Source organism: Oreochromis aureus, linkage group 3, assembly GCF_013358895.1.
Source record: "Oreochromis aureus strain Israel breed Guangdong linkage group 3, ZZ_aureus, whole genome shotgun sequence".
Lineage (NCBI taxonomy): Eukaryota > Metazoa > Chordata > Actinopteri > Cichliformes > Cichlidae > Oreochromis > Oreochromis aureus.
In genome coordinates this window covers 92,045,284-92,117,372 of record NC_052944.1, presented here as the reverse complement: position 1 = coordinate 92,117,372, position 72,089 = coordinate 92,045,284, and the positions used below count along the sequence as shown (strand labels likewise).

General features: G+C 42.7%; 1 protein-coding gene across 1 annotated transcript; it reads left to right on the top strand.

Moving 5' to 3' along the window:
• The first annotated feature begins 35,681 nt into the window (after window positions 1-35,681).
• On the top strand, window positions 35,682-48,014 carry LOC120434659 (V-set domain-containing T-cell activation inhibitor 1-like). The gene is made up of 4 exons (XM_039602886.1): window positions 35,682-35,739; window positions 44,573-44,923; window positions 47,490-47,622; window positions 48,011-48,014. The coding sequence occupies exons 1-4, from the start codon at window positions 35,682-35,684 to the stop codon at window positions 48,012-48,014; spliced, it is 546 nt and encodes a 181-aa protein (XP_039458820.1).
• Window positions 48,015-72,089: the final 24,075 nt, after the last annotated feature.

The window sequence follows — 72,089 nt, the reverse complement described above, 5'->3', positions numbered from 1 at the left end:
CTGTAACAGGTCATAAGGAGACCATTAGCAACCTTCACTACAGCTCATGTTGTGCTTTGTTGTTCTCTCAGTCCCCTGGGTGGGGGTGGATTCAGGGGTGGAGTCTGTCCAGCTGATCTGCAAAACCACAGTTTGCCTGCCTAAAGATGCTAAAGTGGAGTGGAAGGACACAAACAACAGGAAGGTCCACGTGTATGAGAACGGCTCTGACCAGCCTGAAAAACAACATGAGGATTACAAAGACCGAACGAAGATGAAGAGGAAGGTCCTGGAACCTGGAGACCTCAGTCTGACCCTGAAACACCCCACAGATGGAGACAACTCCACTTACACCTGCACCGTCTACAGCAGGGAGGGAAACATCCTGATGGAGAAACAAGTGGAGCTAAAAGTCAGAGGTCAGTGCTGTAGATACAGGTCAAAGGTCAGAGGTCAGACTCATGATGGTGGTTCAGTCTCAGTGGGCTCCATCCAATAATGTTACAGTGTTAGCATGTCTGATGTTTGTGGCTGTTTTGGTTTTTATTTGATTTCCACCCAAATGTAAATGATGAACTGTAGGAGCAAAGTTCATGTGTGAGACTTCATCTGAAAGGTAACATCTTCTAGTTTCTGAACATGTGTTTGTTTAGCATGTGGCTAAAACACAGGCTAAGCTAAGTCAGTTCAAATCTCAGTAAAAACCTTCTTTGGTCCTCATCTATAATCAGTCATATCTGAGTCACAATAACTAGAAGATGATTTCTAGCAGAGCTGTGAAAATCTCCACATCCTTTCTCCATGTTATCATCCAAAGCTGTGTGAAGTTTCAGAGCTCTGCAGCTAACAGAGACTTTCAGTTTGCTGCTCTCTTCCTCTGACAGCTCCATTCTTAGGGAGCGTTAGTTCTCTGTTTCACTTTATTCCACTTATTCAGTCTGATGTTCTCTGATCTGTTTCTCTTGTTTAGTGTCTTAAATGCTGCCAGTGCCTCTCTTTGCTTTAACCAACCTTTCTCTTTATTTCTGAGCTTTTTAAGGACTTTAACTGATGCATCAACCTTTGAAAATGGAAAGAAATCAGTCAGATTCATGGCTGCATCAAAGTGTCACATGTAGTTCTCCCACATCAGCTGGATTATATCTATAGCAGCAAACAGCAGCTGATCCACAAATCTTTGTCTGTGTTAATAAAGTTGGATCAGTTCAAATAGTTTGTTGCTCTGCACTTGAAAGCAGCATGTAGTTTACTAGCTAAGCCCACAGAGCATCAGTGTTTCAGTGAATTAAAATGGAGATGCTAATCAGGGTTAGGCTATTAGCCTGTTAGCAGTGTTAGCACATGAGCAATGTTGTAGCTCTATAAGTTACTAAGTTTGTTCATGTGGAGAATCTAACAGATTTAAGCAGGTGTAGCTCCCAGTGAAGCAGCAACATTCAGCCTGTTAGAGTCAACACAATGACCAGGAACTGAATAAGCAGTTATAGATGTAAATAAATCGGTTTCATTATCATCTGCAGACCCAAAAAGTCGAATGTACAGAGCTAAAATCATGTGTTTGATTTTTGGCTTTTGCAAACAAGCCATTACTACCACACTTACTGGCCACTTCATTAGGTCCACCTTGTTAGTAATGGGCTGGAGCCCTTTTTCCTTCAGAGCTGCTTCATTCTTTGTAGTATAGTTTTAACAAGGAGACATTTTCACCATGTTAACATGATAGTGTTACACAGTTACTGCACACGTGTCATCTCCACATCCATGATGCAAATATCCACTTCCACCACAGCCAAAGCTGCTCTATTGGATCCAGACTTGGTGGATTTGAATCCAGTGAAGTGATTTTCATGTTTGAAGAACTGCTTTGAGATGATGTCAGATTTGCTTCTCCTGCTAGAAACATCCACACCAACCAGGTGTTTCCACACAGAGAGCTGCTGCTCACTGGACAGCTTCTCTTCTTTGGACCATTGTCAGTAAACCCTGGAGGAGGCTGTGGTCAAATCCCAGCACATCAGAACAACCGAGCCCTGTTCACAGTCATTTAAATGAGCTTTCTTACAAGGATCCATGTGCAAGTGACAGGAAACTGCAACAGTTTTACAAGCTGTGTTACAAAATGAATGTCACAGAGCAAACTTAGATATAACACTATAAGTCTTTGCTCTTTGTTTCCTTAGTGCAGCTTTAATGATCTCTGGTTACTGTGGGCCCATTAAAAAGTGTGGACGTGTCATTTCCACAGAATATTTTACAGACAGTAAGATAGAAGCATAACTTCATAAATATAGTGTTTTAAATGCACATGCTGCAGCTCACAGTGATGCTGCTGTGTGACAGGGTTGTGTTGCTCACACTGTCATACTTGGTTGTCTTGGCGACAGACTTTCTGGTATCTTTTCATAATAACTTGTACCTGTGGGTCACATGATCAGGGCTCGTCACTAAAAGAAGAAAGAAACATTCAATTCAATCTGTTTACTCAGTTTGATTCTTTTAGTACTTTAGTTTCTGTCACTAATCTGATGCTGCGACTACACACAGAATCATTTTGTCCTCTTTAATGGTTTTGTAGATTCCCAGTAGCTCGACAGAAAGGCTGCTTTTAGTGCTCCACATAATATGAAGCCAGTAAGCAGCTGTGTGGATAGTATATGGTTCAGACTGGGACTGTGATTAGACAGGACGGCAGAGTGCTTTCATTAAAATGACATCATCTGAGTGGGAAATACTAAAGTGACTCAGATTTGTAACAGGAAGTGTGGACTGTGATGTCATCAGACAGACAGAAACAGTCATTCAGTAATAAAGTGATTTAATATCCAACAACAGAAAAATAACATCAAACATGTTTGTTTCATTCAATGTTACAGCTTCAGCTCATTAAGGCTAAAGTTCACTTTTTAAACTGTCCATGTAAACTTAATAATACCAAACTGAAAGTATTGTAATATTTAGAATAAACACATGTTTGTATATAAAGTGAAGCCAGCAGGAGAAGCTGAACACATCCACAGCTGTGAGGGACACTGGTGCTGTGACTGATTAAATACATCAAACACATCTGTGGACTCAATCTGTCAATATTATTTGTCATATTTGAAACAGCTTAAAAACAGTGCTGTGTTAAAGCTGTGCTGTGATGTCTGATTATATTTAAGCTCCAATCATGTACTTGTGTATTTGTAACTAAGCAACGACGTGGGCGGAGCTTCAGCTCTGAACTATCAGGAAACATTTTAGAGCATCAGCTGATAAAAACACTGTGAGACAGGAAGGATTTGAAGTCTTCTGCGCTCTTTATTCTTGCTTGTGCAGAGTTTGTGGGCTGCAAAGCCACCGTCAACAACAACTGCTTCCTCTGCTGACAGGAAATGACATCATCCCACCTGAGGCTTTGATTCAAACAATAAAAGAACTAAACTGCTGAGTAGAGAAAAGATGGGTTTACTAAAACAGAGTATCAGATGTCAGGTCAGTTAATGTCTTCATTGAATCCAGTAACAAAGCAAAGGTTCCAGATTTGAGCTTTTTGAAGTCCTGTTATTAAGTCTGTTCATCATTTTCATTTCATTTGATAACTTCTACCAATAACAACCAATTATTTTCAAGCTGAGAGATTTAGTGTGAAAAACAGAAGCAGGAAATGATGCTGTGCAGTATATTTGTGGAAAACAATGATGAGGCTAAAATCAAAATCACACACAGGTAAAAATAAACACAACATTTGTGTGTAAATATACGAGGTGGAACATTTATTTGATGCTTTAGCTGCTACTTGTGATACTAAATGTTTGCAGTTGTGCTTCATGGTTACTGAACGTAAAACAACACAAACACTGCTGATTGTTGGTTTGTGTGTTATTTGTGTTGTATTCAGGTGACTATAGAAAGACTAATAACACAAATATTATGGATGAACACATTTCCTGGGCTGTTTCAGGTTTTCCATACAAACACTTGATGTTTGGTAGTTGCAGGTTCAACATGGTGCATCGATATATCCAGCGTCCCTCTTCTGCACGTTTCCATCAGTCTCAGCCTTCCTCTCTATCTTTGTCCTGTAGACTCCTCAGCCTGAGCTGTCCCTGTCACCCACTCATTTCCATCCTTTCTATTCTGCTCACTTGTTCAAATCTTCTACTCGGCCACCTCCAGGTCGCCTCCTGTCTTTGTGTCATGTCTCCATCATCACAGCCTCACTAGGCTGTAAAGCTTCATATTGACTTTAGCTGCTGTCCTCCTGTCACAGATCACACCTGATACATGTGTGCACCCACTCCATCCTGCCTGTACTGTCACTCCACCTCTGTTGGACTTTGCTGCTTTGTATGGAGGACTTCATGTATTTAAACTGATCTACCATCACCACCTCGACTCCTTCATCTTCACTGTCGTATCTGCAGCTTCTTCACACACATGTATTCTGTCTTTCCTTCCTCTTCTCTTCAGAGCATACCTCCACCTCTCCAGGCTCTCCTCCACCCACCTGCTTCCTGCTCTCACTACAGATCACAATGTCCTCAGCAAACAGAGCTGCTGAGACTCCTGCCTGAGCTCATCTGCCAGCCTGTCCATCAGCACTGCTAACAAGAAGGGCTTAGAGTGGATTTCTGATGTAATCCCAGCCCCAGCAGGAACCCATCTTTCCCTGCTACTGCAAACCTTCCCACTGTCTCTCTGTCCTCATACATGTACTGCACCAACCATTGTTTGCATGCACACAGAAACAGTGCAGCTCCTCCTGACCTTCTCTGTACATCTGAAGTGCTTGTTCTTGTCATGAAGCCATCCTGCTGCTCACACGTCACTCTTCCACCTTCTCAACACACTCTTTACATGTCAGTACATTTACACCTCTATCTGTCATCACACTAACCTGCTGTAAATCCTTTCAGCTGGAGCTTCTTTGTAGACACTTCCCTACATTGACGCCTGATTACAATGCAGACAGTCGGCTACAGTGTGGCTGGATTTCCTTTCTTAGCGTCCTTTGCTATAAAATACCAGGATGTTAGGCTGAGTCGCTCCATAATATGAGCCGCGCCCGGAAAGTACAAAGATGGAATATTGTTTGTTGTTCTGGAAATTTCCCATGAAATAACCCAGCACTTAAAATGACTGACGCTGTACTTAAATGTACTTACAGTGTAATTATTTTATTCTTTCTGTACAAACCTACTTGTTACACAAACTTACAGGTAACTACAGGCTACTTGTGCCTTATTTGCAGGTCGTGTTATAAAGTGTTACTGAAACAGCTGCTGACCAAAGTGATGCACATTTAAATGAGTCAAAGTCCTGAAATAATTCAACAGATTAAAACCAAAACATAAAATGAGAAACCATGAGTGAAACAAACAGGATGGTGGTGCTGATCATTGTTGCCTCACAGCAACAAGTTCCTGAGGTCATTTCCACCACCTGAGTGGGGCCTTTCCCCGACACTCCTCTCTGTGTGCTGTGAGTGTCTCTCTGTGTTAGCTGGGATAAGGAGAAGAGGAAGAGGATGGAGGCTGTTGAAGGTCTCTAATGTTGCGTTTTGTTCCACAGTTTAGGAGCAGCTGCAAAGCCCTGATCTCCTCTGTGTTTGAACCTGATCTGGAGACAGTGAGAACCAATAACTGAGGGCAAAATAAGGACACTGAAACTAAAAGCATCTACAGGGACGACTTTATGTTAAAAACACCAAACCATGAAGCACTGGTGCAGCTGACTCACACAGACTCTCCTCCACACTGTCCTCAGTTATAAAGTGCTTTACAAACCCAAACATTATGACTAACAGCTGGATTTTCCTGTTTCAGTGCAGCGAACTAACAATGAGCCAACAAGGCCTCACGTAACATCAGTCAGTGAGAGTTTCACTGTTTCAGCAGCTCTGTTCACTCACACTTATTAATATTAATGCTCATTACAAATGTTACAGCAGCTGATCCACAAATCTTTGTCTGTGTTAATAAAGTTGGATCAGTTCAAATAGTTTGTTGCTCTGCACTTGAAAGCAGCAGTTTTTCTAATGCACCACCTTCATGTTTCCTTCATATTTGAATCCCCTGTAGATACTGACAGGTAACCATGTCACACAGAGCTCAAGCCTTTGAATCCAGCTGTGATTGTTGATTTTCTATTGAATGGACTTTTTCAAATCCAGCTGTAGGCCTGTGTTTGTGAGCTCATTAACAGCTGTTTATTTAGAGATACGTGGTCCTCACAGGACAGCCACTACAAACATATGATTTTATAGAATATGATGCATTACTGCAGATTCAACACAATAGAAAGGATTTGAAATGAGCTCAGCCTTAAACATGTGCAGCAGTAATATTGATCCATAGACACTGATGGGAACATTTTTCTGCACAATAAGTACTTTGACTTTTCAGACTTTATGTACAATTTGCCAGTACTGCAGTTTTTGTGTGTAGTGAGGTGTTTTCATGGTGTTTTATTGGTGCTTTTACTAAAGGAAGGCTTCTATCAAATTCTTCCAAATGTTGTCAAACTGAGCTGTGTGATGAAGTGAGTGTGACAGAAACACTCAGACTGTGTTTCTCTGCTTCATCAAGTCAAATCTGGTCCTCAGAGACTGAATAAAGTCCTGTCCCACTAACAGCAGCTCCAACAGTCTGTTCACTGCTTTCTTCCTGTCAGTCTTCATCTTTCTGCTGCGTCTCCTCTTCACACTGACCACTTTCTATCTAACAGTGAGCTCCCAGTGAAGCAGCAGCATTCAGCCTGTTAGAGTCAACACAAATGTCTCCATCCAAGCTCATGTTGTGCTTTGTCGTCCTCTTAGTCCCCCAGGTGGAGGTGGATTCAGGGGTGGACTCTGTCCAGCTGCCCTTCAGCACCACACTTCACCTGCCTGAAGACGCTAAAGTGGAGTGGATGGACTACAGGAAGGTCCACGTGTATGAGAACAGCTCTCACAAACAGCACCAGGTTTACAGAGACCGAACGAAGATGAATGAAGACCTGCTGAAAACTGGAGACCTCAGTCTGACCCTGAAATACCCCACAGATGAAGACAACTACACCTACACCTGCACCGTCTACAGCAGGGAGGGAAACATCCTGCTGAAGAGAAAGGTGGAGCTGAAAGTCAAAGGTCAGTGCTGTAGATACAGGTCAAAGGTCAGAGGTCATGTAGGAGTTTATTCTCCAAAAGCTTTTAGTTTGAATCTATTTTCATTTCATTCAAATAAAATAAATTCTTTGATGTTTTGATCTAAAAGCCAAAAATGTCAGGCGGAGCAACTGTGTGTTTAAATGAACAGACTAAGAAGACCATTAAAAATGATCCTAACTTCAAAATAAAAGCCTCTGGCATGATTTGAGTTTGGTTCAAATCAATAGTTTTGTTAGTTTAGTCCAAATCAATGTAAATGTATAAATATCAATAGTTTTAAAGCTGCTGAGATCATTCAAACACTTTGATCCAGTCATTTGGATGTTGTCACATGTCAGGGTGGAGCAGCCATAAATATGAGGCTTTTATTGTGAAAATGATGAGTGTGATGATCCAGAGGAGCCCATGGGGTGTTTGTGGCTGGATGCAAAGGTTTGTAGCTCTCCTTGTAAAGAGAAACAGCTTGAAGCTACAGAGGAGCGTCTGCAGAAGAAGACAGGGGAAAGAGGAAGAAGCTGAGGCCGCTGGAGAAAAGACAGGAAAAGAAAATCAGCTTTATTTGTTGGAGGCCGTTTGTTCATCACACTGAAATATTCCCACTTTGGAGACATGAAACAAAGTGAAGTGTGGATTGATGTTTGTCTCAATGATTTGGGCCCTGGAATCATTTCTTCATCTCCCACTTTAAGACATATTAATGTCAGCCTCACATGTCCCACAGTGGACAGATTTCTATTTCTAGATGATATTTGGAGGATTTTCATGTGTTTCTCTGCTGTCACAGCTCTTTGTGATATTTGAGCGCAGCTGTAATGTTTGTGTGGTTAAAGCCACCAGACTCCACTGACAAAAACTCTCATTTTAGCCGGAGAACACGGGGCTGCTGTGGGACTTTGTGTTTGCAAAGATTTCTATTGGAGGCATTTTGCCTTTATTATATAGGTGCAGAGAGTAGACAGGAAAGTGGGAGAGAGTGAGGGACACACAGGCACCTGTAGTAAGCCCCGCCTTCAGTCCACCTGCTCAGCCAGGTGAGCTATAGCGCTGCTTTAACATGTTAGTGTGATTGAGAGTGAATGAAAGTGAGTGATGGAGGCAGCAGGAAACTAACAGGCTGTTTGTTCTGAGAGGTCACATGACTGTTTTTCTCAGCAGAGTCTGATGGATTTGATGAGACCATGAGAGCGGCTTCAGTTCCTCATCAGAAAGAGTCTGACAGAAGCTCCTCCCTCTATACCCCAGTAGACTTCTATTAGACTGCTCCAGATTCCTGAGAGTTCACACAGAAAACTTTACAAACAGCCAAAGAAAAACTATTGAAAAGGCTTCAAGATGACAAAGAGCTCTTTCACAGCACATATGAGCCATTAAGAAGTGCACATTTGTGTTTTCCATAGTCCATCATCCAATAATATCACAGGACAAACTGTGAGGTAAAAGCCTTCAGCTCTTTGTGAATGAAGCAAAAGACTTTGGTCCTGAGAGATGGTTCAAAACACAATTCAGACCTACCAAAGTATTATTGGTGCCAAACACATGAAGCCTTCAACTTTGTATTTGTCCAGTCAGTGTGGCAATAGAAGTCACTGTGAGGATTTTCAATGTGCTATCAAAGAGCATCCAAACAATCAGGTGAGAATGAAGAGAATTAGTGTGGATGGACAGAAAATCCATATCCAGTGTGATTTAGGAGCCGTTCATATATAATGAGTGAAATGAAAGAAGAGCACAGACAGTAAGAACATGAGTGAGCAGACATTTTGGAGCTGCTGATCCACACAGGGCTGGATGGAAGGAGTGGGAGTCCATGATGGCTCAAAGTCTCTGATCCTAACTGTTCCTGAGCCTCTCCCCTGCCTCCTCTTTGGATCTTCTCCTCCTCTTCTTCCTTATCTGCCTCCTCCACCACTGCTCTCTCCTCCTCATCTCCTCCTCAGCTGAACTGAAGTCAGGGCTGTAACATGAGCAAACGTGCAGAAATGACTGAGTCAGCATGTTGTTGAAGTGAGTTGAGTGATTGTGAGCAGATTAGATGTGCGAGCCTCCCTGTAGAGAGAAAAGCGAATCTTCTCCAGAGTTTCCCACCTCATGTTTTCCTGTGTCACAGCTGATTGTCAAATCCTGGCTGTCACTAAATGAGTGGTCCAAAGGTGGAAGGAGGAGCACAGTTAGATTGTTCACCTCCTAACCTGTGAAATCAATCAGCTGAATGAAAAACACTGTGATCCTATGAGCTGCTATCAGGGCTGCTCCATTCTCAGGATTCTCATCTGGATGATTGAAGCAGATTATTGATGAAGTCAGCAAACAGCTTTCAAAATGGCTCTTTTCCAGGGGAACTCCTGAAATGTAAATCTCATGGAAATGAAGAAGAAGTCCAAAGGCGTGGTTAGGCCCAGACTTGTGGCTGTTTTCAATGTAAAGCCCATGTTGCAGGCAGCTGCTGCTCCTTACTGGCCCACAGTCTCCACTGATGGATGTGTCAGCTCACTTGTACTGTAGCCACGGGAGAGCGATGGAGAGATGAAGCTGACAACCAGAGGTGTAGTGCTATTTGTTGAAGTAGCCCAGCGCACCGTGTGCCATGTAAGCACAAGTTTCCAGAGATGATTGGACTCTGAAATGATCCATGTTGGACTGAATGTAAGAACAGATCATAAAGTCCTCTGTGTGCCCGTCTGTCTGAGCATCTTCATCAGTGTGCAGCTGATCTACAGCTAATGTGCTGATTGATGAGCAGCCTGTTCATGGTGATGATGAGAAACAGATTTGATTCAAAGCACAAATGAGTGAAAAAGGAGCAGCAGCCATGATAGAGCGAGTCATCTGCTGACAGAAATAGTGGAGTGAAGGATTTGTGCAGCGTTTCTCTGTGAAAACAGCTGATTCAGATCAATGAGAGGAGGATGAAGGAGAAGCAGCATGTTTCTGATAGAAGGATCACTGCTGTGCTACAAACTGCTGGGACTGTGTGTGAATGTGTGACGGCTCAGCTGGAGGCAGGATTGGTCCAGAGGAGAGCTGCTTTATTCCAGACTAACTCTTCTAGAAAGCTGAAATCTGTGTGGAACAGCTGACCTGTACCATGTGGAAAAGAACAGCAACATGATTCAGCGTCAGATCCCGACACATCCACGGATTCATCCCGTTACAGGAACTGTGCCACACGTGGCCTCTGTTTGTTCTGCATGTGATGCTGCAGGGATTTCTTCAAGTCACTATAATATAGTGTCAGATGGACACATGAAGCTAACACGGCACATCTTTGTGAGTCTGCAGCATGTTGACACACATGTCAGTGTTGTACAGATCTGAGAGCAGCACAAACAAACTCCATCAAAGTCATTTGTGCTGTTGCAGAGCTGTGTGACTGCATTTGTCTTCATTATGGACACATTTCTACAAATGGGACTAAACATGTGACCCTCTGCACATCCATGGGCTCAGGCTCAACAGTGCACCCATTGGCTGGATGCAGCTTGTATTGTGGCTCCTCCCCTTGACCTCCGTGTTAGCTTCAGGTCAGTTTAGCTGTGTTTCCTCCAAATCCCAGAATTCCTGAGGAGCAGGAATATGTGGGGCTGGGCTCTAAACACTCAGGGTGAGGACTGAGTGAAGAGCTACAGGACAGAGCCAAAGTTTCAGCACTGCGCTCACAGCTTTGAGACGTCCAATCAGCAACTGGTCCTGATAACATCTCCCTCTCATTCCACATACATGAAGACTGCTAGAAGCAGCTATCAGCCACATCAGGCTCACATCATGCTTGGTATGAAACATGCTGCAGTCTGCAGTAAACTCCCTGCCACAAAGCTTTGAGTGCTCTGAAAGGGAATCTCCTCCAAATCCACCTGTAACAAGGTCACCTGCAGAAATAACTGTGTCCACGGGCAGAGTCACTAACACTCTGCACCAGAGCTAAACCTGCTTTGGAGCTAAAAAGCTGCTGTCAGGGTTTCCTGCAGAGGTTCACAGTAAATGTGGAGACTGAAAGCTGTGGACAGTTTCTGTGGCTGGATTATTTCATATGTGTTTGTAGGAGTTTCACTTTCAAAGTTTGGAGTAAAGTGTTGAAATAAATCAGGTCTGTGACGCACACTTTACTGCAGATTGTTCTCAATGGAACACAAAAGCAATCAAAATGTGATTGATCCTGATGTGGTTGTGATTGTTGCTTCTAGCAGTGTTCATGTATTTGCACAGAGAGGGGAGATGTTATCAGAGTGTGTAACTGATCAGATCTGATGCTAAATCATGTTCATGTACAGTCAGCTGATCCTCACAGTTCACTTTGTAATCATGCAGCTCTCCTCTGATCAATCCTGAGCTCCACCTGAGTCTCAGTCCTCAGGACCTCACACAGTCCCAGCAGCTTCTATCAGCAGAGTTCTCCTGATATCACAAACATATTGATCCTCCTTCAGCCTCCTCTCATTGATCTGAACTGTTTCCACAGAGAAACTCATCAGTGAAACCTGAGCTTACTGTGGATTATTCTGGTTGCTCCATCACTCTCTGCCTCACACTCCCTCATCTGCTGCTTTCCTCTGATTGGCTGCTCTGACAGAGTCATGATTGGCTGCATGTTTGTATATAAAGCAGCACGTTGCTGGTAGATCAGCCATCAGCTCATGTTTGTGACTGCAGCATGGCACCAGTTTGCTCCTCGTGTTTCAGTCCCAGACTGACCTGCAGCTCTTTAGTAAATTCAGACAGCAGCTTTTGAACTGTTAGTAAATCTGACCATGAATCTCATTATGACACCTCTGACCACTCATTCTGTCTTTATTGGCTTTCATACATGAAACACGCTTAAAGTCACCATTGAATTTAAACTGGATGAAAGCAGCTGTGAGTCACTGCAGCAGCTCTACACCTGTGCCAACAACCAACCAACACCTGGGTGGAGTCCCAGCTGAAGCTGAGAGATACTCAGAGATCAGAGACAGAAGCAGCTGTATGTAAGCGTTCTACAGGACGGCTTACACAAACCTGATGTTACTGATGTCTCCTAGATAGATCTCATGGACCAAAGGCTCTCTGTGTCATCTTGGCTCCAGCTGAACTAAACTGAGAGTGAATTTGGGCTTTTAGGGAGGGGTGAAAGCAGAGCGCTGTAAAGGAAAGGGCTGTGATTGGTTCATAACACGTCAATGAGAAGAAAGGAAAGCTTCAGAGCAACATGAATGAAACAAAGTGTTTTGATGACGACTGAAAGCCAAAACTGTGACTGAAATCAGAATCCAGTTCATCTCCAGCCCTGTCAGCAGTTCCAGCTGTAGTGCTGTTACAATAATAGTCATCACTTCTAGTTTCACAGCAGGAAACTGGGAACATTCAGCGTCTCAAAGATTGACCTGTTAGCACCTGCAGACATTGTTGAGCTGGGTCTGCTGATCTTGTGGAGGTCTTCATTTCTCCACTATTTGGAGAAGCTTCAGCAGGATCCACAGTCAGAGTCAAAGTGGAGTTCTAGCATGGACGTAACGCTTCAAGAAGCTTCAGACAGACAGTGTTCTCCAAAAGTTCTGCTCTAAAAGGAAACTTTGAGCTGGCTCTGTAATTGTTGTAGTCAGAAGGATGGAGGCTGGATCTTTGATGAGTGCTTGCACACAGGCTGTCTTTAAGTATTCTGGGACACAGCCAGAGGACAGACAAGTGTTCATTATTGGAAGCAGCTGAGGGGCAGGGACATCCCAAACTTCACTCAGGAACTTTGGAGGAATCATATCTACACAGCTTGATGAGCGTTTCAGTTGTGCCACAGTCCTTCAAAGCTCCTCCACAGAGACTGGCAGAAAAGAAGATCAGATATTGTGGCTGGGGTCGGGGACATCAAGAAAAGAATCAGGAGCTGCTGCTTTGGATTTCCTCTCATTCATTTGATCCTTCAGAAAGTTTAGAAAGTGAAGACGTTCCTCACTCGATGCCGTAATCTGATGAAAACTTGCAGGATGTCAAAGACGCTCCACTGAGCTCCAAAGAGCTCTGGGCTGTGCTTATTAGAATGAATTAAAGGAGAGAAATAAATTTATTTTAGCAAGGATTGTAAAACCCTTCAGAATAAAAGCCTGACTATTCAGAGCTGCAACATTAAGAAGAGCAAAGTGAACCAAGGTGGATGGAGGCAGCAGAGAAACTGTAGGGTGGAGCTGAATGCTTCATCAATGGGATGATGCAGCAGATTTTCTCCACCTTGCACAAACTGTCCTGTTAGTTATTATGACTGGAATATCCAAAATGTCTCCAGAGGCTCCGAGTCCAGCTGAACATGTATTAGTGTTTAGAGTGGAACTGAGATGATAGGGACTAGGACCTGGGGGACGTCAGTCAGTGACGGAGCGGTCAGCAGGTGTGGGCAGGTGTGGACAGGTACTTGATGGAGTGTTTCCTGCACGCTGGACTCCATATGATATGTTAGCAGAGAGGATCTGGCTCCTGATTGGTTGAAGTGGAGCCCATCTGCTGCAGAAAGATGCCTCCTGTCCCAGAAAACATTGAAGTTGTCTCTAAAGCCCAGGCTGTGGGAGTCACACACAGAGGAGAGCCAGGTGTGGAGGCCGAGCAGCCGCCCAAACGCCCCACGGCCACAGGTGGGAGTGGGGCCGGAGATACAAACACTACGGTGGGCTTGTTTCACAGCCTCACAAAGACACACAAAGTCCAGTTTGAGGAAGTGGGAGCGCTGTTTGGAATCCGGTTTGTGCCCATGTGGATAAGGATGGTGTCGGCCTCCGGACGGGATCGTATTCTGCCAGGAAACTTGTCTAAAATGTCCCAGAGCGTCGGGCCGGAAAAGACACAGAGCGACGCCTCCTTTATTGTGAAATTCCTCACCATGGTAACTGAACACATCAGCTGGTCTGCAGCAGGTTATGTTCAGAGTTTGAGGCTCAAATTGGCTCAAAGTGTCCCATTTTCACTGATTGTTTCCCGACGACATGCTTCAAGTGTGATATGGATCCTCTGCTGAAGGAATCTGCTTTCTATCCACAACCTGTTGATCCGTATCTGACTAACAGCAGCGCAGGAAGCCCTGCAGTTATAGAGAAACTGTCTGAGTCGCATTGTTGCTGCAATTTACCTGCAACTGCTGATGAAGAAAAAGTCTCAGTGTGTTTGTGTTTGGTCCTAATCTGCTGCCAAGTCTGTTTGACACTGCTGGATTTGCAGCTGATAGATGACAGATTAGAAACTGATCAGTCTATTGATCACACAATATTCCATCAATAGAATTGATTTGACTTTGATTTGTGTAACAAAGTGATTTCCACGTCTCCTTCATGATGTGACAGTGTCAGAGCTGAATGCACTTGTAGAGTATCATGTTTTTATGGCTCACATTTAAAGTGTTCCAGCTCTAATGTACAGCTGTCATATTAGAAATAGAAGCAGCTCTGATTTTAGTGCTCAAATAAATCTATGAAGTGATGAATTCACACATGAACAGTTTTCTGCAGCGTTCCTCTCGGCCTTATTTGCAGCTCCACTCTTGTTTTTGCTCTAATAATTATTTCTCTCCATGAGCTGTTTCTCTGCCTGAAGGAGGCGCCACTCCATCGCTTCATTTAGTGCAGAACAAGAGTCACATGATGCTGCTCTGTCAACACCAATCACACTTTGTACAGCTCATGTTGTGTTTGTTGTCCTCTCAGACTGTCAGGTGGAGGTGGAGGAGGGGGCGGAGTCTGTCCAGCTGCCCTTCAAAACCACACAAAACCTGCCTGGAGATGCTGAAGTGGTTTGGTGGGACATCAGTTCATACAACAATGTCCACGTGTATAAGAACGGCTCTGACCAGCCCGGACTGCAGAACAAGGTTTACAGAGACCGAACGAAGATGAATGAAGACCTGCTGAAAACTGGAGACCTCAGTCTGACCCTGAAACACCCCACAGAGAGAGACAGTGGGAGATACAGATGTAGAGTTGTCAGCAAGAACATCTGGATAAGATACAAATCAGTGCAGCTAAAAGTTAAAGGTTTGTTTAGCTGTCTGTCTATTTGATTATCACCTCTGTTCTTCTAATATTATACTATCTGTAAATAGCTCAAAATGTTTTTAATGAATTTTGGTAACATTAGAGTGAGGTCATGTTAACAATCTATAAAAATTCAGCTCACATAAGTTCAAACTTACATAAAATGTATTCTTCTGAAACTGCTTGAAATTCTCCTAACTTAATGTATGGGGATTCTAAATATCACATCCAAATATGTCACATTTCACCTCTGACATCTGTCTTGTGTCTCCTCTGCAGGGAGAGTTCAGGTCCAGGATCAAACAGGGGACATCAGGAACAGAAGCAGCTCCATTGATCCGACTCCTCTGATGGCTGATCAATCAGTTTGATCTGTGTGTTCTTTGATTATTGATCAGTGATGTCAGAGTGGAGTCAGTGTGATGTTGTTGTTGTGTGTTTGAGACTTTTAGTGTCCATGAAGGTCTCTGCTGCCGTAGATCCTCTGAACTGTGACAGAGGTCTCACTCTGGAGGAAACTCTCAGCACTTTCCAGCAGCTCCTCCATCATGGAGGACGTTCCCTCACTGTAACAGGTGGAGGAGAGAGGAGAGGAAGCACAGGTGGATCCTCTGAGGAAGAGGAGCGTTCCTACAAACCACATGATCACATGACCAGAGGGGCGTGGCCTTCAGTGGTAGTAATAAAGGAACAGTCCACATGTTCCACTTTGAAGGCTCATCTCCAACAAAGCAGACCTGTGATCACTTTAACTCAGTATGATGGATTGTTTGGATTTGTCTTTGTTTCTCTGGCTTTTCTTGTGTGTCTGTGTGTCTTTGTATGTTGGATAGAGTCATGTGACCTGCCCAGGGACTACACATGGAAATGAGCAGTTTAGCTCAAATCTGGCAGGTTTCCATCTTCTGTTTTTATCCTGATGTCCATGAACATGAACACTGTCCCTGTCAAATAAATCCAGATACAAAGATCAGATCTACTGAGCATCATCAGCGTGTCAGCCGCTAACTGCTGTTATGGAAATTTAATTAACAAAATATACAGACACGATGAGTAGTAGGCTAACGCCTTTTAATAAACATAAGCACTTAGGAGAGAGTGGCCATCGCGGGGTACTTTCTCTACCAATGAACAGCATTGGTTTAAATACAGTCAGAACAAACTTCCATTCCACAGCTGTTGTTTACACTCTTCCTCTTCAGAAGAGGAGAGATTTTTACAACCTAATCTCCTCTTACAGTGATTGCCCCTTGTTTCTTCCCCCATCTTCAAAGACAAAAGGCTTCAACACCTGTGGAATTTCCCCCACTGTGTCTGCAGTTTGCAAGATGAAGCTGATTGGTCCCCAACTTCCTGACATAAGACCACCAGACACCAGCTAACTGTGTGCAATAAAATGTGAAGCAGACATACTAAAACTAAGTGATATTAAAGCGCTGTTACAAAAACATTGTGACCAATACATCAAATAAAAGAAATCTATCTTCAAATAAATAAATGTGTCTGATCAGCAGAGCGGTGATAAGAGGAGAGACGCTGAGCGAGTGAAACTTTAAAAACGGACTGAAAAAAATTCTTCTTGGCTTCATTTTTCCTTCTAGTCTTAAAAAACTTCCATTTAATGGTTTTGTGGAAATGTGAGTCATTTGAGTTAATAATGAGCCACAGCAGCCCTGAATAAACACTTGAATTACTGTCTGAGTTGCTGCAGTTTCCTGCTGCGTCCACTGGGTGTCAGTAAAGCTGCAGGTGTCTCACCTGTGAGTCCACCTGTGGGGAAACAGTCTAGGTGGTGGTTGGGTTGACAGGCGAAGGAACAGTTCATTCCCTTTATTGCTGATCTGCTCTTTATAAATGCACCTGAACTCGTTTGACCCTGTAAACCTTTCTCTGAGATTTGGTGTCATGATATCATTAACATGATGTTAGGGTGAAAATCACGACGGATACCCATGACACAGATTAAAAACGGCCTTAAAATCGATATAGACTGATGTTGATGATGATTAGTAATCAATAACACCAATCACCAATATTTGGAGCTGATTGCCAATTAGAAACATGAAATCCAGAATCAGAGGAGACTTTATTTTTCTGTCTAAAAACATGTTTAGGCAGACACGTTTCAAACTCTGCGTCGTTCTGAATAACTGATCATCTTTAAGTGTTCATGCTGCTGTAACACATCTGTACTTACACCAAACTTTAATGGGTGGAGGTCCCGACGGCTGACAAGTTTACTATTTATCTAAATCTCAACGTTCAGGCCCAGAATCACAGAGTTCATTGACGAGAGGCTACAAATCCACACACCTGTGTCTCATCAGGACTCAGATTCTTGAAAGAAATTTGCAGTAGCTGCTCCACATGAGTGTTAGACCCCATATCACAGAAATAACACAAGAAATAAACGATTACAGCACAACAACAGACTTTTACACAACATAGGAGACATTAGATCATAATCTCAACCCTGAGTTTTCTGCTTAATCAGCTTAAGTCACTTTTGTTTCTGTCTGATTTGTAAACTGTCCTTTATGCTGTTTGGAGAACCAGTGTTCATGAGCAGAACTGTTTCTCTGGTGTCCTTTCAGTTGAATGTTTCTCATAAAAATACAAAGTCTGTTCGAAGAAAAGATGCTCAGGAAATATAGACGTGCAACACTGAAACTGGGTCCTACCCCACAGCAGTGCAGCATCCACTGAGTAGGCGCATCCACCTGGAGCGATGACCATTCCCAGCTAAAGTCACCAGACAAGGACCATCTCACACAATTTCATCCGATAGGGCGAGATACTCCCAAAATACCAGCTGGGTTTAAAAATGCATAGAGAACAAACATTTCTTTCATAGACAATTACATTAACTCTGAACTTGGCTTCACACCTGTCATCTTAGGGGGGTAATCAGGCCTCTAGATTTCTATAAACTCATCATAACTCATTTCAAACATACCAAAGTTCACAGCACAGGAGGACACACCAACAGTGGGCTCCTTATCGTGACAGAAAAAATAAAAACACATGGGGAAAAATCCAGAACTGCACTATGTGGCTGCCACATCACGCCGACATCAACGTTGTATGTTCAATGACAATTAAAGAATTGTAACTATTCTGCGCCAACAAAACCACACCCAATCCTGTGAGAGCAGTGTGGCTTCCAGCTTTGAAACACACAAAGTTCACAGTGAAAATCAAATGCACAAACTTGTTCCATATTTAAACAGAATATGAGCAGACAAGGTAACTAACATTTAACATTCCAGAAATCTTGGTAATCTCTCTCCCTCCCTTTAAAATATGTAACATGCATCGTTCCTGTTGCTCTTCTTTAAAGATCAATATTTTTTGCTATTGATACCAACTTCTTTTATTGGAGACATACTGTTTGAGTCAGTATGTTTTAAAATAAAATGATATTGCAATTTAAAGTCAAAGTCAAAGTAATCTTTATAGTCATCTCTCCTATATACAGTACACAGTACAGCATATAGAGAGATGAGACCACTCCGGTTGCATCAGTACAAAAAACTTATAGATATAAGAAAAGTAATGAATGAAATAAAAATACATCTCACACAAGTTGTAGCTTATCGGCAGATTTTACGTTTGTAAGTACGTCCCTAAAAACAAAAACGGCATGTGCTAATGTGTACAGAAACAACTAGTCAAAAGAGTGTGTGTCACTGGCATTCTGGGTATTCTTCTATATAGTTTTGTAAGTGTTGCTATGAGAGGGTCTTGTGGCTGTAATGGATTATCAAGGGTGTGATGCTGCTGCTTGTAGTGTGAACAATATCATGCGTTTGTTAGCCCACCCACTATCACTGCTAGCCACCATTGTGAACAGGTGTACCTAATAAAGTGGCAGGTAAGTGCCCCTAACAGTTAGTGAATCAGAAAAGCAGAGACCAAACCGCAGCAGCTGAAGCTTCAGGTTTTTCAAACCTATTTAAATGTCAGCACTTGGTAAAATCAGGTTCCTGCAGGCATAAAGCTGATCCACAAACTCTTCAGCCTCACACTTTGTTCAGCAGCCAACACAAACCATCAGCATCACTGAGCATCTGCCTCACACAACACTTCCTGTTACACCAAAACTAAAATGAAACTGTCAGAGTCACAGCTGGAGGAGGAGCAGGAAAAGCAGGAGTGTTTGGGAGCTGCTTTAGTCAGGTTAACAGGACACAGGATGAAGATGTTGCTGCTGTTGCTACTCATCATGAACGGTAAGAAACTCAATGTTTGAACCAATGACTGTTGAACCTGCAGTTAGAGCATCATCAAGAGTTCTGCAACAAATGCTGAATTTAACTCATTTTGCATGTCATTTAGTTTCAGAAGTACAGTGAAAATGTTGCATTCAATGGAATCTGGTCAAATGAAATGTACTTGATTGTTCTACATTCATGTTATACCAGCCCACTTTCCTTGAAGATGGCATATTTGAGTAAATAACATTTGATTTTATACATTTCAGTTCTATTTTACACAAGTTTTTGCTTTGTGTTTGTTGAGGGTGAAAAATCAGTTACACACAGGTAAGTCCATGCAGAGAACACAGCGATTTAATGATGTGAGGGCTGGTCTGAGAAAGGCTCGTACTACCACACTGTGGACTCTGAAAGAGGAGGTTTGTATTCAGGCTGAAGCAGCTCATTGTGAAACAGACGTTTGGTGGGTGTGGCTTTTAGGACGAATGAGGAAACATATTTGCATATTTCATGGTAGGTAGCAGCTTGATAGGCTCCAACTTTAGTCAAGTGTAACAGGTGATCACAGTGAGAGAAACTGCTGCTACGATACAGGTGACGACACACCTGCTTGTTCATAACACTGTTAACAAATGGCTGGATTATCTCCCACATGTTGTTATTAATCTCATATGATTTGGGATTATCAGCTCTAAAACTGAAGCATGCTGTTTGTATTATGGAGTGGAGACCGGTCCGTTAGTGCTACCTGTAGCACAGCGCCCTAACCTACACCCAGATCAACACACAGATCCACACTTCTGCACCTGGACCCGTTCAGACCAGAGTTTAGAGCTTTAGCACTCGCACCTTTAACATTACGATCTGTTCCCAATCCGACGCAGCTTCATCCAGAAGGGCTCCCGCGCTGTCATCGCTGTGGACCGGCTGTACGTGGACGGACAGCTCCACCGCGACCCCGACATCACTCCGTGGCTGTATTAACTTCACACCAGATAAGAATCCGCTACACCCTTTCCCCATCCACTCACACTAACTTGCATTAACTTAACATCTGTTTAACTTACCAGTATCAAATCGGCTCATCTTAAGTGTGATTTCATAGCAGAATTAACACCGTCACTCTCCGTCAACGGTATGATTGGAATGTTTCCGGGTTTGTTTGTTTGTTTGTTTGTTTTTTTTTTCTTGCTATTGTTTTTCTATCCTTCTCGTTTTGTTTTTTTTCTCTCTTTTTCCCCCTCCTGTTTTTATGCTGCTCACCCTTGTCCTTGGTTTCTTTCTTTATTTCTTTCACTGCTTCGATCACCTGCTTCCAGACTCATCCACAAACAACATCCTTTATTTCGACACATACGCACAGCACGATCACGCACAATCATGCGCTCAACGGCAGCACATTTACATCAGACAGACAGCGCACACAGTATAGGATACACACACTTAAGTCAAGCGTACTACTCATATTAGTAAATATGCACACACATAATCAGACTCAGGGAGCATCTCGCCACGCATTTTTTCTCTCTCTCCTTCTCTTTATTTATGAACTGGTGATGTATTCTCTCCACCTGTCTAAGCCACACACACAGCGCACACCCCTAGTTATACAAACATATCTATGGGTGAACTAAGATTCGTTACATGGAATGTAAATGGAGCTGGCTCCAGAGAAAAGAGGTTAAAAATATTTAACCAACTCAAAAACTACAGGCAGATGTTGTCCTTTACAAGAGACCCACAGACCTCTTAAAGGTTCGAATGAACTTAAAACACCTGAGTTTCCTAATGTGTTCTCAGCTTGTTATAATTCTAGACAAAGGGGAGTAGCAATTTTAATACATAAAATATTAATTTCACAGTACTCGATACAGTTATAGATCCAGAGGGCAGATTCTTAATCATTAAACTATCTATATGTGATAAAAAGCTATGTATTGTAAGTGTATATGGTCCAAATGTTGATGATCCTCATTCTTTCACAGTTTTTTCAGTGCACTCTCTGAACACTCAGATGGCACACTTGTTCTTGGAGGCGACCTCAACCTTGGACTAAATGAAGAAATGGATAGGCTCAATACAGCAGGAACTCAGCGTAATTGGCAGTCCACAAATATAATCAAACAGTATATGAGCGACTTTGGTCTTTGCGATGCATGGCGCTCCCTTCACCCCACCAGTAAGGAATATTCTTTCTTCTCACATGTTCATCACTCCTACTCGTCTGGATTATTTTTTGGTCAGCAGCTCACTGCTGAGTGACATTTCAGACACTGAGATTCACCCTATAGCTGTCAGCGATCATGCTCCTGTATCTTTAACACTAATGCACAAGAATAATACTACGCCAAGTAAAAACTGGAGATTTAATACATCACTGCTTAAAGATGAAGACTTTATTAAATATTTTAAAAGAGTGGACTTCATATTTAGACTTTAATGACACTCCCGGAACATCAGCTTCTGTTTTATGGGAAGCAGGAAAGCTGTGATGAGAGGTAAAATAATTTCTTTCTCATCACATAAAAAAAGAAAGAAGAAAACAAAAATATTCAGGAATTAAAAAACCATCAAATCCCTAGAAGAAGCCTACGCGTCCGACCAAGATCAGGAAACATTGAACAAAATACGCAAAAACAAAACTAGAATTAAATGAGATAATTGATAAAAAACAAAATTCTTAGTACAAAGACTACGCTTACAAAATTATGAACATAGTAATAAATCCGGTCAATTTCTAGCAAACCAGCTAAAAATAAATAAAGAAAAAACAACTATAGGTGCTGTTCAAGATTCATCTGGGAACACAATATATGACCCGAAACAAATAAACAACATTTTCAGGGATTTCTATAAAACGTTGTATTCACCACAAATAAACCCATCTAAAAAGGAAATTGATCAGTTTTTAGACAACATAACTCTCCCAAAATTATTAGACACTCAAGCAATGGCACTGGATTCGCCACTGACACCAGGTGAACTCCAGGAAGCCCTGATAAGTATGCCCAATAATAAGGCTCCAGGCCCAGATGGCTTTCCTGCAGAATTCTACAAAGTATTCTGGACGATTCTAGCCCCAGTTTTTTACAGAACGTTGTTGGAAATCAAAGAAAATGGCAGACTTCCATCAAATATGAATTCTGCAAACATTAATCTCCTGCTAAAACCAGGCAAAGACCCTGTATATCCCTCAAGCTATCGTCCAATATCCCTTATAAATGTAGACCTCAAAATTATCTGCAAAGCTCTCTCGAAGAGACTAGAGAAAATAACCCCCTCTTAATTCATCCTGACCAAACTGGTTTCATAAAAGGTAGGCACTCATCAACAAATACACGAGATTACTTAATTTGATAGACTACTCATACAGTAAAAACCTTGAAACTACAATATTTTCTTTAGATGCAGAAAAGCGTTTGACAGAGTTAACTGGAAATTTCTATTTGCAACTTTACACAAATTTGGTTTTGGATCTTCTTTCATCAACTGGTTAAAAATATTATATAATTCCCCAACAGCTTGTGTCAGAACAAATAACCAGACATCCTCCAGCTTCTGTCTCCTGAGGGGCACCAGGCAGGGATGCCCACTCTCCCCTTCACTGTTTGCAATTTTTATCGAACCACTAGCAGCAGCAATTAGACAGAATTCAGTAATTAAGGGCATAAAATGCAAGAACGTGGAACATAAAATCAGCCTTTATGCGGATGATGTGTTACTCTTTCTCCAAAATTCACAAACCAATATCTCTGGGGTGATTGAACTGATAAACTCTTTTGCAAGAATATCAGATTACTCAATTAACTGGTCAAAATCTACAGTCCTTCCGATTAATTGCTCCTTCCATAATTCCTCTTCTACTCCACTGCAATCGGAAATATAAAATATTTAGGTATTAATGTTTCTCCCAAGCTTGCAGATCTAACTAAATTAAACCATATCCCACTTTTAAAGAAGGTAGAAGGTGATCTGGCTAGGTGGAAATATCTACCCATATCACTCATGGGAAGGGTTGCCGCTATAAAATGATGGTATTACCAAAAATAAATTATTTATTCTCAATGATCCCAACTAAACCACCACAAGATTGGTTCAGATCTCTAGATTCATATATGTCCAAATTCCTTTGGAAAAATAAGCCCCACGTATAAGCTTAAAAACACTACAAAAGACCAAGGATAAAGGAGGATTAGAACTACCTAACTTTCAGCACTACTTCTTAGCCAACAGGCTTCAGTTTATCTCAGGATGGCAAAACATACCCTCTTAGATGAACCTTGGCTAGATGTAGAACAAGCACTTTGCAATAATCTAGAGATTTCAGATCTACCATTTATCAGCTCAAACATCCAACGACATGAATGCTTCAAAAGCATCAACATCAGCTCTTCTCTGACAGCGTGGTGGGAGTTTCTGAAGTTGACAGAGTCTTTATTAATCCCATGCAAACGTACACCTATCTGGAACAACCCTGACATATTACAAAACAATAATATGATAAACTTTTCAGATTGGAGTGGTAAAGGAATCAAATATTTAGAACATATACTAGAAGGAACAGGATTTATTTCATTTGACAGACTAGTTACACAATATGGGATCAACAAGAAAAGATTTTTAGAATATCAACAAATTAAATCCATAATAAAAAAGAGATTTAAACCGGGTCAAGTTGAACTACAAACGCCACCAAGTGTGGTTCAATTTCTTACTCTTAAAACCCCCAAATTACTATCCAAAATATACAGAATGCTTTCTAAAACAGATGAATCAATATCACTTCCTATTGCAAAATGGGAAGCGGATTTATCAGTTAACTTTGACCAAAACTTCTGGTCTCAGATTTGCTTAAAACCTTTCATCTAATTAGAAATCCCAGTCTTCAATTAATTCAATACAAAATACTACATAGAGTACACTATACAGGTCATCGGATGTTCAAGATGGGCTTTACGTCTACCAACAACTGCTCACACTGCCAAACCAATTCACCGGACAATTATATCCACGCTCTTTGGTTCTGTCCACCAGTTCAGAAGTTTTGGCGCGAGATATGTGAAGACTTATCAAAGTGTCTGAAATGTAACATTCCAACTTCCCTTTAGTATGTTTGTTGGGCAGCTTAGATAATGTCACTCCGGAAAAGAATATAGCCCATATGGTTTTCACTGCCCTATGCATAGCCAAGAAAACAGTCCTCATGAACTGGAAAAATAAAAATAATCTTAATTCTAACCAATATAGAAATTATCTATTAGATTACATTAGTCTTGATACAGCCTCTGCCACCACATCAGATCAATTGCTCTGGGCTCCTTTGATCAGCTCCATCACCTAGTGGGGGTGGGGGGTCTTAGTTTGGTCCCACCTTCACTGTTGTGATTGGTGTGGGGTAGGGACAGGCTTAGGGCATCAGGGGTTCCCGGGAGCATCTTCCTTGGGGGCTCAACCCGGGTAGCGGTCATGGCCAATTAGGGGCTCTGTTGGCTCTTAGGTGACGGTTTCCTCGTGGCTGCGTGCAGCAGAGGCTAGGGAGGGTCTGTGCTGACGGACGTGGGTTACTGACCTGGTAGCCTGGCTGCCCCTGGGTGGGTCCGGGATGGGCGTGAGGTTCTGGGGCACTCCGTCTCTGGGCTGGGGCCCTGGCCAAGCCTCAGGGGCTTGGGTCCTGGTTGGTGTGTTGCCGGGGTTGTGGGCGGGTGGGTGTATGGGGCCCAGTCCTGGGCGCAGGGTGCTGCCTGTGCATCGAACCACCTGGGGGCTCTTCAACTGGTGGGGAGGTTGTCACATCCTGCAGGAGATTTCCTCTCTTCAGGAACTCTCTGCAGGAGGGGAGATACAGGAGAGGTGGAGGAAGATCTCAGCCTGGGCGTCTATTGTCTTGTGTAGTCTGGAAGATGAGTGGATGATGGGGTGGGTGCAGTTTTCTCTGTGGTGGGGTCAGGTGGACTGTCCCGGGCTCTGTGGGGCGGGCGGCGTTGCTGCACTGGGCCCCGGTCCGGATGGGCCTGGGCCCCCCTTTCCTGGCGGGTTGCAGAGTATGGGGTGCCTACTGGGGTCAGCGGGGAGCTGGCCCCAGGAGGGGTCACTGCCCTCCTTCCTTCCCTCCCCATCTCCAGCTGCCTCCCTCTTCCCGCTCCACCACAATCACCCACACATGCAGGGCCTTGGGGTAGGGGTGTGTCACCAGGGTGCAGAGGAGACATCCCCCCTCTGTCCCCTTCTGGCTGCCTCTGCCTCAATTTTATCCCACACCTTAGACATTCACATTACTCACACTCTCATTACACATACATATAGGATCTTGGGGGTGGGCACGCACACGGATTCCAAATTACCATCAGGGTGTACACCTCACCCCTGGCGCCGTTGCCCACCTCTCAATTTTAAATACACGTAGACATTGAGGGCTAGCAGGAGGGGCTATACGCTTACCTGCTGCTCTGGCAGGTAGCTCCATGCCCTCCTGGGTTTTAAATGCACCTTAGAACACACATACATCAACACTACATATGAGCGGGTGGAGGGAGGTTTGAGTCTTCCCTACACCCCGTCTCTCTGCGGCCTGCTGGAGCGGGGGCTAGGAGGAGGAGTTGGCCGTCCAACTGGGGTCTGCTGCTGCGGAGTCGGGGCAGTCTGCTTCTCCCCACCGCAGGGAAAAGGGTAACACCACCTGGGTCTGGGCGCAGTTCCCCATCCAGGGCAAGGGTACCTAGACCCGGGGCTTAGAGTACGCTTGGGGAGTGTGATTGTATGTACAGTGTCTCTATGTCTGTCTCCACGTTGGGTGAGTGTTGAGTAATTGTATATGAGAGCATGAGGGTGGGAATAGATGTTTGTATCTGTGTGTGCCTGTTTGTCTGTGTCTATATGTCAGGTTGGGTATCAGACGCCACCTCTCTGGGGACATCTCAGGCCCTCCAAGGTTTGAGGCCCATCTCCCCCACCACTTCCCCTGCCGGTGGCAGACGCCTCAGACATCGGTGCGTTGGTGGTTCTTTGTGTCCGGGGTGGGCGCCCAGGTACCCACCGCCCACTCCTTGGCGGCTGCTTATCGGGGCATGGAGCCTGGGGCTCGCTCGGGCCACTGGGATGGGGTGCCCTTGGCCTCTCGGCCCGGGGCTCGGTCACTCAGGCACAGCTGGCTGCCGGCGGAGCTCACGGGCACGTCACTGCAACCCCCTGGCTTCTGCTCGCGGCTGCTGAGTGACCCCTCATCTGGGACTCTCCTCAGCTCTTTTCTGGTATAGTGGCGCGGCTGCCCTCTGTTGGTCTTCCTTGGTCTCTTGTGTTCTGGGGGCCTCTGGATGTCTGGAGTTTTGATCTCCTCCATACCTGCTTCATGCCCTGGAGGACGGGCCAGTGGCCCCCACACCCTCTAGCAGATCATTACATGAAGGAACCTTTTAAAAACAAGCAAGCGTTCATGCTCACAGGTGCACACACGGGTGGTCACACACACAAACTACACCCTTTTGGCTCCTACCTCAAAGCACACTGTGCGCTGTCGATCTCACGTGCTGCACAATAATGTTTAATATTTAGTATTTACTGTCATATTCCCATATATCATTGTGATCTTGTTTATTACTCTCGTTTTCTTCTGCTTGCTTTCTTTTTCTTTCTCAACAGGTGATCCAGGTGATCGATATATGTATTTTTTGTCTGCTTATTCTGTTGGTTTTGTTTTTGCCCTTTTCCCCGTCCCTCTTCTCAGGTTTTTTTTTTTTTTTTTTTTTTTTTTTTCCTCTTTCTTTCTCCCTTTCTTTCCCCCAGTCAAGTCTGTCCCGTATTCAGCAAGTGAAAATAAAATAAACAATAAAGCTGAATCAAATGGACCATTACGGCAAGGCTGGGATGGTCCATTTGGTAAAGTAAATCCGTTGGGCATCTTTCTTCGCCTTTTAGACAATAATTCTGATGGCAAAAGAACCAAACGGGACAGGTTAAAAAAAAAACAAAAAAAAAAAACAAAAAAAAAAAAACATTACGATCAGCCATGAGTTGTCACTTTAAGTCACTTTATTATCAGTCAGTTATCAAGAGTTCCTACATGTGGAGCAGAGGAGGTTCCAGTTATAACTAACACAGTTTAAAAATGCTCTGCCCTGTGATTGAGGATGATCTTCACATGTTGTGTCTTTTCAAAGGAAAAAGAAGATCATTTATTGATAACAATGTGACATTTTAACACTAGTCCAGTATTCATACATAATATATATTCATACATTTTCTGTTATGAAATCATTAACAAAATAGGAGATGTGATCTGATGTTTTCTTTCTGCTGTAAGCTGAACAGGACATTTTATTTAGTTAATAGTTTTGGCCAGCTTGAACAGAAACACACTGAAAGCTGCAGAAACAGGATTAACAGGAATGAACAGGTCAGACTTCCTTGTTTTAGCCCCAGTTTTCCTTATGGTCTTTGAACATCACTGACTTTGTGTTCAGGCTTTTCAGACAGTTTTCATCCTTTCTTTTTTATCTGGATTTTGCATTTGGACTCTCCCCTGGCGAATCTTGAGAAATATGCTTGTTTCTGATCAATTTTGCTGACTTTCAACCTGATTTCTGGATCTGTTTGTTTTCAGTGTAAACATGTGTCCTTTCCTCCTGAAGGAAGCTTCTTCACTGAGAATATGAGTTCTGCAGATACAAACTGTGCTGCTTACTAGACACACGGTGATCCAGCATTAGTTCTAGTCAGTCTTTACACTGTGCAGGGTTAAAGGTGAAGGTATCAGGAAGAAGCAAAAGTGTTGCTAACTCCAAGGTGTTTGCTGCACTATTCAAATATGCAGTCAAACAATATGCAAATATGAGTATCGTGGAATCCATCTTTCCACTCACTCCCCAGGTGTTTATACGTCACTGCTGCATGTCAGTCATTTAGTCCCTGTTATGATGATTTCTGATATGAGGTTCAGTTCTACGGTGGTGATCGCAGGGTGTGCACAGGTCAAGTGCCACTATGACCCTCCAGGAAATAACGAGGACAGGGGATGATCGTTCAGCTCTTTAATGGCAGATTTTGGCGTGGGTATGTGGGTGTGTGTGTGTGGTTCTACAAACAGAATGGGAAAACAGAACACAAATTACAATCAAATATAGACAACAATAATCACTATATAACATATTACAGCCACATACTTGTCTTATAGGACTTACTACTAGGCTGACGGCCTGTACTTTTAGTCTGATCCATATTTGGCAACAAAGAAAATAAACATCTTTCTATCACTTAACCCTTGTGCCTCACTCACTTATGATGCTAAATAAAGAAGGCAAATACACATAACAAATCACCAACTCAAACCGAACTCAGTTTGGCCTAGGTGAACTTAGCTTAGCTTAGCCCGCTTAGCTTAGCGATAAATTAGCTTATAGCAAATGTACGAACAGAGGATGCCCAGAGCAAGAAAACATGCAGGCTATCATTCTTACACAAGAAATATCCTGTAACTCACCAGTCTTATGGACGCACACTCTCAATGAACCCACATAAACCGCTCCAAAGGATAACTTGTGATTCACACTGCCTCCATGAACACCATTTTACATTCTAGTCAAAACATTACTCACAAAACGGCCGCGCCCTCTAGTGGCGAGGCAGAAAACTGCATCACAGTCCTGCCTTCAGAACAGCCGCCCCAAACTTGCACTCGCAAGTTTGCAGAATGTAGTTTACTGTCCATTTTGTTCTGGTACTGCAGGTAGTCGAATAAAGGCGGCTCACTGGGCGCACGTAGGTGGTCGGTCCTTTACGTTCACTTGTGCAGACCGGATTAAACCATCAGCTCCGGGAATACCCTGTTGATCTTCCCAACAGGCCATGATGCTCTGGGAAGTTGGGGATCCACTATCATCACCACAGTGCCCAGCTGGATCGGAGCAGTGTCCTTCTGCCACTTTGACCGTGTCTGCAGTGTAGGCAGGTAGTGGCGTATGAACTGTGTCCAGAAGCGATCGGATAACACCTGACAGGTCCTCCATGGTCGCCGCCCAATGAGCTCTGAGTCGTGGTATATCACTTGGGGTAGGGAAGGGTCTAGCCGCCCCATCAGCAACAAATTTGGGGTAATGGGGTCTGGGTCGGCCACGTCTGATGATACGTACCCCAAAGGTTTTGAGTTGAGCATTCCCTCGATCTCGATCAGAACTGTTTGGAGGATTTCCTCTTTTACAACCTGCGAGCCCAATGTGGAGGCCAGAGCTGCCTTTATGGACCTGATCTCTCGCTCCCAGGATCCTCCAAAGTGGGGAGAACTGGGAGGTTAAATTGAAACTTGATCTGATGCTCTGCTAACTTGCCTTGTAAAGAGGGATGCAGGGCATTGAAAGTTTCCTGGAGCTCCCGATCCCCACCTCGGAAATTTGTTCCCTGGTCGCACAGTATCTCAGCTGGTTTCCCACGGCGAGAGACAAATCTTCTTAATGCCATCAGAAATGAGTCGGTGTTGATGCTAGACAGCACCTCAATATGAATGGCACGAGTCGTCAAGCATTTAAAGAGCAGGCCCCAGCGTTTTCATTTCTCCGACCAACCTTCACCTGCATTGGCCCAAAGCAGTCGATGCCTGTGGAGAAGAAGGCTGGCTGATGTAATCGTAGGCGTGCAAGGGAAGGTCTGCCATCTTTGGGTTGACAGGTTGGGCTCTCCATTTTTGGCACTCAGGGCAGGAGCGCTGTTCACTTCTTTACGGCTTCACGGCCGCCGAAGAATCCAGTATTTCCTTCTCAACTCTGCAAACAATCTCTCTGCTCCTGGGTGCTTCAAATCACTGTCAGCCTGTCGGATGAGTAGTCTGGTGACTGGATGTTTAGGGTCCAATACTACTGGATGTATCACAGCAGCTTCCAAATCATGGCACCGCCTAAGACGACCACCTACTCTTATGAGTTGAAGCGATTCATCGAATTCTGGGGCCAGGCAAAACAGACGGCTAGATGAGTGAACTGGTTTCCCAGTGGTCAGGCACTGGATCTCATCTGGGAAACTGTTTTTCTGAGCAGCTCTCAGCAGAATAAGCTCAGCCTCCTTGTAGTTCTCTGATGTGAGGTTGTCACCAGCCGCCCGTGAAGGCACCTGGCTGTTTCTTCCAATAGCTTGCTAAAACTGGTAAACTGCTGTGCATCAGGCAGGAGATAGAGTCAGTAGACACAGCTAGGCAAGTTATTGGTTTACGCTGCTCCTCACCAAAGTCTGTACATGGTGTGGCTGGGTGCTGTGGCCACTGGTCTCGATGTAGCTGCAGAAACGGGGCCCACATGCCCACCGGGAATGGACTGTGAGGTCTTGTAGCTTCTTACCCTAGTTAGATCATCTGCCGGATTGTCATATGTTGTCACATAACGCCAAGACTGGCTGTCTGTCAGTTCCTGGATCTCAGCTATTCGAGTTCCCACGAACACCTTGAAATGACAGGACTCGGACTGGATCCATGTTAGGACAGTGGTGGAGTCTGTCCATAACACCACTCCGCACAGTGGTAGGGTGAGCTCTTTGGTCAGCAGGCTAGCGAGTTGAGCTCCAGTCAAGGCTGCACATAGTTCCAGACGTGGCATGGACATCTGCCGTTTAGGGGCCACCCTAGAGCGGGCAGTCAGGAAAGCAACTTCCACCTTTCCAGCAGCATCTTCCGTCCGTAGGTAGGCAACACTTCCATATGCCTGTTGAGATGCATCGCAGAAGATGTGCAACTCACGCCTACTGTCGGATTTGTCCAGCTCCGGGCTTACATAACAACGTTGTAGACTAATGTTGTCCAGATGCTGCAGCTCACCTTCCCATTCGTTCCATGCAGAGAGCAGGTCACTTGGTAACAGGGGGTCATCCCACTCACGCTTTTTGTCCCACAACTGCTGGACTAGTACCTTTGCTCTCGTTGTGAAGGGGACGAGAAACCCTAGTGGGTCATACTGACTCGCCAGAACCCGGTAGATGTTCCTCATGGTAGGAGGATTACTCTCCAGCTGCCTGGACTTGTAGTGCAGAGTGTCAGAGCAGCACATCCAGCGCAGACCTAGAGCAGGTTCTTGAGGGTCCATGTCGGTTCGATTCAGCCACTGTACGCTGCTCTCCGATCTTATCTCCTGTGGTAGATGGCTGATGAGATCTGGGGTGCTGCTGGCCCACTGTCTGAGCTCAAATCCTCCCTCCGATAATAGTGACCGTAGTTTGTCCACAACCTCTGTGGCCACATCTGGAGAAGAGAAGCTCTGTAACCAGTTGTCAACATAAAATGCTTCTCAATGGAGTCACGCACGTCATCTCCCTGGTCACTGTGGTCATGGACGTGTCGCTGGAGTGCATAGATTGCACAGCATGGTGAGCATGTTGTCCCAAAGGGAGCACCTGCCATTCATACACCTTGGGATGGGTGTCTCTTTGCAGATCGCGCCAGATGAAACGTAGTAGCGGCCGGTCCTCAGGCAGTAGTCTCACTTGGTGGAACATCCCCTGATGTCACTGCTAACTGCGATGGAGCGTTCTCTGAAGCGTAGCAGCACACCAAGAAGAGAGGCCCCAGGTTCGGGCCTGGTAAAAGCAGCTCGTTGAGGTTCTGATCCCTATAGGTGAATGAGCAATTAAACACCACACGGTTCTTTCCGTTGTGTGTCACCATGTGGTGAGGATGAACCATGATTCTTTGGAGGCCCTCATTTCCTCTTCGCTGATTTCTCTGACATAGCCTGCTGCTATCAACTTTGTCATCTCCGCTTGATAAGCTTTTAGCCTTCTCTGGGTCTCGACTGAGGCGCTTCTCCGTGCCACGTAGATTGGGAGTACTGCTTCAGGTGGCACCCGAGTGCAGGCATATCACTGACACGCAGAAGAGGAGTTGAATATCTGTTTACTCGACATTCAATCTTGTTGTCTTTGCCTCCAAAAGCTTCATAGCTTGCTCTTCCCTCCTAGACCGTGTCACCAGTTTCTCACTTCGATATGGGAGAGTGTCGAGTTGCCAAAGCCTCTCTACTTGACTATGAAGCTCTGATTGAGGAGAGGCAGCTGACAGGAAGAGGCACTGTTGCGGTTGAGCAGAGTGCTTAAGGGAGGGATTGGTCCCTGTAGTACCCAACCAAGTCTAGTCTTGACTGCAGCTGGTCCTCCAGGTAAGCCTAGGCGCACAGGTTTGATGGGCGTTACTAGGTGAGGACAGTCAGAGCCGATCAGAAGGAGTGGCTGGGCATTTGTGAAGGGTTGCAAGGAAGCCTTCTCAAGTGTCTATATTTCTGTTGAAGTGCTTTCACAGGGTATGAATGTTCAGCTAAGCCTAGATCATCAGCTGTGAAGGCTCTCTCAATGGTGAATGTTCTGGATGGTTGGCTGGCAGGGGAGACTTTGACTGTCACTGAGGCGCCATGCAAGGTTCTCAATCCTTGTCTCACCGTGCGTGAGTAAGACTCTCTGCCGTGCCCTGTAGCTGCAGTCTTTGAGTGGCCTCAGGGAGAAGGATCGTCCTCTCAGATCCATCATCCAATATGGCGAATGTCTCCAAGGTGTGCTCACCGTTCTGCAGCAGCACTTTGGTTATCTTCAGAAGCACTTGGCTACAGCCAGCACGCCGGTCTAGATAAAGTACCTCAGTAGATGGTTTACTCCCCAGCTCAGCAACGTGTTCCATTGGTGGATTGGGTGCAGCAGGTCTGAGGTTCACTTCATGCAGGGCCTCAAGGTGTTTTCCCTGCATGTCTTGCACTGCACTTTAAGTCGACACTGAGCGGCCTGGTGGTGCCGCCCACAACGCCAGCAGCGATTGTTGGACTTAATCCAAGTTGATTTCTGCTCCTTAGTCAGCATCTTGAAGTTGACACATTGATCTAAGAAGTGCAGAGTGTTATTACAATATGGACAATAAGCTGTGGGCTTGTCTTGGACCTCAGAGGTGGAAGGGGTTGTGGCTGAGGACCTTTGAGGGGCAGTGTTATGTGTTGCACCATGCAGCACGGTGGTAGTCCTTTGGTGGCTCTTTTATCTCTTTTCATGCTGCTCCTGTCTCTCGAGCTCTCCTCTACCTTCTCTGTGTGATCTCCGCCTCTTGAATGACCAGCTCATACTCCAGCCACTCTGCAAAGTCTCTCAATGATGGTATTCCATCTTTCTGTGGGTAAAGGTAGCGAAAGGAAAGCAGCACGTAGGTCTTGGGTAGCTTTCGTGTCAGTCTAGCAACATGGGACCCGCATTGCAGCTCTATGTGTCCATCTTCCCAAGTTGCTCTAACATGCCGACCAGAGCACGGACTCTCAGTGCAAACCTTCTGAATCCAGTCGTGTCACCCGGGCGGATGCTGGGCTCATCCATAAGCTCTGCTATTCTCTGCAGTGACAGCTGGTGCGGCTGACCATAATGTTTAGTGAGCGAGGCCATCGTGTCAGAGTAGGGGCGGGTGAGTTACTGTATGAGTCAGCAATTAAAAGAGCTTCCTCAAATTTAAGGTGGTCACATAGGACCTGATATTTGAACCTCTCGGTTGCATCAAAGGGAGAATATTGTCTAGGGCAAGCCTTAATCTAGCAAACTGCCTGGGATCACCCTTTGTGAACTCTGGGATGGAGGAGATGGCCCTCTGTAGGTCTTCTCCTTTACAGCTATGGCTGTAGTGGGAGCTAACACCGGTTCTGGGGGAGCATGTTGGCGTCGAAACTAGGTCCAGCTAGTGATCGAGATAAGGGGTGGACTGTGGTGCACAAGGCTGAAAGTCAGGAGCTTCAGTGGCTGAGGGTTGCTGTAACTGTAGCTCTTGTAGGCGTCGGCTAAGCTCTTGTGCAATGGCTGGTAGCGGTGGAGGTGGAACAGACTGTACTTCTGGTAGATCAGGATGATCTCTCGGGAGAAAAACTGGAGGTGGTGGTACTGGCCATTCTTCAGCTGCATCCTGTGTGTAGGATGTATTGTGCTGCTCTGGTCTCAGGGGGAAAGGCTGTGGGGTTAGAGGTGTGGAGACCCAAGTGTCATCAGCTGAAATGTAGCCCCCTGGCTGCTGGGCAGAACGTAAGCGGGTGGATTCCAACGTGGTGACATTGCGATCCATCTGCCTCCTCATGTCTCCTACCATCAGCTGAAGTTGCCTGTTGTCCTCCTGCAGTTGCTGCACAATGTTCATGAACTCCGTGGAAGGCTGGATGACACTGGGGTCCGTCCTGCAGCTCCAATGGAACCAGGAGTCTGGGTGAGGGGCGTCATCTTGGCGTATCCCTCTCTAGTCTGCTGCTGCTCCAATGTAGCAGTGGGTGGCAGTGTGTAGCCTTCATACTGAGTCATCCATCCTGGTGGTCGCACAGCCCTCCGTGGACGTGCACCTGCTCTCTGGGGTCATAATCCATCTTCACTCTCTGTAATCACCTATCCGGCTCGAAGGACCAATGTGTTATGATGATTTCTGATATGAGGTTCAGTTCTACGGTGGTGATCGCAGGGTGTGCACAGGTCAAGTGCCACTATGACCCTCCAGGAAATAACGAGGACAGGGGATGATCGCTCAGCTCTTTAATGGCAGATTTGGCGTGGGTATGTGTGGGTGTGTGTGTGTGGTTCTACAAACAGAATGGGAAAACAGAACACAAATTACAATCAAATATAGACAACAATAATCACTATATAACATATTACAGCCACATACTTGTCTTATAGGACTTACTACTAGGCTGACGGCCTGTACTTTTAGTCTGATCCATATTTGGCAACAAAGAAAATAAACATCTTTCTATCACTTAACCCTTGTGCCTCACTCACTTATGATGCTAAATAAAGAAGGCAAATACACATAACAAATCACCAACTCAAACCGAACTCAGTTTGGCCTAGGTGAACTTAGCTTAGCTTAGCCCGCTTAGCTTAGCGATAAATTAGCTTATAGCAAATGTACGAACAGAGGATGCCCAGAGCAAGAAAACATGCAGGCTATCATTCTTACACAAGAAATATCCTGTAACTCACCAGTCTTATGGACGCACACTCTCAATGAACCCACATAAACCGCTCCAAAGGATAACTTGTGATTCACACTGCCTCCATGAACACCATTTTACATTCTAGTCAAAACATTACTCACAAAACGGCCGCGCCCTCTAGTGGCGAGGCAGAAAACTGCATCACAGTCCTGCCTTCAGAACAGTCCCTTTTCTCCCAGTTTGTCTCATCTCTGTGATCTCCTTTCCTCTTCTCTTTCCCCCATAGGCCAGTTTAGATTGTCATAACACCCCTAAAAATAAATATACAAATAAATTATTATCTGACGTTGTCTTCTCATGCTGTAGACGTACAGGATAGAATGAAAACAGGTTTATGTGTGTTTAGTAATTCAGACTTGTGTTGCTGTTGCAGAAAGAAGATGAAGAGGTAATTTAATGACTCAAAGCAGTGATGCAGGATGCATTGGGGAGAATAAACAGAGAGATTGTAGAGGATGAGGAAGAAACAGGTGAGCAGGTGGTGAAGTTAGAAAAACATTAATGATCTCAACAAAATCCTTTTTATATATTTCATGGAGCTTTGTGAGCTTTCCAGAAACACAGTTAAATGTCAGTAGATGTTCTAAACAGAACATATTGATATGAATAATACCATTTAGCAGGATTCATATAAATGATTAAACATGATTGAACAGGACGCTGCCACAGACTGCAGATCTGTCCTCCTCTCTTGGATTTGGGTCTATGATGCTCTGTGCTGACTCTGCACAACAAAAGGAGGATTCAATCCAGAAACTTTAATATGAAAGCAACTCTATTTCCAGTCGGCTTCCTGTCCAGGTATTTGCAGTAGAGATGGACCGATCCGATATTAGGTATCGGTATCGGTCCGATACTGACGTAAATTACTGGATCGGATATCGGCGAGAAATAAAAAATGTAATCCGATCCATTAAATATCAAAAAAGCACCTCACAAAACTTGCGACATGGCGTAACTCGGCTCATAACCATAGCAGTCGGAGCAGTGTGCGTCACGTGATAGAGCAGCTGTGTGTATTTGTAGCCTTGCTAGCAATCCAGCATTTCATCTCCGAGGAAGTTATCCCAGAGAGAAGTAAAGCAAGTGTGTAAGTTTATCTCTGAATGTTTGTAAAGCGTTCCCATGTTAAGCTTAACCACCGATATATGGAGCGACTGCCTTTCTCCCTCCCTCTCCTGCCGCTACTTCATGAAACTCCTTAATGATCAGCTGATCGGCTTTTCTGTCGCGAGTCAGTCTCTCTTCTTTGTTTTTGGCCCACTTTGCACCACAAGGAGGAAAATAGCAGCTGAACATCAGCAGCGCGTTTAAGCTTGATAAGCTGTTGTTAGAATTTATTTAATATTAATTTCTAGACCAGGATCCTTTTCTACGTAGCTGACGGCTGGTAACTGTGCAGGGGCGGATCTAGCAAAGTTTAGCCAGGGGGGCCGATAGGGCATTAACAGGGAAAAGGGGGCACAAAGACATACTTTTCTTTCTTATTCTCATTTAAAATGTCTAGCTTTTAATAAATAATTATCTGAATCTTACACCCAAAGTTTTAATCTGATGTAAAATGTATAGAAGTCCATTACTGTATATAGTAACAGTTAAATTTCTAATATACCCCAGTAAGCTATAGTACTTTTTCCTTTGGGAAGATACCATCTGTGCAATCTGCAATTCTGTAGTAGAAAGATGTTGAATCTATTTAATTATTCTTGAAAAATAATTTATTTCTGTGCATTTTTTTTATATAGGAAGGATGGAGTAGGTTTAAGTTTATTAGATTGATCAGTATTGCTGAACTATGAAATATTTTGGGTGCAGTGTATTTTTTACATACAGGTATAACAGAATAGCTTTAGTGTTGTTGTTTATTTAAACTTGAGTATGAACTTATACAAAATGCAGCAAGATATTAAAAAACAGTTTTATTGATTAAAAACACACTATATCGGATTAATATCGGTATCGGCAGATATCCAAATTTATGATATCGGTATCGGTATCGGACATAAAAAAGTGGTATCGTGCCATCTCTAATTTGCAGTGGCAGGATGATTGTCCAGTGTCTGTATTGATTGATGCTGCTGACAATTTTCTCACAGACTGGTGAAGAAAAAACAGAAGTCCATGTATCTTCAGATTTGTGTCTGAAGTAATGAAACTCTGGGTCCCCTTCAGGTAACTTGTGGTTCAGCTTTGGATGATGTTTGTGTCAAATCTCTGGTTCTTTCTGACTTCTATCACTATTCTATCAATATTACTAAGCAGAGTTTTACTCTTTCACCACTGAACTGGACATTGGTGCTTTTTTCATGTCTTTATTTCATCTTGTCTGGATTATTTTCCTTCTTTGTTCGTTAGAATACATGCAGGATGTTCAGAGCACTGCTGTGAGGCTTCTTGTGAAGTCTTCAGTGTACTCTCATGTCACACAGTTGGTGGTTCAGCTGAACTAGCTCACCATTAACTCCACAGTCTGCTTTAGGATTCTGGTTTTTACTTTTCTCTGCAGGGATGATCAGTTTTGTAATTTTATCATCAGATCTGTGGCCATATGTTCTGGACACTCAGGTGAAGAGAGGTGCTGAGCTCTCAAATGGGCAGACTTGGAGCGCCTAAACGTTTGTGAGGGCGTGCCAGGAATGGGTGGCAGAAGCCCCCATCTGTGAGAAATTCAAGTGCAACCTTAAGCAGAGCTTCGACAGCATTCAGAGGCAGACATTCAGTCATTTTAATTATTTTATTCTTTCTTTGTGATATTTTATGCTTAAGTCGTTTTTTGTTGGATTTTAGTTTGTTTTTTTGTCTGTTTGGGAGCTGACACAGTGTCTATGGAGACGGGGTTTGGGGAGATAACAGGAGGAGAGAAGCTGCAGAGAGGAGTGTAAGACTGCAACTCTGCTTCCTGGTCCCAACTGTGGATAGTCACGTTTTGGGGGGTTTAATAAATTGGTCCATATTTCTAGAAATGAGAGCTGCTCCATCCAGAGTGGGATGGATGCCGTCTCTCCTAACAAGACCAGGTTTCCTCCAGAAGGTTTCCCAATTATCTATGAAGCCCACATCGTTTATTGGACACCACTCAGACAGCCAGCAATTTACAAACACGCGGTTAAACATTTTCTCTCCTGGTCTGATTGGGGAGGGGACCAGAGAAAACTACAGAGTCCGACATTGTTTGGCAAAGTTACACACCGATTCAATATTGATTTTAGTGACCTACAGTTGATGTAACAGGGTGTCATTTAGGGGTGGAGCTGAACCCAAATACGGTTTTCAGAAAGGCACTGTCAGGGTTTCTGGGTGTTCACCCAGTGTTTTCAGTTGTTTCATGTTCAGTTTATTCACCTGTTCACATTTCCTGTTTTCATGTTCGCTTCCTTTGTGTTGTTAGTTCAATTATGTTCAGCCGTGCTCCCACCTGTCTCCAATCATCATCACTGTCAACCTGTGTATTTTCATTTAATTTGAATTCTTTTTAATAATCTCTTCTGAAATATAAGAACCTCTCATGGTTTTAATGGCACTTTGGATTTCCTTAATTTCTGTTCCATTCCCAACCCCAAATAGATGCTAGTGATGGGATTTCCGGCTCTTTTTAAAGAACCGGCTCTTTCGGCTCGGCTCATTGAAAGAGCCTCTTTCGGCTCCGAACCGGCTCTTCAGGTTGTTTTGTTTCTTTAATTAATTTATTATTAACAATAATATAAAATTATGCACAAAAGGAATTACTAATGTAAAAAATAAAGTGGTTTTATTTATATATGTTTATATATAAATATATGCGGTGGCCCCTAGAGACACGTACAAACTCCAAAACACATTTCTAGCATGAACTGGGGCCCGTTCTTCGTACCTCGCTTACTACATCCAAGATCAAATGACACATCCAAGATCAAATCATCGCGCTAACTTTGAGCTCGCTAATCCGGTTCTCCGAACACACCTGTTGTTGACGATTAGTATAGCTGGATGAAGTAATCTGAGATCACTGGGTGGCTTAAAAGGGGCTACGATCGATAGTAGAAACATTGATCGGCAACCCTGTGATTGGTCGGCGAAGATGTCGAAGAGAGCGCTCAGTATTTCACGGCAGCAGACCAAGAACTCTTGATTGAGGGATATCAGAGTTTCAGAGTTTAATTAAAACGCAGGGGAACACTGCAAAGGCTGCAAAAGCAAGGAGAGAGGGCTGGCAGAAAGTTGCTGACAAATCAAACTCGTAAGTGATCCATGATATTACATTATATCATGTGATATTATATTATACCACATTATATTATATTACATCATATCCTCTTTCACATTAGAGCCACAACAGGACCCACTAGAACATGGAAAAAGTAAAAGTGAAATATAAGAATATTCCACAGAATGGTAATATTTATCACTTATATTGCTTTTAGTCTATGACAAGAGACCCTGGAATAATCTGTTTGTTTGTTCATAACAGCAACCAAGAAAAGGGCAGAGCAAATAAAGACAGGTGGTGGTCCTGCACCCCCTCGTCACCCCTTTTTGTACTGTGACATTTATTGACATTGTGGGTTTTTTGTGTGTAGTTTGACATAACACTCCATCACTTTTACCTGTTCCCATGCAAGGGGTGACTGAAGCATGCACAGTAAGTCGGGAGTAAGTATATACAGTACAGTAAGTATATATATATATAGAGAGAGAGAGAGAGAGAGAGAGAGAGGAAGAAAGTAAATAATACCCTCACGGGAGAATCGATATCTCTCTATGAGCACACCGTCGCGCTGAGCTAAAGGATCCTGTCTATCCCGCAATATACGCTAAATTCTGTAAACTCTCCTTATCAATCTTGCACCTTCCTTGCTCGCGTACAAACGGACAGGACATGGCTGCGACAGACTTCCCAAATCCACCTTCGCTTTTATAGCCGTGGTCTCTCATCTTGATTGCACGTAGTAATTTACTATTACTACTCTAAAATATGAATTACATCTGACATGATCTACTACATGTAATAGAATGATTAATAGTACATTTCCTTTTTTCGGAAATGACCTGTATGTATCTGTATGAAATCAATAAAAGAATCAAATGCTGCATTATCTTTAGTTACATTGATAATATTTATTTATGGTAAAACAGTGGCGAAATATCGCTCTTGCTTTCATATAACTGCAGCGGACATACCTGAGTGGCCGCGATCTAATCCTGTTTACATAAAGTAAACCTGCTCCCGAGCAGGTTTACGCTTACGGATCTGTTGCTATGACAGCAAGTCCCAGATGAGCTTCGGAGAACCGAACGATCCAAGATCACGCGAAATCGTCAACATTCAAATCCGGCTAACTTACTTAGCGAGGTACGAAGAACAGGCCCCAGAACTCCAAAACAGAGCTACTTAGATCACTTAAATTACACAATTGAAAGCATATGTGTGTTGTTTGTGTATTTATACACAAGCACTCATATATATTCAAATAATTAAGCATCCTGCAGCACCTCTGTTGTCTTTTGTACGTGTTTTGGAGTTTTTCTGTTCTTCTGAGTTTTTACCTGTTTTGAAGTTTGTTCATGCTTTGTCTCTCGGGGCCACCGTAAATATACTTTGATTTATTCACTCCACATAAAATGTAATAAATAAATTATATAATACAAAAACCAACTATTCAAAGTTCAGCTTTTAACTATTTGAATTTTCAGCTTTTTCCTTTTAAACAAATTTAAACTGAAACAACACAAAACACTGCAAACCACAACACAATTAAATATAAATTAAGATATGAAAAAGAAGATGCATATTCTCTGTCATATGGGCCTGCATGAATAAACTTTCTGAATCCTTTATCATCTGCAACTGAAAATAGTTGTGAATGATTACTATACCTTTCTAATGTGACATTGTTGTCCCTGGCTCTCTTTCTCTCTCTCTCCCTCCTGCTTTGTTCCTGTACCGCCCCTCCCCCCTCTGCTCAGCGAAAAGCACAAGGCTCGCGTGCGGAGTGAAGCAGAAAGAAAAGTGGAGAGAGAGGGTGAGAGAAGGAAAAAAAACCCACGGCTCGCGATAAGGAGCCGGCTCGCGTCGTTCACGTCAAAGATCCGGCTCTAAGAGCCATTTCATTCATAACCGACACATCACTAATAGATGCTGACACAGTAACTTGGAAGAGGGAAAGAAGTTGGCAAGGACTACGAAAAATAAACCTAATGCATAACAATGAAAAATGTAAAATAAGAACAACTATAAAGATAAAAGATGAAGTAACACAAGTTATCTTTAGTTTTTTTGTTTATTCCAGATGATCATCTACATGTCTGTGACATGTGATGTCAAACACCACAATGAAAGGCCTTTGTCATCACATTCAGGCAATGGCAATTCAGCCATTTGATTCATGTTGCAGCAGCTCATGAGTGAATAAATGGTACAATAAAAGTATTTTTAGAAGTATATGTTTCCAAACACTTACATTTACTTAAATTTACTTAAGTAGGTAGGGTTAGTGGTTGCCACCTCAGCATGCAGTCAAGCTCTATACTCTTGTTAATGACCTACTAATTTTATTCAGATGTGTTGCATCAGGGACACATGGAAAAGTTGCTTGACACCAGCCCTCAAGGGCTGGAGTTTGAGACCCCTGTCATATTCCATATGACAGGTGTGGTTGAACTGCATGAAGACTCTGAAGTTTCTCTTCTCTTCTGGCAGGACAGGAATGTGGCCTTGCCCTGTGAGCCACCGTAAGGATGTACTTAGAGTAGAACTGGACTGTCACCGGCCTCAGGCTCTTCACCTTTTCAAAGACAAAGCAGTCATTTAGATAAAATATTAGATATTGTTTACCTGTAACTGCACAAAGAGAATTTAGAAATGTAATTATTGACAAGAGTGAACAAGCACTGATAGTGTAATCTGTGGCCAAACGTTTAGAGCAGGGGTCCCCAATCCCAGTCCACGAGGGCCGGTGTCCCTGCAGGTTTTAGATCTCACCCTGGGTCATCACACCTGAATCACATGATTAGTTCATTACCAGGCCTCTGAAGAACTTCAAGACATGCCGAGAAGGTAATTTATCCATTTAAATCAGCTGTGATGGATCAAGGACACATCTAAAACCTGCAGGGACACCGGCCCTCGTGGACTGGGATTGGGGACCCCCGGTTTAGAGAATGAGAAGTGTTACTTGTTTATTTACAAAGTTTGCTGTTTCAGTGATAGTTGTGTATCATATCACATCACTTCAAACAGAGATGATCCAGTAATGCTGCACTAATGAATTAAACTATTCACTTTAGCTAAAGTTAAAAAGTTAGATAAAGAGTTGGGATGCTGTTCAAGTTCAGAGGCTGCATCCTCCTGAGGCCGCATTTGTAGGCCGATTATGTCGCCAGATTTGAAGAATGGGTCAAGTGTACCACTTGTGGCCCACCATATCCCAGAATTCATAGTGCGGCCCAGCCAATTCCAGTTTCCAACAATGGCAGCAGCTATTTAGTTTTAATATTCCTCTTATTACTTTTAACATACTTTCAGGGGAGAATGGAGCTGTGTAAACTTCAAATGTCTAAGCCGGTGAGAACAGCAAACTCCCAGCACATCGTTTTCAAACCCCTGCGGTCCTTTGCTTCAAATTTCTGCTCGGTTAATCATTACGTTTTTGCAAAAAGTGCTCCGACGTTTTCGGAGACGTCTGTTACCCACCAACACGATAACTAGTTGGGGGTTTGAGGCTGGCTAGAGCTGGCAAGAACACCAGACTCCCAGCACATCATTTTCAAACCCCCCCGCGGTCTTTCGCTACTCAGGTGAAACATGATATATAAGTCACTTTGATAACTTAAACAATTTATTATTTTGCTTTTTTCAGTGTTTTATTTGTTTGTGAGTAAATTGGTTTGTCTGAGATTAAAATTATAGTTTTCACACAGCTGAATAAAAGTCAAACAGAAAACTGATTAAACAGAAGTGTGAGATGGTCCAAAAATTTATGCCAGTGTCCTGTTATATTTTAGATAGCAAGGAGTAGATGGCTGAGTTTATTAAACTCCACCAAAACACCTGGCAACACAAATCTGAAGGCTAGACTGTCCAATTTCACAGCCGCTCAGGTCCTCAGGAGGATGCAGCCTATGAACAGTCGATCATATATTTTTGTCAAAGCTGAACCCAGGACAAACTAAATTACAGCTACTTGCTGTGTGGCTATCATTTGTTAACATGACGCTTGTTCTTATACATGTAATACATTTATTACCAACCTGTCTTAATCCAGCTCCAGGTCAGGATGCTGTAGATTCCCATCAGTAACACTTTCATTGGTTAAACATAGTTCTATTACTCTGCGCTCGATTACTCTGGAACCAGAATCGGATGTAAGCTCCAAAAAACTGAATTTTGGAACTGAAAGTGAATGATGAGAAGTGAAACTGAAGTCATTCGAGAGCTACATTTTAAAGGATAAAATATGGTTTCAAAGCAAATGAATTCATTTTCAAAATATAAAATTAAATTTCACTTTAGTGACGATCATTTTCAAACCAATACATTAAACTTCAAATTGGGCTAATTCAGATTCAGTTTTTAAAAGCATTTGTTCAAGTTACAATTCCGATTCAATCTGAACAATTCAGATTTGAATTTAACTTCTTCAAATTCAGTTTCTGATGGCACAAAGTTCTGCCCTTAGTTACAGCTGAGTTCATATCTGTTTAAGACGAACTATCTGTGTGTTCCAGACGTCTATTTCTTACTGATAGAACCACAAACCTGCCAGAGAGTAGTGATGTTTGACAAGATTAATGACTATGGCAAAAAGAGAAGAAGAAAAACTGTTCAATGATACAGATGAAAATTGGTTGTGTTGCCAGTTGTGTGTAACATTGTCAGTGGTGACACTTTTATGTTTTGTAACACTGAGATGTTTATTTACTAATAAACTCTTTTCTCTCTGTGTGTGTTTCTGCCTTATTTGATGTTGTTGCATGGTGAGGTTATTTATTAAAAACAGAGGGACTGTGGTGCAGTTTGTTAGCGCTGCTGTCTCATAACAATAAGCTGTCTGGGCTCAGATCTGCTTGTATCTGTGTTCATTTTCAAACAAACATAGATATAAATAAGAGATGTTTCCTCCTTTCACCTCAGTGTTGTTCAGTCATCCATCAGTTTTCTTTAACATCTTTGATGTCCTTTCAGTCAGTGTTTGTTGGACAGGAAGAATCCATGTTTGAATACTTTTCATAAAACTTTCTGAAACCACTTTTTTATAAACCCAATGACAAAATCCACTGCATATACATAAACAAGTTTTTGTTGTGTGTGCTTGTGTCTCCTTCCAGTTTCCCAGCATGCCCTGGCTGCGGTTGTGGAGGTGTATGAGGGGGAAATATCTGTCCTGTTGCCTTGCAAGTACTCAGGTTTTATACCTGAGGACAATCCCACAGTGCTGTGGACTCGCAATGATCTCAACCCCAAATCTGTCCACCTACGACGAGAGGAAACAGATGATCTTAAAGGGCAAAACCAGCGTTACAGCGGGCGCACATCAATGAGGCCTGATGCTCTGGACACTTTAGACTTCAGCCTCACTCTGAGAAAGCTCGAAATGACTGATAGCGGCAACTACACCTGCTCCATCGGAAATGAAAGAGAGGAACGGAAACTGACAGACATACAGCTGCATGTCAAAGGTAAGAAACCAACACATAAAGGTCAGAGGTCAAACTAAAGAGTAGTAGAACTTTCTTGTACTGAAAAACCTGATAAAATAGCTGTAACATTTTTTTAGACGTAACTACTCTGGAAACATGAAATCTTGAACACCAAAGCAGAAAATAGAATCTTATTGGTACAATTGTTGGTGTATGTAGTAAATTTGGATGATTTGATCCAGAAATTCTTACATATGCAGGAAAACCAGCAGCTAATGTGTGATTACTAACAGTAGTACTGTGAAGACTTGGCTCACAATCTATCCTGATATTTTAAAACAGAATAGAGATTTGAATGACTTGATACCACAAATGTCATTTAGGTCCACAAACTTTACCTCTGATAGAGCGATATCTGGATAGTCCACAGATCAGTGTTGCCATAATATCACCAGCTGATAATTTGCAAGTCACCTACAGCATGAAAAGATGCAAAATTAGTGTTGTGGAATGTGTTTGTAGGGATTTTATTATTTCTACGATTTAGAAATCATTTAAATCAAGATGAGCCAAAGAATCATAAAATTAATTTATTTATTTTTACTGGCAGCAGAGTCAGAGGTCAGTTACACAGATGTTGAGATCTCAGAGAAATTCAATTCTACGATTAAAAGTGTGACCTCATCTGCTTCTTTAGTTACAGTAAAATTCTCTCAGTACTTCATTTATTCCACATTTTGTTATGTAACATCCTTATTCCAAAATGGATTGAATATATTTTTAACCTCAAAAGTCTACATACGCAATACCCCCATAATGTAAAAGGGAAAGTGCTTAAACATTTTCCAGGTGTATTTAAAAGGGGAAAAAGCTAAAATCCACAGATATACAGAAGTATTCACAGCCTTTTCCGTGACACTAAGGCTACGTTCACACTGCTGGTCTTAATGCTCAATTCTGATTTTTTTGATCAAATCCGATTTTTTTTGTCTGGTTGTTCACACCACAAATAAAATGTGACAGAAAACTCGCTCTAGTGCGGCTCTCCAGCATGCACAAAAGAAGACATCTGTCTTCTCCGGCGCTGATAATTGGCGTCTGTCTTGTGTCAGTGACATAAAAGACGGATTTAATGCGACATGACCATTCACACAGCAGTCGCTTTCTAAAACATCAAATATGTATCGGATTCAGTACCACATATGAAAGTGAACCAGGTCAGATTTAACAATATTGGATTTGTGCCGTTCACACTGTCATACCATGATCGGATATGGGTCGCATAGGGTCAAAAAAGTCGGATTTGATGCGCTTTCGCCTGCAGTGTGAATGTAGCTAAAACTTGAGCTCAGTTTAATCTTGTTCCCTCTCATAATCTGTCAGATGTTTCTTGATTGGAGTCTACCTGTGGTAGATTCAGTTGTTTGGACATGATGGACATGATTTGGAAAGGCACACACCTGTCTGTATAAGGCTCCATGGTTGACAGTGCATGTCAGAACACAAATTGAGCCTTGAAGTCCAAGGAGTTGTCTGCAGACCTCTGAGACAGTATGCATTGTATCAAGGCACAGATCTGGGGAACGGTCCTGATGAGCACAGTGTCTGTAAATGGAAGAACACCCACCAGGACTCTTGCTAGAGTTCACTGTCGAGCCAATCTTAGTGACTGGGGTAGAAGGGCCTTAGTCAGGGAGATGACCAAAAACCTTATGGTCACTCTAAGAGAGCTCAGATGATGCTCAGTGGAGAGAGGAGAACCTTCCAGAAGGAGAGCTATATCTGCAGCACACCCACAATCAGGTCTTTATGGTACAGCAGCCAGACTGAAGCTGCTCCTCAGTCAAAGGCACATGACAGGCTACCTGGAGCTTACAAAAAGAGTCCCTGAAGGACTCTCAGATCATTAAAAAGAAAGAAAAGTCTCTGGTCTGATGAAATCAATGTTGAACTCTTTGTCCTGAATGCCAAGTTTCATGTCTGAAGAAGACCAGGCAACACTGGCCACATGGTCAATACTCTCCCTACAGTGAAACATGGTGGTGGCAGAATCATGCTGTGGGGTATTTTTCAGTGGAAAGAACTAGAAGATTTCCTGAATGCACCAATGTATAGAGACCTTCTTGATAATGACCTCCTCCAGGGTTCTCTGGACTGGTTGAAGGTTCATCTTCCAACAGCAAAACAATCCTAAACACAGAGCCAAGATAACAAAGGATTGGTTTGGGAACAATTTGTGGTCTTTGCTCTTGAGTGGTCCAGCCAGAGTCCAGACAAGAACCCAATTTAACATCTTTGGAGAGATCAGACAATGACTTTGCACCGACACTCCTCATCCAGCCTGATGGTGCTTGAGAATGTCTGCAAAGAAGAAAAAGAAACTGGTTAAAAATAGGTGCCAAGCTCGTAGCATCATACTGAGAAAGACTAGAGGCTGTCAATTCTGCCAAAGTTGCTGCCAAATTTAAATTTGTGATTGGGGGTATTATGTGTACAATTCTGGGGTGAAAATGAATATTGGAATAAAAAAATGTGAAACACATGAAGTGTTGGGAATACTTTCCAGATGTAATTTATATATTTTTTTGGTTTATTGTCCTCTCAGACCAACAGGTGGAGGTGAAGGTCACTGAAGGATCAGAGTCTGTCATCCTGCCATGCAAAACAATACCTGACCTGCCTGAGGACACCACAGTGGAGTGGATGAGGTTTGAACGAGAAATCATGATGGTCCATGGGTATTCAAATGGAAGTGACCGACTTAAGAACCAGGATGAAATTTACTGTGGTCGCACAAAGATGAATGAAGACCTGCTGAAAACTGGAGACCTCAGTCTGACCCTGAAATACCCCACAAAGAGAGACAGTGGAGGATACATCTGCACCATCTACAGGGACAAAGACATCCTGAGACAGAAAGTAGTGCTGCAGGTCAAAGGTCAGCGATGCAGACACAGGTCAGGAGTCAGTGCAGTATATTGAGGTCAGAGGTCATATTTTTATGTTTCTCCACAGAACGATTTCCATCCTGGGCGAAAGCACTTGTTGGTCTCCTGATTGCCCTGGTCCTTGTTGTAGTTGTTTCTGGAGGACTTTTATTTCATTTCCGTCAATATTTGATTTCAGGTGAGTCTCTCCTCCTACACTACCCATAATGCCGATGGTTAGCAGGTGTCCTCTGGTGGCTCCTTGACTGCGGCTCACACAAACTTGTTCCAGAAGCTGAAAGAGTTGAGAGTTACAAACAGCTGATACAGAGAGCTGAAGAGAAACTTCCAGGTTTGTTCCAGAAGTCAGAAAACCTCCTTCAGACTCAGTCATTGATCAGTGAAACAGCTCCACAACATGACTTTACTAAACAGTGTGTGTGCTTCACTGCATTGATCTGACACAGAGGCTGCATGTGTAGTCTTACTAAGAAAACGTAAAATGTAAAAGCTTCAGCAGATGAACTGTAGGAGCAAAGTTCATGTGTGAGACTTCATCTGAAAGGTAACATCTTCTAGTTTCTGAACATGTGTTTGTTTAGCATGTGGCTAAAACACAGGCTAAGCTAAGTCAGTTCAAATCTCAGTAAAAACCTTCTTTGGTCCTCATCTATAATTTCATTTCATTTCATTTTCATTTTTATTTTTGTTTCACACATGGTACAGCAGTAATTCATTTCCCATACACAACCTTCCTTTCAATTAAAGTAACACTGTTTCCATGCATGAAAAGGCAGGAAGAAGAATAAATTCTTATTGACACCTGCCCCCTATCTGTGACAATACAAGTAGGCAACCAAAATTACACTCTGACAATATTCTGCACATAACATAACAAACCAAACCAAACAGAACAATATACTCAACAATGAGCAATACCACTAAATATCAAACTAAAAGGATAATTTTTTTCTACAATTAAACATTTGTACAACACTTAAGATGATCACTGAGAGAATTCCAGTTTCTTATGCCTATGACTGTTGGACACATTTGCCTTTGTGTGGTTCGAGCAAACCGATGCTTAAAATAAAACTTCCTTCTGCCGTCCCCATTGAACACAATACAAATAAACTGTAACTTAAGAGGTAGTATTTTATTTTTTGCCCTAAACATAATAATTAATGTCTGTAATTTCACTATATCTTCTAGTTTTAATAATTTCGATTTTATAAACAAACTATTAGTGTGTTCTCTATATTTAACATTATGCATAATTCGAAGCGCTCTCTTCTGTAATAAATATAATGGTTTCATATTAGTCATATATGTATTCCCCCATACTTCAACACAATAACTCAGATATGGTAGAAAAAATGAAAAATATATTATTCTCATTGTCTTGTAATCTAATATATATCTTACATTACCCAGGATATAAATACTTTTAGCCAACTTTTTTTTTAACACGTTCAATATGAGATTTCCATGTTCACTTGTCATCCACTATTACACCCAGAAAACGCAATTCTGTCACTCTTTCAATTAATACTCCCTCTATAGATAATACTATCTCTTCGTCCTTTGCTCGGTTTCCGAATATCATAAAGTTTGTTTTTTCCAAATTCAGCGATAACTTATTTACCTCAAACCATTTTTTAAATTTTTTTCATTTCAAAAACCATAATTTTAACCAATTCTTTCAAGTTTTCTCCGGAACAATAATAATTTGTATCGTCTGCAAACAAAACAAAATGTAACATTTTTGACACATCACAAATGTCGTTTATATATAAATTAAAAAGTTTTGGTCCTAAAACAGAACCTTGAGGGACCCCACATTCTATTTTCATTCTATCAGATGAGTTGCCTAAACACTGCACATACTGAAACCTATTATCTAAATAACTGCTTTTTCAATGAAACTATCAAATCTTTGTGCAAAGAGTTTTTCAAGCACTTTAGAAAACTTTTTTACGATGACCATGTCCGATGACCATCACAGTCAGTGGATGTCTTGTTTTTAGAATTTGCTACAGTAGCTATGATTTCCTTTTCAGTGATTTCCCCTGAAAACATAGACTGTACCACTCTGCTATCTCCTTTCCATTCGTCATTCCATTCTGAATCATCTTGTTTTCTAATTAAGTTAGCCAGGTCAGGCCCAATATTTACAAAAAAAGAATTAAATTCATTTACCACTTCATTCATATCACTTACTACCTTATTTTTCTTATTAAAGTAAGTAGGTAAATTTAAAGATGTATATTTATTACCCAATACGTGTTTTTTAAGATATTCCACGTACCCTTAATATTATTTTTGTTTTTGTAAAATAATTTATTATAATACTCTTTCTTAGCCTTTCTGATAATTAATACTAACTTATTTTTATAAACTTTATATTTCATTTCCGCAGGCTTTGTTCTAAGCTTCATATAATCTCTATACAGTTTATTTTTCTTTTTACATGCATTTTCTAGTCCTTTTGTTATCCATGTTTTACCAGTAGATTTCTTTTTCTTTTGCTTATATAATACCATTGGACAGCGATTTTCACACAAAACCAAATAAATATTTAAGAATGCCTCGTATGCAGCATTGACGTCATTTACATAAACCTCATTCCAATCTTCTTTCATAAGATCTTGCCTGAACTTATTTATTGGATCATCATTTCTAATTCTTATATATCTGTCCACACACGCTTCCTCCTTTGGTGTCATTTTATAATCTAAAGTAACAAAAACAGGTAAATGATCACTTATGTCATTTATAACAAGACCACTTATAATGTTGCTTTCCAAGCAATTAATGAAAATGTGATCAATTGAAGTAGCTGACTTTTCAGTTATTCTACTAGGTTTAGTAATCAGAGGGTAGAACCCTCTTCCAAATAATAACTCAAAAAAATCTGATGATGCCTTATGATTGGACATTTTAAAAAAATCAATATTATAATCACCACAAATACAGAATGTCTTATTTCCCTCTACCTTGCTCAATAAATCTTCTACTACATCTGTGAATGTTTCTATCAGTGTCCCAGGCCTCCTATACATACAAGTAACAATTATATTACTCTTTCTTTTCATTGCTATTTCTACTGTCACACACTCCATTAAATCATCAATAGCCACAGACATATATTCAACCTGTTTACATTTCAAATCACTATCAACAAAAAGTGCCACACCTCCTGCCTTCTTATTAGATCAATTTATAGGATATAATTCATACCAGGGATGCACCGATACCGATACTGGTATTGGGTATCGGGGACGATACTGTAAAATGTGTGCGTACTCGTACTCGTAAAAGTTAACCGATACCATGAACCGATACTAATGTAGCCCGGATGGGAATTTGGGAGTGGATACTCATAATTCCCATGGACTTAAACGCCACGGTAACATAAGGCGTTCACAGTTGATGTTATGTGATGTAACTCTACCCTGAATGTAATTTGCCCTGTAATATGTCGCAAGGTAAATACAGGTAATTAGAGCAATCAAACTGTTATGTTAATTATAAAAGTATTATTTTATGGTATGTAACTCTGAAGGGAGTTAAAATATTTTTCAGAGTTCTCATTTTCTGGAGGCCCGTGAAGGTAGCATAAAACGGGACCTGTGTATCTACATGGAGAGATGCACGAGGTTAGCTGAACCAAAGTGAGAGACTCGGCTAGTTTTACTGAGGTTAACCAGCACAAAAGAGTGTGTGACTAGAAAACTGACCGTGTGAGAGCTTCACAACAGAGTGTGGGTGAAGTGACTTTTTGTTTCAATGGTCGCACCACCGTGCGGTGTTTCCAGCTACGACCGCCGAGGCTAAAGGCTAGCCCGGACTGCTTGGCTTCGCCAAGGAGGCATCCGCTATGGACTGTCGGAGAGCTGGACAGTGACTCGCTAACGTGCTGTAGCGGAGACAGCATCGGGTCCGCAGGGAGTGGATTTAGTGTGGGACTGGTGAACGGCGACCTACCGAGCAACGGAACTCTAAGTCAGACTTTTGTGCTCTTACTGGGGAGAAGAGGATTTTTCTCCATCGTCCGGCGTGAGCAGCAAACAGGCCTGCAACAAGTGTGAGTGTGTGGAGCCCATGTGTGAATATTGTGTGTTTAGTGGATTTATATAACGTGTTTTGGAGTGTATATTAGTGAGTCACTTACCAAAAGGTGATAACATAAGTTGGGTTGTTTAATATAATTTGAAAGGGAATTATGTCATTTATACAGTGTATTTCATTTGGTTAAGGAATTGGAATATCATTTGAGTTTAAAAAAGGGATGTGTTGTACAGTATTTGTCTCTGCCCTTACGTTCAGTAAACGTTTCGTTTAGGTTAAAGAGTTGTCTGGGGTCGTTTCTTTACTACTGGTTAAGTTTAACTTGTGTGTGGTAGAAGTAACGGTTTTTGTACTCGGTATCGGCAAGTACTCAGATCCAAGTATCGGTATCGGATCGGTTTGAAAAAATTGGTATCGTTGCATCCCTAATTCATACCCATCAATGTGCAAGTCCCAGCCCCTTTCCTCATCTATCCACGTTTCTGATAGTGCTATCACTTTAAACTTCCCTTCCAGATTATTCAAAAAATCATTGATCAGAACAAAACTTTTATAGAGGCTTCTACAGTTGAAATGAATTAATGAAAATGTATTGCCTATGTCAACATTATCCCTAAATTGATTCTCAGTATAATACTCGCATGTAACATTTATTGCATTCAGCACATTCCTTTCTGGATCGATATTATTTTCAAATTCATGTAATTTGTAATCCGAATCTTCAGTCATTGTGGTTGGGTATTCTCCATTTTCCCCCTCTGACAGTCGGAAATAGTGTCTTTCATTGAATAAGTCCGGCTAGTTGTCAGCAAACACATCATAACAGACCTTCTGCTGTCCGACCGCATCAGTGTAATCATCCCCCATAGTTGTCCAAATCATGAAGATCCCTGATCATTACAACCTTAGCTTCTTCTGGTGTTCCGTTGAGCTTTATCATCACTTTGCGGTTTCTTGTCCATGCTGCTTGGATTTTTTTTTCTTTACGCATGATACGGGCTTGTCTGGCAATATCGGCGTTCTTTTTCTTGAGATGTTCATTCACATATACTCCGCTCCCTTTCAGTTTTCTGGACTGCCTCAGCAGCTCAATTTTGTGTTTTCAATACACAAATTTTACTACTATTGCTGGAGGTGCCCTGGCATTCTTTCTGGGGAGGGTATAACACGCCGCGATGTTGTTGCTATGCAGGGGAAGTTTTTTCAGTCACAAAAAACTCCACTACCTGACGCTCTAATGTTTGTTGCTCCTCCACCGGGGGCTCATCTCCGCCAGACCTCACAGCACTCCCAGTCTCAGTAACTCTTGCGTAGCTCCTGTGTTTGGTTTCCAAGCCGGTAATAATCACGTCCTCCAGTCGTGCATGCTGTTCTAAATCCTCCACTCTCCTTTCTAAAAGCTGGATTGTTTTATCCTTTTCCTTAATCAAAATTTTTAATTCTTTGATTTGGTCCATTAAAGTCGTTAACATTCCTTGTTGCTTAACTATTCTTTCGACGTCTGTTGACAACGAGTTAAGCGACAGCTTAATCTCCTCCAAATCGTCTTCAATTTTTCTCATCTTTCAATCAATCAATCAATCTTTATTTATAAAGCACTTTTCATACAAAACAAACTGTAGCACGAAGTGCTTTACATGGTTAAAAGCAGCCCACCCCACTCCCACTCATTCCCCGCACTCTCATTAACAGAAACGGTCATGGATACACACATCTCCCCCACCCCCCCCACACACACACACACACACACACCGGCAGCCTCCAGGCTGGGCACACAGCAGGAGGGAGGCAAAGAAGCCCCCCAGCCAGGCTGACAGGACCCACAGAGCCCCAGCAGCCACGGTCGATCACAGCCCCGGTGCAGAGAGCCCCCTCCGAGGAAACACTGGAGATATGACCTAATAAGAATATAAACAGGATAAAAAGATAAAATAAATAAGAGTAGGATACAATATTAATATAAGTATAAACAGAGTAAGAAGATAAAAAATGAATAAGAATACAATCAATAGATATTAGGTAAAACTAAATTAATAATATAAATAGAATAACAGGATAGAATAAATAAGCATAAAATAAATAAACGTTAGTTAAAAGCTAAATTAAAAAGGTGGGTCTTGAGCCTGTTTTTAAAGACATGAACGTTCTCTGCGGCCCTGAGCTCCTCTGGTAGGCTGTTCCACAGTCGAGGACCATACCACTGAAAAGCTGCCTCTCCGTGAGTATGTGTCCTGACTTTAGGGACAATCAAAAGGCCAGTACCAGAGGACCTCAGGGTCCATGAGGGTTCATATGGTAAAAGCAGATCTGAAAGATAAGAAGGCCCAAGACCATTAAGACATTTAAAAACCAATAAAAGAACTTTAAAATCGATCCTGAAACACACGGGGAGCCAATGCAGCGATTGTAAAACCGGTGTAATGTGGGCCCGCCCTCTGGTCTTCGTCAGCACACGAACTGCAGAGTTTTGCAAAAGTTGTAAAGATGAAATATTCTTTTTGGGGAGACCAGAGAGCAGGGCATTACAATAATCAATGCGACTGGTAATAAAAGCATGCATCAGCATCTCCGTGTTGGCCCGAGAGAGAATAGGCGGACTCTGGCTATATTTTTAGATGATAAAATCCAATTTTGGTTACGTGTTTAATATGTGTGATAAAACCAAGCTCAGAGTCAAAAATAACACCCAGGTTTTTCACTTGTAGTGAAGGGCATAGTGAAAATGCCTGTAATTTAGACAAGAATTTCTCTCTCTGAGCCTCAGGACCGATGATTAAAACTTCAGTTTTGTCATGGTTAAGCTGTAAAAAGTTTTCTGCCATTCAAGATTTTATATCTAGAATACAGTTAAAAAGGGCATCCATTGGTCTGGTGTCATCAGGAGACACGGAGATGTACAGCTGAGTATCATCAGCGTAACTGTGGAAGTTCACTCCATGCCTCCTGATGACGCCGCCAAGAGGGAGCATATACAAATTAAAAAGTACAGGGCCTAAAACCGACCCTTGAGGCACACCACATGTCATTTTATGGATCTTAGAGGAGCATGTATCCAAACACACCATAAAGGTTCTGTCTGAGAGATAGGAAGTGAACCAGTTGTGTACAGCACCAGAGAGGCCCACCATGTGTTTCAATCTGTTTAAAAGTATAGCGTGGTCCACTGTATCAAAGGCTGCGCTTAGATCCAGTAGCACCAGGACTGAGAGCTTTTGGGAGTCCCAGTTACATCTAATATCATTTAAAACCTTTAGGAGAGCGGTCTCTGTGCTGTGGTTCACCCGAAATCCAGACTGAAATATTTCTAGGATCTGTTTATCATTCAAAAAGTCATTAATCTGAATAAAAACAAGTTTTTCTAAAATTTTACTTAAAAATGGTAAGTTGGATACAGGTCTGTAGTTATTAAAATTATTGCAATCCAAATTGCTCTTCTTCAGAAGGGGCCTCACCACCGCCGTTTTAAAGGCAGCAGGGAAGACACCCGACTGAAGAGAGCAATTCATCATGTATAAAAGCTCAGCTTCAAAAAATCCATAAAGTGTTTTAAAAAGTGAAGAGGGGATTGGATCTAAAAGACATGTGGTGGGTCTCACTGTGGAGAAAACTTTCTTAAGGTTCTCAGCATTAACCAGGACAAAGCTGTCCAGTGTCTCCTCAGGTACAATCGAGCCCTCAGATGTGTTTAAAATCATAACACGAGAAGATAAAATATCACATCTGATGGTGTTGATTTTTCCCCTGAAGTGGTCTGCAAACTGCTCACAGAGTGAGTCTGTGGGGGTTCTTTGGGAGCTGTTAAAATCAGGGTTAAATAAATGATCTATGGTGGAGAAGAGGACCTTGGGATTATTTTTGTTATTACTGATTATTTTGGTGAAGTATGAATTTCTTGAATTCCTTAGTGTATTATTGTACATTTTAAGTTGCTCGCAAAGTATTTGATGGTTGATTTCATTTTTATTTTTCCTCCATCTCCTTTCTGCTGCCTTGCAATTTCTTTTGAGAGTTTTGACTTCTTCGTTTCTCCAGGGTGATACACGTTTTACGTTAATCTTTTTGGTGGTGAGTGGAGCAACGGAGTCAAGGCTTTTCTTCAGTTTGAGGTTAAAATGATTAAAAATAAAATCACATGGTGCAGGTAGAATCACTCGTCTAAAACCCTGGTAAAATTTGCAGCCACTTCAGAGGTTAGATGATGAGAGATGAGATGAGATAGCCTTTATTTGTCAGTTGCAGGTCTTTTGCCCACAACCGAGATGACAGACCTTGCCGACCGTACATACAATACACAACCATCACATTGGGGAGACAGGTCAGGCTAGGTAGCGAGGAAAAAAACATCGAAATGTGTAACACAAAAGGATAATACAGGAATGCACAGATATCAACACACCATAGCACAATAAACACAGACAAGCAACATGGGAAAGAGTTCCAGTGTGTACATCTGATCTGGGACCGCTGCAATCTTTCGACTGCGCCTCCAACTGACCCGATGTCCACATCAGAGGGGAGGTAAGCGTTGGAGGTGGCGTTGGATCCGGGGTAGGGAGGACGATGCGTCGGTGAGTGCTTATCAGTATCAGTATATGTATGTGTGTGCGTGTCCAGAGTTCAGCTGAGACAGTGTCCTTCGCCCTGCCAGGCTAAGTAAACAGTCTTCCAGCCAACCCAGGTGGCCTTGCATGGAATGGGAAGGAACAGACTAAACACAGTCGTTATCATGGTGTTTTGTTCAGCTCCGGCCTTGCAGCTGGCGCCAAAGGGGTATCCGCATAAGTGATGTTATTTTTTACTTTAGTGCGAACAGCTCATATGAATTTCAAAGCAGTTCTAGTCCAACACTGGTCTCTCAATCTCCCATTGGAGAGCCGCGAGCTTCGCCATACTTGCGTTCTGTGATGTTGTCACTTCTTGTGCTCAAGGAGCCAATTTTTGAGAACTCACGGCAGTGTGCCTCCCCGAGATGTCATCCAGTTTTGCGCCCAGAGATGTTATTCCGGGCTAGCCCTTCCGAGATGTATCCAGTCTGCAGTCAGAGATCTTATTCACAGCAGCCGTAGCCTCTCCAAGATCTTATCCTGACTCAATGGGCCCATTTTGAGAAACTCACGCCTCATCCCATCGTTCCAATCCCAGCGGGCAGCCTTGTGGGGGTTTGAACAGCCGGTTCCGCTTTCTTAATTCTTCGATAAGTCAGGGCCAAGCCAGCTCCGATCAGCAAGAACCCTGTTACCATGGTTCCGAATAGGTAGATATCTTCACCACTCAGGCTCACCCAAGCCCAAACTCTAGTTGAGAAAGTGGTGTCAATTGCATTCAGAGACCAGTTGATCCAATCCATAATTCCTCCTTTAGGTTTTAGAGAACAGACTGTGAGAGAATGTTCCAGGGAAAATACAAAAAAAACACGAGACTAGACAAGGACATAAGCAGGGAAGATAAGGGAGAGGAGAAAAAGTGCGTCCGCCTCCTCCGAGAGCCAAAGAAGAAGATAGCGCTTCCTCACAGTTCGCACCGAGGTCTCCCGCTGAATAAAACCGGTGATGTTAAAAAACACACAGTAGTGGTCAGAGACAGCCAAGTCAACAACAGAGGACACACTGGTGGACAGCCCATGGGTGACCAGGTCCAGAGTGTGTCCTCTGTTGTGAGTCGGCTGCATGACGTACTGGGTAAAATCCATACAGTGAAGAATGTTTAAGAATTCTTTTGATGTAGGGTCAGAAGGATTATCTATGTGCAGGTTAAAATCACCGGTTAGAATTATCATATTATACTTTGAATGTCTGTTTGTTAAAAATTCTGAGAATTCCTTGATAAAAGCAGCACTGTCTTTAGGTGGTCTGTAAATTGTGACAGATAAAACTGGAGGGCTGCTAAAACCAATAGCGTGGAATTCAAAAGTGGTAAAATGATATTTGCCATTTTCTCCTTTTTGTTTGTTTATGTTTTGTTTCAGGCTAAATATATTTGACTTTAATTTGAATTAATCACACAACCTATTCTGAGATGCCAATCTGGCTGTAGCTGCGATCGCCATCTTGAACCAATCTAATCAGTCATATCTGAGTCACAATAACTAGAAGATGATTTCTAGCAGAGCTGTGAAAATCTCCACATCCTTTCTCCATGTTATCATCCAAAGCTGTGTGAAGTTTCAGAGCTCTGCAGCTAACAGAGACTTTCAGTTTGCTGCTCTCTTCCTCTGACAGCTCCATTCTTAGGGAGCGTTAGTGCTCTGTTTCACTTTATTCCACTTATTCAGTCTGATGTTCTCTGATCTGTTTCTCTTGTTTAGTGTCTTAAATGCTGCCAGTGCCTCTCTTTGCTTTAACCAACCTTTCTCTTTATTTCTGAGCTTTTTAAGGACTTTAACTGATGCATCAACCTTTGAAAATGGAAAGAAATCAGTCAGATTCATGGCTGCATCAAAGTGTCACAGGTAGTTCTCCCACATCAGCTGGATTATATCCAGTGTTGGGCAAGTTAATTTGAATAAGTAATTAGTTACAGTTACTAGTTACTTCTTCAAAAAAGTAACCGAGTTAGTAACTGAGTTACAATACTATAAAAGCAATTAATTACTAGGAAAAGTAACTATTGCGTTACTTTAAAAAATTGTTTAAATATGTAAAACAACTTGGATCCAGTCTTAATAAAAGGTACTAAAATAATAAGAAAATAAATTACTGAACATACAAAAACATATATGCATCTCTCTGTTATAATACTAAATATATAATTGAAGTAAATAGGCACTTTACAGAAGTAACTAACAGTAAACATAAATATATATGTATACAAACTATTTAAATGTTACTGTGATAACATGACAAAATACCAATCCGATAATATTTTATAATTGTAGAGAGAAGTCTTTTTTAAATTTGTCATAAATAATACAATAAAACACAACAGACGTGTCAAAACCATTGATATTTATTGTACATTAACAGGCTGCAACTGGCTATAAAATAAGTATTAAACTAAGTTGTGCTTTTTAAGAAATGTAGTGCAAATTAAATGAGCCAAACTGTAACAGTTTTCAACAACTCTGGCTAAACAAGTATTCTCCTCCATGCAAAAGTAAATAGTTGAGGTGATTTCAATTTCACACTGAAAAAATACAATGTATAATAAAACTAAAACATTTTCTATAAGGTATAAAAATGTAAACAGATAATACAAAGTTTCAACTCCATGGCTATTTACAATCTATTTGAAGTCAAATGTGCTGTTCTTGCAGTAGAGGCATATTAGAGAGTCCTGTTTTAATGTCCTCTGCTTTTTTAAAACATGGAAAATTTGTATTTGCCACATCCACAAACCTCTTACATCCATTCATCCTAGCCATTAAGCCAGTGGTTGTATCTCAAAACAAGGTGTTTCTCAAATTCCTCATCAGAAAGTCTGTTCCTCTTTGGAGAGAAGACGAGCTTTCCCAGGCTAAACAGTCTTTCTACTGGTGCACTGGATGGCGTGGCTGCATTGTATCTGAGTGAAATATTCTTTATCAGTGTATATCTACTCAGAGAGTCCAATCCATGTGATCCTGATTTGAAATAATCTATGACTTGACTTTCTGCAGTAGCAGAGGTGTCGTCCTAGAGCGGTCCTAGACTTTAGAGCGGCTCTTCCTCAACCTCCTCCGACCACAGGTACAACATGCCCAGGACCCAAGGGCGTAGATTTGGTTTTGGCATTGGTGGGGACGGATGATTCAACCACCGAACCCTGCCCTGATTCTTCTTTTTTTCCTTTTTGTCTTTGCTTCTTGATAAAAAAGGAGACATATACTTGCCTACATATGCTATTCTACATGCTTTTAAACCATTTAAAATTACAATTCATAGTTTTATATGTTAATTATATAATGTTAAATTACTACTAAATAAATGACTGATTATAGACATTAGTTTACTTCAGCCATATTCCATATAAATCAGGTATCATACAAAATTTTAAAAAAGCTTCAAATACAGTAATGACAATAAAAGAATATGACTTTAAGGACTTAACAACATTACTTCAGTTATAGTACACCAACATCTCTTACACATTAGTACTAAGGGAACACTGAATGACCTGCTGGTTTTTGTCCATAAAACTACTCATCTAAGATTACCACAAAGTAAAAGATCTCTCAGCAAAATTATGCAACATTTTAGGCACTATTGCCCCGATCAAGTCAGTGAGCTGGGATGTTTTATTCTAAACATGAACTACTGTTACAGCAACACACATGGATTACTGGTGCCCCACACTACAACTCAATGTCCACTATGTGAAGGAGTCTATACTATACTGTCTATACTATACTGTCCTGGTGGACATGGCAACACTTTTTTCATGGTTACATACAGTTTTAGAGTGATGTGGGCCAAAGCCTAGCACATACTTGCCAACCTTGAGACCTCAGAATTAGGGAGACATTCAAACGGGTTTTTACAGTGTTTACTTATCGGAAAAAAATAAGTTTAATGTCACATGCCTGTTCCGGGGGTGTCCAAATTCAGAGGCTGCGTCCACCTGAGGACCTGGCCTTCGCGGTCTAAGTGGGCCGGGTCACATTTATTCAGCTGAAAACCCTGGAGGAACCCTCCCGGGGGATTAATTAATAATTAATTAATTAATTAATTAAGTTTTATTTAATCTAATCTAATAACTTTAATCTCAGCCAAACCGATTTACTCACAAACAAATAAAACACTGAAAAAGGCCAAACAATAACATGTTTAAGTTATTTGAAGTTTACACAACTACAATCTCGCCTGAAAATATGTTAAAAGTTTATTTTGCAACCCAGAAAGAGTAATGAGAGTAATATTAATACTAAGTAGCTGCAGTAGTAGCAGCTATTGTTGGAAACTGGAATTGGCTGGGCCAATCTAGGATATGGTTTTTCAATTTTGTTGTCCGGGTGGAAAATCAGGAGAAATTGGGGAGAATGGTGGCTCCGGGAGATTTTCGGGAGGGGCACTGAAATTCGGGATTCTCCCGGAAAAATCGGGAGGGTTGGCATGTATGGCCTGGTATTGCCTGTAACGTTATTATGACGGACACATTTTATGAGTGAACTTGACTTTAAGTGACTTACAGGTTTCTTTGAAAAATACTTTCTTATATCCAGGTTCTTCCTTTTTGCTGCCGTCCTCCTCTCCTCCTTGCAGGTCCTCGCAGCGCAGGATTGCCGCTGCTAAAACTAAACAGAGCTCGCTGATAGGCACAGCCAATCACATTGGCCGTATTTGTCACATGAGGTAGGACTCAGGTAGAGAACGTAATTTAACTCTTTCTGCACCGCTGGGTGAATGAGACGTTGACAGATTTTTTTTTTTCTATGGGGTTTGTATTTCTTTACTCGAAGAGATCAAATTATTGGTGGGGACAATTCAATAATCGCTGGATATTGGTGGGGACATGTCCCTTCCGTCCATGCCAAATCGACGCCCTTGCCAGGACCCACTACAGTTCGCATACAAGGCGGGTGTCGGAGTTGAGGATGCCATCCTGTACCTCCTGCATAGAGCTCACTCACACCTGGATGGGGGTAAAGGCACGGTCAGGATCCTGTTTCTTGACTCTTCCAGTGCCTTTAATACCATCCGGCCCTGTCTGCTTCAGGAAAAACTGAACAGGATGGAGGTGGACCCCTGCCTGGTCGCTTTGCTCTCCGACTACCTCACTGACAGACCACAGTACGTCAGGCTGAAGAACATCACGTCTGACACTGTGGTCAGCAGCACAGGAGCACCACAGGGAACTGTGCTGTCCCCTCTTCTCTTCACCCTGTACACCTCTGACTTCTGCTACAACTCTGAATTATGCCATATTCAGAAGTTTGCAGATGACACAGCCATCATGGGGTGTATCTGGGATGATCAGGAAGAGGAGTACAGAAGTCTGGTGAGGAACTTTCTCTCATGGAGTCACACAAACCACCTGCAACTCAACACCTCAAAGACTAAGGAACTGGTTGTGGACTTCGGGAGGTCCAGAGAAGGTCCAGTGCCGGTTCAGATAGAGGGGGAGGAGGGGGAGGAGGTGGAGGTGGTCAACAAGTACAAGTACCTGGGGCTGTGGGTGGACAATAAACTGGACTAGTCATGCAACACAGAGCACCTGTATAAAAAAGCCCAAAGCCGACTGTACTTCCTCAGGAGGCTGAGGTCTTTTAACATCTGCAGGAAGCTCCTGAGGATGTTTTACCAGTCAGTGGTTGCTGGAGTACTGTTCTATGCTGTAGTGTGCTGGGGGAGCAGCACAGCAAAGAAGGAAGTCGCCAGGTGTTTCATGAGATTCGAGGTGTTACCTCCTTTGCACAGTATCACAGTATCACCTTAAAGCACCTGTTGCAGGCTGCTGAGTTTGCATCTTTTGCTGTGAAGTACAGCCAGACTTTTGACCGCTTCGCCTTGGGCATTTTTAATCTTTAGCTCTGCTCTAAAAGAACGTATGTACCTGGCCCCGCCTACTATCCTCGGAAATGCAAAATGATTGGCTAGAATTGGCTCAGGAAATAAAAGCACCGAAATAAAGCACCGAAATGTGTGCTGCTTTTCGGTCTGGTTACTACCGTTTATGGTGGTATTAAGAATTTGCAGGCCACTGCTCAACTCTAGGGTCTTAAACATCAATGTCTCCAGTGTGGGTGGAAGTATCCCATAAAAAGTGTTGTCTTTTCCCTGAAGAATGTCCAGGGCCACTGTAATTGGCCTCATGACAGTGCAGTACTCCCTGATGAACTGATGTTCTCGCTCTGTCATGGCTGTCAACCCAAACTTGGAGAAGATGGCGTTCAGCTCAACAAGAAAAATCTCACAGATTAGAGCCAAGGAATCATAAAATGAATTCCATCTTGTAGTGCAAGGAAGTAGCAGTTTCTTTCCAATAATGCCATCCACTCTCTCTGCAGCCACTGTTGAATGACTGGCCTTGTTCCACAACCCTGTGCACTTTGTGGCAGCGCTTCTATATAATGCCTTTGTTTCTGTTTGTGAAAGTAGCCACTTGTCAACATCATTACAAGAAACAAGACTTTTGTGTGATGCACATCTCTGGTGTGGCGGCAGATTGATCATCACACCTACATTTTCATCGTTGTCATTATCATCACCAACACTGTTTTTTAAGGCATCATTTATGTTTGTAAAAGTTACCTCGTCCTCATCATTTTCAGAGTCTTCCTCCTCAACTGGCTGGTACTTTTCAAAGGCCTTAGCAAAATTAGAGCCATTGTCTGTCACAGTTGATGTTATTTTGTGGGATATGGCATAGTGTCAGTGAATGTTGTCAATCTAAACAGTAATATTATCATGCGTATGGTGACCCTTGAATCTTCTGTATGCCAGTGCTGCTTTCTCTCTCTGCATGCTGTGTGGATTATCCAATGTACTGTTACACCAAGATAGCTTTTATTAAATGCAGTCCAGATGTCTGCTGTAGTAGAGACGTATTCTAACTCATAAAATGTCTTTTTAAACCTTGAACCTGTATTTGGAAAAAGTCTTTCTGCATGGCTGGCTGACCCCCTCCTCTTGCTGGTACTTTGGCAAAAAGAGACTTGAAGGAATCTGACTCGACTGTTGGTAAGGCATGTTCTCAACGACATACCTGGCTATCAATTTGTGTAATTCAGTCTGTTTCACAGTCACAAATGTTTGTGGAGAAGAGAAATCAAGCTTAGACTGGTTGGATTGCGTCGCTACATCTCCATCGCTTGCTGAGCTTATGTTAGCCACACCTGGGTTTGAGCCGCGCCTGCTAGCATCAACACCTTCGTTCTTGGCGACCAGTTTTGTTGAAGCATGTGACGTTGAAAGGCACTTTGTTCCAGGGCATAGGTTACATTTCACATACAGATTCCTGTCGTTTATCTCTTTGAGAGAAAAATAATGTCTGTACCTCCACTTAAAAATGCTTCCTTCGAATTATCCGGGCTCTCCATGACTTTTGTTACTGTGCTATCTGTTTGTATGTGAACATCCGCCCAAGTCTACCTCTGATTGGTTTACTACCTAACTCTTACTCAGTCAATTAGAACCACTTGTGTGATTGTTTTGCCATCCTACCTCCCAGTAAACTGCTGACAGCTTCAATCGTGTGTGTGTGTGTGTGTGTGTGTGTGTGTGTGTGTGTGTTGAAAAATAGTAACGCACTGCATTTTCTTGTTAGTAACTGTAACAGCGTTGTAACGATAGGAATAATAATTATTTAGATTAATCGTTACTGAAAAAAGTAACACCTTTATTCCCATCACTGATTATATCTATAGCAGCAAACAGCAGCGGATCGACAAATGTCTGTGTTAATAACGTTGGATCAGTTCAAATAGTTTGTTGCTCTGCACTTGAAAGCAGCAGTTTTTCTAATGCAGTGTAGTGTACTTCTCCCAGTGAAGCAGCAGCATTCAGCCTGTTAGAGTCAACACAAATGTCTCCATCCAAGCTCATGTTGTGCTTTGTTGTCCTCTCAGTCCCCCAGGTGGAGGTGGATTCAGGGGAGGAGTCTGTCCAGCTGCCCTTCAACACCATACTTCCCCTGCCTGAAGATGTTAAAGTGGAGTGGAAGGATAACAATGCAAAGGTCCACGTGTATGAGAACGGCTCTGACCAGCTTGAAGAACAGCTCCAGGTTTACAGAGACCGAACGGAGATGAATGAAGACCTGCTGAAAACTGGAGACCTCAGTCTGACCCTGAAATACCCCACAGACTGGGACAACTGGACCTACACCTGCACCGTCTACAGCAGGGAGGGAAACATCCTGAAGAGAAAGGTGGAGCTGAAAGTCAGAGGTCAGTGCTGTAGATACAGGTCAAAGGTCAGAGGTCATGCAGGAGTTTATTCTCTAAAAGCTTTTAGTTTGAATCTATTTTCAGTTCATTCAAATAATTCAGATTCCTTGTTGTTTTGATCTAAAAGCCAAAAATGTCAGGCGGAGCAACTGTGTGTTTCAATGAATAGACTAAGAAGACCATTAAAAATGATCCTAACTTCAAAATAAAAGCCTCTGGCATGACTTGAGTTTAGATCAAATCAATAGTTTTGTTTTTGTAAATAAATATAAATGTATAGATATCAGTAGTTTTAAAGCTGCTGAGATCATTCAAACACTTTGATCCAGTCATTTGGATGTTGTCAAATGCCGACCAACCAACACCTGGGTGGAGTCCCAGCTGAAGCTGAGAGATACTCAGAGATCAGAGACAGAAGCAGCTGTATGTAAGCGTTCTACAGGACGGCTCACACAAACCTGATGTTACTGATGTCTCCTAGATAGATCTCATGGACCAAAGGCTCTCTGTGTCATCTTGGCTCCAGCTGAACTAAACTGAGAGTGAATTTGGGCTTTTAGGGAGGGGTGAAAGCAGAGCGCTGTAAAGGAAAGGGCTGTGATTGGTTCATAACACGTCAGTGAGAAGAAAGGAAAGCTTCAGAGCAACATGAATGAAACAAAGTGTTTTGATGACGACTGAAAGCCAAAACTGTGACTGAAATCAGAATCCAGTTCGTCTCCAGCCCTGTCAGCAGTTCCAGCTGTAGTGCTGTTACAATAATAGTCATCACTTCTAGTTTCACAGCAGGAAACTGGGAACATTCAGCGTCTCAAAGATTGACCTGTTAGCACCTGCAGACATTGTTGAGCTGGGTCTGCTGATCTTGTGGAGGTCTTCATTTCTCCACTATTTGGAGAAGCTTCAGCAGGATCCACAGTCAGAGTCAAAGTGGAGTTCTAGCATGGACGTAACACTTCAAGAAGCTTCAGCAGGATCCACAGTCAGAGTCAAAGTGGAGTTCTAGCATGGACGTAACGCTTCAAGAAGCTTCAGACAGACAGTGTTCTCCAAAAGTTCTGCTCTAAAAGGAAACTTTGAGCTGGCTCTGTAATTGTTGTAGTCAGAAGGATGGAGGCTGGATCTTTGATGAGTGCTTGCACACAGGCTGTCTTTAAGTATTCTGGGACACAGCCAGAGGACAGACAAGTGTTCATTATTGGAAGCAGCCGAGGGCAGGGACATCCCAAACTTCACTCAGGAACTTTGGAGGAATCATATCTACACAGCTTGATGAGCGTTTCAGTTGTGCCACAGTCCTTCAAAGCTCCTCCACAGAGACTGGCAGAAAAGAAGATCAGATATTGTGGCTGGGGTCGGGGACATCAAGAAAAGAATCAGGAGCTGCTGGTTTGGATTTCCTCTCATTCATTTGATCCTTCAGAAAGTTTAGAAAGTGAAGACGTTCCTCACTCGATGCCGTAATCTGATGAAAACTTGCAGGATTTCAAAGACGCTCCACTGAGCTCCAAAGAGCTCTGGGCTGTGCTTATTAGAATGAATTAAAGGAGAGAAATAGCCGGCCCTCGCCTCGTTCACCTGTTCATTGAAAGCAGTCGTTCATGCTTTCATTTCTTGATGACGGAGCTGAAGATTCACCTTCTTCCGTCTCCTTTCTGCCCTCCGGCATTGTCTTTTCAGACTGTGAATGTCTTTGTGAATCCAGGGCAGCGAGCGAGCACCACGTTTAGTCCTGATCTTAAAAGGTGCAGTTGAATCTAAAGTGGATGTACAAAGGAGGTTCAGATCATTCAGAGTGTTTGTGTGTGTGAGGGAGGAGGAATACCAGTGGTGGTAGGAAACACTGATGAACATGTTTCTCCTGTTTCCTCATGAAAAGAGCGTCAGCGTACTGACACAGCTTCTTTTGCCTGATCACTTGGAAAAATGATCTCAAACAGAATCCATCAATGATCAGATAGAAACACATCAGCTCAAAGCCTGGAGTTCATACTGAAGCCCACAGTTATATGTAGGCCAACAACACGCTGTTTGAAACCAATGAATTTACTGTACTGAGGAACTCTGTGGCAAATGAGTCAGTAAGATCATCAACATGGATCTTAAAATCAGCAGCTCAGATCATGTGATCACACATAAGAACCATGGAGCAGGAAACATCTGAGAGCTCCAACTCTGATGGAGTCTTAGGAGGGCGGAGATACCTGCACAGATAGGAGCTGCTTCACACTTTAACAAGCAGCACCTCCAAACTACACCCTTCATCCACCTTAATAGGGGAGCATTTGAAGCCAAACCTCCACCCACCCAGCCACTTTCTCTGGGCTGACTGAAACAATCATATGTGGGGTCAGAGTTCACAGACTAGACAGTCCTCTCCAGATTTCATCATGTTTCTGTTCAAAACATCAAATCAAGCTGAGGGGAAGTTGTAAAATCCTTCAGAATAAAAGCCTGACTGTTCAGAGCTCCAATATGAAGAAGAGCAAAGTGAACCAAGGTGGATGGAGGCAGCAGAGAAACTGTAGGGTGGAGCTGAATGCTTCATCAATGGGATGATGCAGCAGATTTTCTCCACCTTGCACAAACTGTCCTGTTAGTTATTATGACTGGAATATCCAAAATGTCTCCAGAGGCTCCGAGTCCAGCTGAACATGTATTAGTGTTTAGAGTGGAACTGAGATGATAGGGACTAGGACCTGGGGACGTCAGTCAGTGACGGAGCGGTCAGCAGGTGTGGGCAGGTGTGGACAGGTACTTGATGGAGTGTTTCCTGCACGCTGGACTCCATATGATATGTTAGCAGAGAGTATCTGGCTCCTGATTGGTTGAAGTGAAGCCCATCTGCTGCAGAAAGATGCCTCCTGTCCCAGAAAACATTGAAGTTGTCTCTAAAGCCCAGGCTGTGGGAGTCACACACAGAGGAGAGCCAGGTGTGGAGGCCGAGCAGCCGCCCAAACGCCCCACGGCCACAGGTGGGAGTGGGGCCGGAGATACAAACACTACGGTGGGCTTGTTTCACAGCCTCACAAAGACACACAAAGTCCAGTTTGAGGAAGTGGGAGCGCTGTTTGGAATCCGGTTTGTGCCCATGTGGATAAGGATGGTGTCGGCCTCCGGACGGGATCGTATTCTGCCAGGAAACTTGTCTAAAATGTCCCAGAGCGTCGGGCCGGGAAAAGACAGAGCGTACGCCTCCTTTATTGTGAAATTCCTCACCATGGTAACTGAAGACATCAGCTGGTCTGCAGCAGGTTATGTTCAGAGTTTGAGGCTCACATTGGCTCAGTGTCCCATTTTCACTGATTGTTTTCCCGACGACATGCTTCAAGTGTGATATGGATCCTCTGCTGAAGGAATCTGCTTTCTATCCACAACCTGTTGATCCGTATCTGACTAACAGCAGCGCAGGAAGCCCTGCAGTTATAGAGAAACTGTCTGAGTCGCATTGTTGCTGCAATTTACCTGCAACTGCTGATGAAGAAAAAGTCTCAATGTGTTTGTGTTTGGTCCTAATCTGCTGCCAAGTCTGTTTGACACTGCTGGATTTCCAGCTGATAGATGACAGATTAGAAACTGATCAGTCTATTGATCACACAATATTCCATCAATAGAATTGATTTGACTTTGATTTGTGTAACAAAGTGATTTCCACGTCTCCTTCATGATGTGACAGTGTCAGAGCTGAATGCACTTGTAGAGTATCATGTTTTTATGGCTCACATTTAAAGTGTTCCAGCTCTAATGTACAGCTGTCATATTAGAAATAGAAGCAGCTCTGATTTTAGTGCTCAAATAAATCTATGAAGTGATGAATTCACACATGAACAGTTTTCTGCAGCGTTCCTCTCGGCCTTATTTGCAGCTCCACTCTTGTTTTTGCTCTAATAATTATTTCTCTCCATGAGCTGTTTCTCTGCCTGAAGGAGGCGCCACTCCATCGCTTCATTTAGTGCAGAACAAGAGTCACATGATGCTGCTCTGTCAACACCAATCACACTTTGTACAGCTCATGTTGGGCGTTTATCAATATGCGTACTTGTGCGTACTTGCGATCTCGTGTACTTGTGATACGTCATCAGTCGAAGACCAAGTACTGTTCCAGTTCGAAGTACGCATCAAGCCGAGAACGCGAAAAAGTCCCAGATGTGTTCTCGATCCGCCCGTTTTATCGAGCATGCATCGGTGTGGACTTGGGACAGCTAAATATCCCAGAATGCATCTCGTCCAGAACTCAACAGCGGACTCCCGGCACATCGTTTTCAAACCCCCCCCCCCCCCCGCTCGCGGTCTTCTCACTACTCAGGTTAAAGAAACCCCAGCAGCTGTCTATAGTATTGAGTGTCCACTAGAATAGAAATAAAAGCGTTCTAACATCTCACCTGCTTGTTTTTATTAAGGTATGTACACGTATGTACATGTACACTATTTTTATTAATAGAGGTTTCACTACTGAGGTTAACAATGATATATAAGTCACTTGGATCACTTCTAAATGTTAATGTTTGGTTTATTTCAGTGTTTTATTTGTTCCTGAGTAAACCGGTTTGGCTGTGATTAAAGTTAAGCTTCATAACATGTTACTCACAGTTAAATTAGGAGGGGACGGCAGTAAAAACTCCGGACCTGTGACATCATCACGTACGCAGGTGTTCCAATTGTACATATCGTGTTCTCGCCGGGTACGTACTCCTGTGCGTTCTCGGCCAGTACGTACTCACCGAGAACGCGAGTACGTACTGGCGTACTTGAGAATTGAGAAACGGCCGTTGTGTTTGTTGTCCTCTCAGTATGTCAGGTGGAGGTGGAGGAGGGGGTGGAGTCTGTCCAGCTGCCCTTCAGAACCACACAAAACCTGCCTGAAGACGTTGAAGTGGAGTGGCAACGCTATGAACCTGAATACAGGAGGGTCCACATGTATGAGAACGGCTCTGACCAGCCTCACAAACAGCACCAGGATTACAGAGACCGAACGAGGATGAATGAAGACCTGCTGAGAACTGGAGACCTCAGTCTGACCCTGAAACACCCCACAGAGAGAGACAGTGGGAGATATGTGTGTGAAGTGAGGAAGAACGGACGGATTAGATATAAAACTGTGCAGCTCAAAGTCAAAGGTTTGTTCTTTTGATTACTTCTGTGTGTGTGTGCAGTGTTGGGAAGGTTACTTTTAAAATGTATTCCATTACAGAATACAGAATACATGCCCAACAATGTACTCTGTAACGTTACTCGATGAGTATTCTGAATACTTTGAATTACTTAATATATTATCATGCTGTTTACAACTACGTGAATGTACTATTGCTGTGATTTATTACTGTTACTGAAGGTCCGCGGCTCAAACGTAGTAAAGGGACCTCTGGCTAATACGTCGGGTTCGTGTCGGGCTGGTAGCGAAAACTAGCTTTACTTTGTTGTCTGGGTCAACTTTGCTTATGGGGAGAGAGAGGCGTTGAAAGGCTGCTCCAACGGAACTTATTTTTTCCAGAGGAAAACACGAACACAGTGTACAGTTGAGTCTTAATAGCTTACTTACAAATGGGCTCGTCAGGCACTCTTCTTGGCTGCAGTGGTTATTATTATATTTACATGCTTCCAGCTCCCGTTTTTGCTCCGTGACACCGCCGTGTAATCCATTTATTTCAACAAAGTAACTGCATTCTAAATACCACCTTTTTAAACGGTAACTGTAACGGAATACGGTTACTCATATTTTGTATTTTAAATACGTAACGGCGGTACATGTATTCCGTTTCTCCCCAACACTGTGTGTGTGTGTGTGTGTGTGTGTGTGTGTGTGTGTGTGTGTGTGTGTGTGTGTGTGTGTGTGTGTCTGACTGTGTTGTGTCTCCTCTGCAGGGAGAGTTCAGGTCCAGGATCAAACAGGGGACATCAGGAACAGAAGCAGCTCCATTGATCCGACTCCTCTGATGGCTGATCAATCAGTTTGATCTGTGTGTTCTTTGATTATTGATCAGTGATGTCAGAGTGGAGTCAGTGTGATGTTGTTGTTGTGTGTTTGAGACTTTTAGTGTCCATGAAGGTCTCTGCTGCCGTAGATCCTCTGAACTGTGACAGAGGTCTCACTCTGGAGGAAACTCTCAGCACTTTCCAGCAGCTCCTCCATCATGGAGGATGTTCCCTCACTGTAACAGGTGGAGGAGAGAGGAGAGGAAGCACAGGTGGATCCTCTGAGGAAGAGGCGTTCCTACAAACCACATGATGACATGACCAGAGGGCGTGGCCTTCAGTGGTAGTAATAAAGGAACAGTCCACATGTTCCACTTTGAAGGCTCATCTCCAACAAAGCAGACCTGTGATCACTTTAACTCAGTATGATGGATTGTTTGGATTTGTCTTTGTTTCTCTGGCTTTTCTTGTGTGTCTGTGTGTCTTTGTATGTTGGATAGAGTCATGTGACCTGCCCAGGGACTACACATGGAAATGAGCAGTTTAGCTCAAATCTGGCAGGTTTCCATCTTCTGTTTTTATCCTGATGTCCATGAACATGAACACTGTCCCTGTCAAATAAATCCAGATACAAAGATCAGATCTACTGAGCATCATCAGCGTGTCAGCCGCTAACTGCATCTTCAAATAAATAAATGTGTCTGATCAGCGGTGATAAGAGGAGAGACGCTGAGCGAGTGAAACTTTAAAAACTGACTGAAAAAATTCTTCTTGGCTTCATTTTTCCTTCCAATCTGAAAAAACTTCCATTTAATGATTTTGGAGAAATATGAGACATTTGAAGACCTTCATTTATTTGAATTTCAGAGTTTTTAATGAGCCACAGCAGCCCTGAATAAACACTTGAATTACTGTCTGAGCTGCTGCAGTTTCCTGCTGCGTCCACTGGGTGTCAGTAAAGCTGCAGGTGTCTCACCTGTGAGTCCAGCTGTGGGGAAACAGTCCAGCTGCTGGTTCTGCCTCCAGCTGAGGAAACACTTCATTCCTTTTATTGCTGATCTCTCTTTATGAATCCACCTGAACTCGTCTGATCCTGGAAACCTTTCACTTTCCTTCCTTGCTGTCACCGTCTGTCTCTCACTTTCACATTGGTTGGTTCCTCTCTGAATCTCTCCTCTTATCTGTGAACATTCATGAGGAAAAAGCAGAATCAGTTCAGGCTTCGCTCTCACAGGATTTTAATGTTTGTGCTCAGAGTCTTTTCAATGAGCTCCATCTTTTTCCTGGAATCATCTCCAGAAGGAGCTGAAAGGATCCGTGTTACACAACGTGGCCACTTTAAGTCCATCAAAAGGATCCAGGAAATAGTCAGAGCCGAAAAACCATCAGGGGGGAGTGAAAGGTGTGTTTTCTTTGATGACGTCACCAAAATGAGAGCTTTGTAAAAACAGGAGAAAGAAATGTGCCAGTTTATTAAACACGTCTCATTTCA

Coding starts and splice junctions, on each gene's coding strand:
- LOC120434659 (XM_039602886.1), top strand. CDS start 35,682: ATGCAGGATGCATTGGGGAGAATAAACAGAGAGATTGTAGAGGATGAG. Junction 35,740..44,572: donor AGAGGATGAGGAAGAAACAG/GTGAGCAGGTGG, acceptor GTCTCCTTCCAG/TTTCCCAGCATGCCCTGGCT. Junction 44,924..47,489: donor CATACAGCTGCATGTCAAAG/GTAAGAAACCAA, acceptor TTGTCCTCTCAG/ACCAACAGGTGGAGGTGAAG.